Source organism: Mastacembelus armatus, chromosome 10 (genome assembly GCF_900324485.2).
Source record: "Mastacembelus armatus chromosome 10, fMasArm1.2, whole genome shotgun sequence".
Classification (NCBI taxonomy): Eukaryota; Metazoa; Chordata; class Actinopteri; order Synbranchiformes; family Mastacembelidae; genus Mastacembelus; species Mastacembelus armatus.
This window is the reverse complement of record NC_046642.1, coordinates 28,143,951-28,216,039: the sequence shown is the minus strand read 5'-3', so window position 1 is coordinate 28,216,039 and position 72,089 is coordinate 28,143,951.

Genomic DNA, 72,089 nt, shown 5'->3' with positions numbered 1-72,089 from the left:
CAGCAACCTCCCTGAACAGGAACCAGTAACCATCACAACGGCAGAGTCTCAAACATGAAGAACTGGACAGCACCGGGGCATGACATGATCCACACCTACTGGCTAAAGAAGCTAACTGCCCTCCATGAGCGCCTGGCAGCTCAAATGAACCAGCTGCTAATGGATGGGACTTACCCAGAGTGGCTAACTGAAGGCAGGACAGTCCTGATCCTGAAGGACCCCCAAAAGGGAGCAGTCCCATCCAACTACCGTCCGATAACCTGCCTCTGCACAAAATGGAAGCTCCTGTCGGGCATCATAGTACTTACTTACTTAAGTACTACTAGTAAGTAGTACTTACTTCTACGTACTATGTAGTACTTAAGTTCTACTTAAGTACTAGTAAGTACTACTAAGTACTACTAGTAAGATGAGTAGGCACATGGCTCAATACATGAGCGGGACCCAGAAAGGAATGGGTAAGGACACACAGGGGAGCAAAACATCAACTACTGGTGGATAAAGCAGTCGCTCGAGACTGTAAGACCAGGCAGACCAACCTGTGCACCGCCTGGATTGACTACAAGAAAGCCTACGACTCAATGCCTCACACATGGATCCTGGAATGCCTGGAGCTGTACAACATCAATAGGACCCTAAGAACCTTCATAAGGAACTCAATGGGACTGTGGAAAACAACCCTAGTAGCCAACCTCAAGCCGATAGCACAAGTCTCCATCAAGAGCATCTCTACCAAGGAGATGCTCTGTCCCCGCTGCTGTTCTGCACAGGCCTGAACCCCTTCAGCCAGATCATCACTAAGACGGGCTTCGGATACCAACTGCGAAATGGGGCAACCATCAGCCACCTCCTGTACATGGATGACATCAAGCTGTATGCCAGGACTGAGCGAGACATCGACTCACTGATCAATACCACCAGGATATACTGCAACGACATTGGAATGTCATTCGGACTGGACAAGTGTGGTCGAATGATAAAGAGAGGGAAGGTTGTCAGGACTGAAGGAGTTGAACTCCCAGAAGGCAGCATAGCGGATGTTGAGGGGAGCTACAAGTACCTTGGAATCCCACAGGCAAATGGGAACCAAGAAGAAGCCGCAAGGAAAGCAGCCACAGCCAAATACCTACAGAGAGTAAGGCAAGTCCTAAGAAGTCAGCTAAATGGGAAGAACAAGGTCCAAGCCATCAACACCTACGCCCTGCCGGTCATCAGATACCCCGCTGGCATAATAAGCTGGCCAAAAGAGGACATAGAAGCCACTGATGTCAAGACAAGGAAGCTCTTCACAATGCATGGAGGACTTCACCCCAAATCCAGCATCCTGAGACTATACACTAAAAGGAAGGAAGGAGGCCGGGGACTGGTGAGCGTCAGGGTCACCATCCAAGATGAAACAGCCAAGATCCATGAGTACATCAGGAAGATGGCCCCAAGTGATGGAATACTTAGTGAATATCTCAGGCAACAGAAGCCCGATGCAGAGGAAGAAGAGCAAGAACCATCATGGCAGGACAAACCCCTGCACGGCATGTACCACCGACAGATACAAGAAGTGGCTGATATCGAAAAGTCCTACCGGTGGCTGGAAAATGCTGGACTGAAAGACAGCACAGAGGCACTAATCGTAGCAGCACAAGAACAGGCCCTGAGCACAAAATCGATAAAGGCCAGGGTTTACCACACCAGGCAGGACCCCAGGTGCAGGCTGTGCAAAGATGCCCCTGAGACAATCCAGCACATAACAGCAGGATGTAAGATGCTAGCAGGCAGAGCGTACATTGAACGCCATAACCAAGTGGCCGGCGTAGTGTACAGGAACATCTGTGCCGAGTATGGGCTGGAGGTCCCAAGGTCAAAATGGGACACACCTCCAAGAAGAGCTAGAAAAGATGTGGAAGGTGAAGGCAACAGTGGTCCCCGTGGTAATCGGCACCCTCAGGGCCGTGACCCCCAAACTGGGAGAGTGGCTCCAACAGATCCCAGGAACAACATCAGAGATCTCAGTCCCAGAAGAGTACTAGGAACAGCTAAGATACTGCGAAGAACCCTCAAACTCCCAGGCCTCTGGTAGAGGACCCGAGATTGAGGAAGACACACACACCACCCATAGGGGTGAGAAGGGAAATTTTTTTTATTTATTTATACATATATATTTTCCCGTCTCACCCCTATGGGTCGTGTGTGTGTGTCTTCCTCAATCTCTCTCAATATCTCAATCCGTTGTTGTACTTCTTTCCCAAGTCTTTCTTCTTCATCCCACCTCTCTGCAGTTCAAATAGTTGGCTAACTTCTCTCTGTGCAGCCCTTATATTTTGTCTCCAACCTCCTTCTCCATGAAGGATACTGCTTCTTGTTGGTGTTGCTTATCTTGTGACCAAGCATCTCAAGGATTAGAAGTGAATTTATATATATGTACAGTCAAGCCCGAAATTATTCATACCCCTGGCAAATTCTGACTTAAAGTTACTTTTATTCAGCCAGCAAGTTTTTACTTGTTTAAAAATGACACAGGCGTCTCCCAGAAGAAAATAAGACGATGTACAAGAGGCATCATTGTGGAAAAAATTATTACTCATTTTTTATTTACATTTGAACAAAAAGTGGCATGTGAATCAAGTAACTTTAAGTCAGAATTTGCCAGGGGTATGAATAATTTCGGGCTTGACTGTATATGTAGAGTCAAGAATTTAAAGTAATATAGAACATCAAGCCCTCCCCCTATAAAATGTTTAACAGCACCCAAATCTCATTCCCACTGAGAGTCTTTGTGACCCAAATAAATCCAATAATCCATTTGTTCTCTCTACCTATTTCTTTATTAATTTGTCATCCATGCATGATCCTTTTAAGAAGAGCCTCCTCTGATTTGATTATATGAGATTTCATTATGGTAATGGTGGATTAAGCAACAAGGGGACTCAGAGGGGCTGTTTGTATTTAATTCGGCTGCTTCCACCACAATACAATACATATAAAGCATACATTCAGGGTATAGTACTGTGTGTGTCTTTCTGTGTGTGTGTGTTTTCTGGTGGGCTGAAGAAAAGGTGTCTGTGGGCTCACACAGCATTATATAGATTTTGCCACTGGTAGTGTTGCTATTTTTTAGCTCATGTTAGGTGCAGGGCACAGACAACAAATATTATTAAAATTAGACTTCACTCTTGCATATAAAATAGCAAAACAGCTTGCATTTAAAACTCTTTTGTGGAGAATACACAGATTGGACCCAAGAAGGAATTGTGGATTTGAAACATTTATCTGACAAAAATAAGAAACACTGCACACATCACTGTTAGGTAAAGTTTACATTGCCTGTCAACCTGATGAGGGCCACTGCATTGCTATACATAGACATAACAAGCTCATAAGAAAACTCAGGCATTCACCTTCATGGATTGTGGACTGTATCAAATTTTGTGGAGCACACAAGCTAGCTCTGTGGGTTTCAATGAATCTTCAACCTCACTCCAGTGGGGCATGTTTCTGGACCACATTGACCTGTTCTCCTTTCTAAATAGCCAGTTAGCTGATCACCTGTCAACAGACATGTTCTACAAGTAAATGTCTAAGACTAGCCAAAATGAGTTACTTGATTGTATGCTTGCTGTTTATGGAGAGAAATGAGCAGATGAGATATCACACGGACCATTTGTGGCTGTGTGCAAATTGACGAGATGAAAGATGTGGCATCTGTAAGCCAGGGAGAAACAGAGAAACATCAGTTATGTATGAGTGGACAATCATGCACTGTTAGTGGACAGAACTGCAGCAGGAAAAACAAAAAACACCTAGGGAAGAAGCTCCAACCATATTAACCGGAATGTCAAACAAACTGATTGCACAGACATATGATGGGGTGGCTGTAATGACAGTGCATAATCACTCTTGCAGGCTGGGTTAAAGTTCCACCTTGTTTGTCCTGATACAGGAATCCTTGTGCCACTCACCTCATCCAGGACTGCACTTAGTGGGCTTGGAGAAAAACATTGCAAAAGCAGTGATCTTGGCTAAATAAATAAATAAATAAAAACAGGTTACAGGTGTGAGCAATGAACAGGCCTGTTGCATGATAAGGTTAACTGGTGGACATAGCAGTGAACTAAATGATCATGAGGGAACTTTCTTTTAACCCTCTGGGGTCTAAGGGTGTTTTGGGACCCTGGACAAGTTTTGACATGTCCTGACATTTGTGCTTTTTTCAGTGTCTTTTAAACATATTAATGGATAAAGTCTGATAACACTGTAATCAGCACAAACTGGGCTACTATAATATGTGAGCAGCATGTTTGTACATGATTGTGTTTTTGAGAAAACAGTGTTCATGCATGGTTAGTGAAAAACTACAATTTTAAGTCACTGAAATAAGGCCATAAAACACAAACAGAACATTGGTTCACAAGACTTTTAAGAAATGCATCTTGTAGCCTAGAGTGTTGTGTCATCTTGTTCACCCATTCACAGAAAGTAATATACTGATTTACATTTTTTAAGACATTTGTTCAGTAGAAAGGGAATACGCAAGAAGGCGTGCCTGATCATGAATAATCATGTGATTTACCTGAGAAGACAGACCCACATAATGAGCATTTCAGTCAGGAATGTGGCTGAGAGGTAATTACTGCAATGCAATGCAGATGCACATGTACGTCATCTGAGTCGCATTATTCCTCTGATGAGAAATTTAACTGTTTGTCGGTGTCCAGAACCATCGAAAATTCCTCTTCACCCGCTCAGACAGCGCACCCTGTCGGCTTTCTTTATTTTACAAAAGCACAGCATTTGAGTGTATACACATAAAAGTAGACCCTTTACAGATTCAAATGATATACTATGCTTATCTGTAGGATCAAAACTGACTAAGTAATTTAACCCTCTGGGGTCTGAGGGGGTTTTGGGGGCCTGGACAAATTTTGACATGTCCTGACATTTGTGCTTTTTTCAGTGTCTTTTAAACATATGAATGTCTAAAGTCTGATAACACTGTAATCAGCACAAAATTGGTTACAATAATATGTGAGCAGCAAGTTTATACATGATTGTGTTTTTGAGAAAACAGTGGTTATGCATGGTTAGTGAAAAACTACAATTTTTTACTCACTGAAATAAGACCATAAAACACAGAAAGGCCATATGCTTTGGGTGTGTGTCTGAGGATGAATAGTCATGTGATTTACCTGAGAAGACAAAAGACGCACTGAACGTCCAGACAAAGACGCGCATAATGAGCCTTTCAGTCAATGTAGCTGAGAGGGGATTAGTGCAGCACAATACAACACAATGAGGAGCCAAACGATCCTCATTTGAGTTAAAATCAGTGTTTTTACTCTGAGGACAAGCTAAACTATTTGTCTCTGTGTGGAATACAAGAAGCGCCTCTTCACGTCCGTGACGCACCATCATCCAAACGCGCAGAAAAAGTGAGTAAATTCTATGATGAAGTTTGACATTTTATGTCATTTCTCGTGGGTGTGCACATATTTACCTGGTTCACCTGAGATTATTTACATGTGAACAGTGGACAGTGTACAAGGCGGGATCGCATTACCTGTAATGAGGTGAGACAGGAAAAAACGGACTTCTCCTTACGTTCATACGGATTAAATAAAAAGTGATGATTTGTTTTCGACTTGAATTGTTTCACTTAAAAGAAAACATTTCAAGCTTTTTAGCCATATAATTCTTATTTTTATGAGCCAAGTATTCGCTGAGATTCTGGTTGTTGTATTTACGCGTCTGTAAAGAGAAATGGCAGAGAAAGAAAAGGCAGAGAGCGCACCCTCGGCTTTCTTTATTTAAAAAAAGCACAACGTTTTGTTGTTATTATGATGGTATACCACTAAAACTAGACCCTTTACAGATTTGAATGATATACTTCTTTTATCTGTACGATCAGAATTGACGGAGAAATTTAAGTTTGTTTCGGCCTTATCAGAAAAAGATGCGTCAAAACGCGCCGGCGCGTGCGTCGACCCCAGAGGGTTAAGTTTGTTTTGTCGTTATCAGGAGAAGATGCCACAAAACGTTGTTGACCCCTGAGAGTTAAAAGCTGCACTGTCCATACAGTATTTGGACACCAAAACACTTTGAAACTGTGTTTTAAAAGATCAGTCAACTTTTTCTGACCATGGCCTGTCCACACTGCTTGAGGATGAGAACTTTTTTTTCTTTTTTATCTTTTTTTCACAGATCTTCTCAAAGTTAGGCAGGCAACAGAGAATATTTCCTGCTCTATAGATGAACTGAAGTACAAGCTGAACACAGAAAACACCCAGCCATATCCAGATGCAGACACAGCTGTTGCACAGCAAGGTCACGCAGGATGTGACAGTCTAAAAAATGTGTCAGTAGCTGCTGTGACATAGTGACCTATGAAGTGTCAAACATTTTCATTAGCTTTTCTGTCTACACATGCCTTGTCTCTCTTCTATAATTAACTTTGGTTACCATGTTGTTTTACTTAAGACATGTTTGTTGTGTTTCAAAACAGTTGTGATAAAAATATTTGTATTACCTATAAAAACTCCTACTGATAGAATACTTCATCACCCAGGGCCATCTTCCTGATGTATTTATCGTTTCAGGCTGTAGCTCCCAGACTCTGGAATTCATGGTTTCCATTTGCCTGTGCGATTCCATGGAATTCTACTATTTTTGTTTTTTTTTCAGACTGTGCTGTATCAAGTACTTAGAGAAATGCATGTTTGGTTTTGGGCATTTTGTTTTTTTGTATAGATTGTACGTCTTTTCATATATGTGTTTTTATTAATTTTTTAGTATTTGATAATATAAGTTTTGTTGATATTAATTTATTAGCATTTTGTAAAGTGCCTTGAGATGTTTGTATTGTGATTTGGCACCATATAAATGAACCTGAAATTAGTTGAATTTTGTAACTTTTCTCTCAGAAACCCTCTTGTTTTAAAATTCACATACATTCCCCTTTCCTGCCTGCATGGTTCTTCACAGAGGGCAAATAAGTAAAGCAGATCCAGGTGCAAATATATTTATTGACTTTAGAATATATTTGTGGTTGATCAAACTCAATTATTCTCTTTTTCTTGGGGACAAAAAACATGTTAAAATCAAGACTCCAAATCAGTAATTTGTCACATATTATTCATTATTCAATTGGACTCCATTAATGACAATTTCCTGTGCACCAATGATTATTTATTTCTCAATAAATACATGACCACCTACTGGTCTATAATTGATTTCTTTCTTTAGTTCACTATTTTCCCTTGGTTTATTTGTGAACCATTAGCTGGAGCTATGCATGAACATTGACAGTTTCTTCTTTTTTCCCAGTGAGGAACTCCAATTCTGATATTTGCAGTACAGTACAGTGTGAAACAACACACTCAGTAGACTTCGACAGAGCACTTGGAAATAAAATAGGAAAATGCTGAGATTTAGAAGTGTGTTTTATTTATTTATTTTTTTTGGTCTCACTCTGAATAAATTTAATTATTTCTTTTTGTAATTAATCTGATATGATAAATGTACCGGGTATGCCAGTAATCATTGCTATGGATAAATCAGGATATTAAGAGATGTTATACTTTTATTTCAGGGTTTATGTTCAAGTTAAAGACATCATAGCTAACATATCATGTGCATTAGTTTCTCTTTATTTTACACCTTGGTTTCTATTAGTGAAAGCATATTCTGGGCTGCTTTTTTAGCAGAAAACATTGTTTAGTAAAACCTGGTCCAGTTTCCTGTGGCAACAGTTTTTTTTTTTTTTTTTCATGAGTTGGAATATAAAATCATATTGAAACCACTTTAAAGTGGTTCTCTTTAAGAAATTTGATGTTTCATTGAAAAAACAGCTTGGCCATTGTTTTTACTGGGTCATCTCTGATGACAACAGGACATATATTTGTGTGTTTTATAGCTTGAGAAATCCAACCTCAAAGTGGAGTTCATTAATATTTGTAATGGTAGGTCCATTGTCTTGATTGTCTGATCTGGTGAAGCATCCCTTGGCGCTTACAGAGATCTCAGTTTTAACTGTGCAAATCACTATGCCAGTAAGTCTACACTCATACACATTTCCACATTATCAAAGTGCACCTCAACCTCCAAATTAAATAAATATATATCTTAATTCAGTCAAATGGCATTTTATATTTCATATGATAGAAATCCAGATTATGGATTAAATTAATGCCACAGGACCTAGGAGGATTGGTGGTATGGAGTAAAACAATCACAAAAACAAGCTTAGAATTTTGCTGGTGCTGTTTTTTCTGTCAGACAATAATAGATTAGCAATGTCCTACTGAAAATGATAGTCAGCCTAATCCCATCCCTAATCCCACATAATATCCTAAAAAAATTCTCCATCCACAAGCTATCATCACTGCATAGTGTGTCACCACTTCATGTGGTTTGGGGTGGAATTCCTGTTGAACTAGATGAATAACTAAAATGTAGTTGAGATAATAAACTATGGCTAAAATGCAAGTTCCTGGCACTATTTATAAAATATCAAGATCAAGATTTGTTTATTGATATTGCACAGAGTACAACGAAATTAGGTAGCAATGTGTTACACATATACTCAGGGTGTCCGCGGATCCTTAAAAAGTCTTAAAAAGTGTTAAATTCCATATTATAAAACTAAGGCCTTAATTAGCATTAAAATGTCTTAAATTCACATTTCAAAGGTCTTAAAATGAAATCTAACCGACTCCATGAAGAAGATTTTATTTTCATCTTGAAATCAATTTGAAAGCCTTTCGCGTATTTGTTACGCAGAACGAAATAGGCGTTACCAACTAAAATACGCGTTTGAGGGGAGTTCATTTAACACATGCTTTCCGGCAGCTGCGTGAACTGCGGGAAAGTTTGTCTTTTTTAGTCTTTTACCATGGGTAAATGTAAATTTAATGACAATTGGTTACCCTAATTTTGTGCCGTGGTTAAGTCCAGTTAGTGGCAACATGTTCGAGGTCCAGTGCAGGCTGTGCAAAAAAATGTAAGACTCGGAACAATGGGTATAAAAGCTTTGGAGACCCACATGCGGTGTGAATAAGACAAAGCAGCTGTGGAAACCTGTCGGAAAACACTTGGCATTTTATTTTTGTTTTACTCAATAAATCAAACGGTGTGTAAACAGTGTATATCAATAAACAGTGTGTTATGGGATTGGTTTTATTGTGTGATGTTTTATTTTATTTCTACAAAATTGGTCTTAAATTTCATTCTGCGTGGTATTAAAAAGGTCTTAAAAAGTCTTAAATCTAGCTCTTAGAAACCTGCAGATACCCTGTATACTGTAACGTTAAAAGAAACTAAAACAGTATTCATTGAAAATGTGGGATCTAATAAAAATAAATATATAGAACAATAGGACAATGTGATAAAATGATACATCATGATACAATGGCATAGCAGCTGAGGTAAGGTATTACCCATCCGTATGTTGTACATCTCTGGACTGCGGTAACTTTAAGTACAAGTAGTGCAATGGAATGTAAAATGAGTAGTACAAAAAAAACAAACAAAAAAACCCAGTTAAAATATAAAAAACAAGTAGAGCAATAGTGCATTCAAAATGTGAAACACTAGTGCAGTACAGTTGAAATGTAAACAAACGAGGGACTGTTGACTACAATACTACATAACATTATATACTGTAGATGCAATATTATTTTTTAAGAAAGACCAAGACTCTGTGTGGATTGATTGGCAGTGTTCAATTCATGGATGGCTCTGGGATAGAAACTGTTTTGGAGTCCGTTTGTCCGTGATGTGATAGACCTGAAAGGTCTACCAGACGGCAGCCAGTCACATAGCTGATGTCCAGGGTGGGATGGGTCTCTTAGTATGTTGGATGCTCTACTAAGGCAGCGAGAACTGAATAAGACCTCCAGAGAGGGCAGTGGGCAGCCAATGTTTGCTATGATTAGATGTATGGATAAGTGGTCTGCTTGGCCTAAATGTGGTAGAGGTGTTGCTATAAGACTATTCTTAATGTTTGAATAAACCTTGTCTAATGTCCTTGTTCTGCTGGTAGCACATTTGATGTGTTGGTCAAATTTTGGAAGAACAGCCTTCAAATCTGCTTGGTTAAAGTCACTGGCTATGATATGGGCTGTATCAGGGTTGGTGCTCTGATATGCATTTACGGCATTGTGCAGGTAGCCTAAGGATATGCTAACATTAGCATCTGGTGGAATGTGAACAGCTGTAACTATAAACTTGCGTGGAAGATAGTTCAGTCTGCATTTAATTGTCAAATACTCCAAATCCGGAGAGCAGTGACTGCCTATGATTTTGGTGCACCAATTGTTATGCATGTAAATGCACAAACCCCCTCCTTTGCTCTTACCGGAGTCTTTTTTTCTATCCCAATTGAATGCTGTGTGGCCCACTAGCTCATTAGCTACATCTGGGATGAGTGGGTGAAGCCATTTTTCCGTTATAATCAGAATGCAACAGTCCTCAGTAAGTTTGTTCGCGGAGATCTGTAAATCCATTTCATCTATTTTGAACTGAACTTAACATTTGTAAACAAATATAGAAACAAAAACGTGCATAAAAAAACAGAAAGAGAGAGCATGAAGCTGCTGCGTCTGTGCATGCAGCCATATTGTTGGAGAATAGTAACTCTTTTTTAAAACCAGACATAGTAGTGATGGACAGTCTGTATCTAGCAGTCCCACAGGATCTTAGCTTGATCATTCTCCACCACCTCTGGAGATGTGTCCTTCCTTATGAGTCCTATTGATATTGTATAGCTCCAAGCTTTCCAGGCCTTGGTGGGTCTGCTTTCATGTTACTACCTTGCCATTGAGGGTACACTTTGAATGGTTCGGTGGAGAACACCCTGTTTATTCTCCATGCTTCTATTTTTCTGGTGCACCTCTACAGGCATGTGGATGTTACTATGTGACTGTGAATCGTTACTTGGCAGTCTCCAGGGGCCTCTGGTATGAACAGCTTGTTGTACTTGTTACCCAACTCTTCTTGGATGGATACTTGCATGGATACTTCATTTGACCCCAGAATCTGGAAGTCCCACATCATGTATCTTACATATTCATTTCAAAATTCAATTCAATTCAATGTATTTGTATAACACCAAATCACAATACAAATCATCTCAAGGCACTTCACAAAAACAAAAAACCCAACAAATCTTTTATGAGCAAGCACTTGGCGACAGTGGAGAGGAAAAACTCCCTTTAACGGAAAAAAACCCTTCAGCTGTCAGGGTCTGGCATGCCACGATTGTCACCTTGTCTGTCCAGGTTCCATTCTGTCTCTCCTCTCCTCCTCAACGAATGAACAGGGGTGTGTGTGTGTGTGAATGTCAGGGGGGTGTGGTTGATACCACACTCATCCTTCTTGTACGCTTGTGTGTGTGTGGCCTCTTCCTGTCTGCAGGCTAAATTAGGTAACCAGCAACATCTGGGGCCCCATGAGCTGTGCTGTCTGCCTGCTACCCGCCTGGCTCTTCTATTTATACCTCGGCACGACAGAGAGTGGGTGTCAGAAGATTCCTCGTCGTAAGGAGATACTGAAACGAACTGTGAATTAGTCCTGATCCTGCTTCAATTTGCCAAGAAGTAGTTTACTTTCCTTGTCTCTAGTTTAGTCAAGCCTGCTTTGTACATAATTCCTGATTCAGTTATTAAACACGCTTCTGACTCTGCTCCTCATCTCTACGCCTGGTTCCCTACTGCACTTGGGTCCGATACTCTACAAAACGCAACATCAGCAGAACCAGGCTCAATTTGGGGGCCATCTGTCTTGACCAGTTGGGGTGAGGGGATAGAGGAGAGAGAAAAGAACAGCAACAATAAACAACAAATAGACACTGCAGGTTGGTGGGACCAGTAACTGCACATCAGTAATATACAGCTCCAGGACCAGGGACACCTGCAGAAGGTACAGAGAGATATGGAGAGAGAGCACAAACTAGCGGAGAGAGAGAGCACAAGGTTAGTGACATTCAATGGTGGAATAGATGTGAGAGGGGAGGAGCGGAGGAGAGGAGAGGGGAAGGGAAGGGAAGGGAAGGGGAGCTCAGTGCACCAATGGTCCTGGGGCAGTCTAGGCCTATAGGCTTACCTGAAGCCAGCCCTAACTATATGCTTTGTTGAAGAGGAAGGTTTTAAGTCTAGCCTTAAAAGTACAGAGTGTCTGCCTCCTGAACCCAGAATGGGAGCTGGTTCCATAGGAGAGGAGCTTGATAGCTAAAGGCTCTGCCTCCCATTCTGCTTTTGGAAACTCTGGGAACCACAAGTAGACCTGCACTCTGAGAGCGAAGTGCTCTATTGCAATACTATGGTACTATTTGGTTTTTAAATGCTTATTCTTTCCAAGGGAAATGTATAGGATAAAGGCAACAAAGCCATTTGTGGCACTGAAGAAATAAAACTGTTGTCCTCCTATGCTGATTATTGTATATGGAGAGACAGAATGAGGCACTGCAGTTTCAGTGTCATAGCACTAAATGTAAGTAGCTGGAACCCCCACACACCCCTTTTGACTTATAGTGAGTTTAGTGAAATAAACTCACGTGAGGAGTTAATTACTTTACCCAATGGTTATATTGTTCAATTGCAGTCTTGACGTCTCAGGCTTCTGAAACAATTTAGCACCTCATGTTCAGCATTTAGTCACATCCATGGCCAGATGTGAGGTGTGGCCACCTGACAGCCTGTCAAACAGTCTGATGGAAGTTGAGAAGTAATGCACACAGTATGAAGATGGATGGCTAGACTGATGCTGTCTCACATGACCACTGGATGTTGGTTAGCAATAAAACATAACTATGGGCTATAATAAGACAACCTTTTTTTAAAAAATGAAACAATCTTACTAAAATATAGGATTAAAACTGCCCCTCTTCACCCCCAAATTACAGCCCTTTATCTTTGCCCACTATTGCTGTGCTGTTTGTTCTGATAGAGGACTGGAGTGTGAGTAGTATAGGAATGGTTTGTTGTGTGGGCATAAGCGGGGGGTGGTCACTTTTTATGATTGTTATTTATGACAGTCATAAAAATAATAAAACCATAAAATCGCCGTCACGCTCCCCTCCCACCGGGCGTCGCTGTTTTCCTATTGGCCATGCCGTTGTCTGTGGGATGCGGCGTGCTGACACGAATACCGAGAAGGGTGTGTGTGTGTATCACGTGTAGCGGGCCGTTTAAATACCTGCAGAAGGCGCCTGGGAGCCTTTTCGATCGCTTGTTTATTAGCAAGAACTGTCAAGAACAACCATGATGATCTTTCCATCAGGTACGTGCGTCGTTTGTTCCACGATTTAATAGCGTGTATATCAGACCGTCTGCATTGAATACAATGTATTTCAAAATATCCTTATTTTTATAATTTTATAATATATTTTATCTCGGGCTGTGGCTGTTACTGAGGTGATTCTAACGGAAATACGGTCCGCTCAACAGGCTCCAGCGCTGATTCGGATAAACGTAGCAGTGCATACCTGCGTGATAAAGGTGAGAGTTATTCTGATGTGTATTTGTGTTTAAAGTAGGATCAATGCTTAGCAGAAAGTAGACGCAGAGATAACGCTATTTTAACTGAAATAAACAGTCAGGGTGAGTATGCATGTGATGGTGGGTTTATATTAAAAATAGACTAAGTATTGTTTTATAGGGGTTGGTGTAGCTGATTATCTTTTATACAATCTGGTAATGTAGCGGGTGTCGAGAGCTCGGTGAGCGGAGGTACAGGAGGAAGCCCCAGCGGGCCTGTGCTACCCAGCCGCTCAAGAGTCGCGGAGCGGCCGCTGGCGCCGGTTGGGCTGCTGAGGACGGACGAGCTCCCCGGACCGTCGAATCTGCGTCGTGAGCGTGTGATAACACCTCGCAAACAACTCTGTGATTACGATAGTGAGGGTATGAGGTTGATATAAACTGCATTTCAACACATTTTAAATAAACGGGTTGTTTATAACACTGTTTTAAACACTTTTCAAATGGTTTGTCTGTGTTTATATCTAGACAATTTTCATCCGGCCAAGAGACTGAGAGCCGCCCCTGCAAGATCTGCAAAGAAGAAGAAGGAGGAGCAGAAGAAGACCCATACATGTGTTGCAGCGATACCGCTGCTCGATAAGGAGACCGAGCTGTGGGTGTCGGAGTGGGGGGCGGAGACTGCAGCCGCCACACACTTTCTGGAGCAGCAGCAGGTGGAGCTACAGTTCACGCGTCCTCAGGTGGAGGAGGACACTACAGCATAGGCACTGCATCTTCAGGAGGAGTCCGCACCATCTGATTCAACTCGAGGCGTGCAGGATGATGCGGCTGTTTCATCTCAAGGTGATGTGGCTGTATGTTTTCCTACCATAAACTTTGATGATTTGTTGCTGTACAGTCAGGACACCACACCGCCGGCTGAGGCGGTACGCGAGAGGTCGCTGTTGTATACGCCCAATGTCACTCCTCCTACTCCTCCTCCTGTTGAGCCGGTTCGCAAGGGTGGGAAGCAGCTGTCTATGCTTAAGTTGCTAGATGGTGGTGGTGCATACACGAGTGACTCTGAGACTTGTTCCTCATCAGATAGCGAGTCAGACAGTAATGAATGTTATTCTCCAGCTTCAGAGATTAGCGGTGTGTCAGCTCTAGATATTGATTCTGCTGATGTATCAGATGCTAGCTCACAGACTGATGGTGATAAAACGGCCCTGGTAAACCATGCTGTGTTAGAACTATTGTCATACTGTGCAGCAGTGAAGCACCATGACACAAAATACACACGTCTAGAAACGTATGTATCGCATGCAGTACCTGTGTTAGCCGGCTACATAACAGACGCACAAAATCTGTATTCCGCCTCTCTAGACAAAAATGGCAGGGTGTGATAACCTGTATAGCGGTGCTGCTGCTGATAATGGTTCAACAATGAATACAATGTCACATGATCAATTCTCATGGTGGGCTGTTGAGATGCGTGCCAAAAACACTCATTTCATGAACATGTTGAACGCTCATCCACCAGCAAAAACAGAATATCTCAATGCATCAAGTACCACAGATTTCGACAGATGGGCTGAAAACACACATCAAAAGTTTGTGCAGCTCAAGAGAAGAATTGGCCTTCTTCCACAGGGCGGCGTGGCTAAACGCGCCGCTCTGTCGCCTGATGTCCCCGGTATTGCAGTCGTTGTTCAGCATGCATATGATCAGAGGGCTGTATGTGATGTTGCAGATGATGATGATGATGAAGTTGCTGCTGTTGTTGATGCTGACACTGATTCAGCACCTCTCTGTCTGATGCACGTCGCTGGCCCTTCATACAAGTCGGGTCAGCAGACCCTGGTACCTTCTGATGATCATGGTATGCATTGTAATGCTGAAAATGTTGCTGATGTTGCTGTCAGTGCTGATGCTGATTCAGAGCCTCCTCACCTGCTGCAGGGCCAGCAGGCCTCTGTGGCTGGTTCACTGGTTTCAGACCCTCCTCTGACAGACGGGTCTACAGATGACTGGTTAGCGATATGCAGGGGGTTTTGAGGTCCAGTAATGGTTATGACGTCAACACCTTCATTGATGAAGTGTCTCAAGCGATCCAGAGCAATGACGATTCATTGTCAGACAGGGACCTAGAGTTTGTGGTGAGCGTAGCGCAAGAAGGTAGGGGTGGAGGCACACGGCTCAAGCTAGGGAGTGTGCCTTATAGTGAAATTCTATCTAGGAAGGGAAAGCATTTGTATGATCCTGATAAAGACACCTCAGACAACAATTTATGTTTCAGTATGTGTATTATCAGAGCAGAAAACCCCTCAATGGGGACTCTGGAAATATTACACAGAGCTAAAGAACTACAGGAATCTGTAGGTCTTTCCACCAAACAGCAGGTGGGTTTTAGTGATGTCACTAGATTTGAGAGGGAAATAGATGCAAAGATAATCATTTTTCATCACGGCGGCGGCGGTGGTAGTGCTGGTAGAAAACGGCCAATCTGTTTCCAGACACACGGATCCCCACACCCCCGCACCATCTGGCTTTATCTACATGGGGAGCACTATTACCTGATAACCAACCCTAAAGGTTTTTTTGGTGGCTCATATGTCTGTGAACTTTTTTATAACACATACGAGACACCCATGCTGCATAATTGCCTACACAGGTGTAATGTTTGCTTCACCACGTGTAACCAGCAACAGCATCCAGGCCCCACAGTCAAATGTGATGTATGCAAGCATATTTGTAAATCAATGCAGTGTTTCCAGAACCACAATTACCCGACCCTAAACACAATATGATCCCCTGTGCTACAGTTAAATATTGTGAGGGGTGTGGAAAAATTTACAGGACTTGCATAAAGAACCCTAGACACAGATGTGCAGCCCCGCGGTGCAGACACTGCGGAGCACTTAGAGGGGACATGGTGCATCAGTGCTATATCCAGCCTCTGCCGCCTAAAGAGGGAGAGGAGGAACCCCCTGATAATTACATTCTGTATGACTTTGAAACCAGATACCGTGATGGGAGACATGAAGCGAATTATGTTTGTGCCATGGAGATGAGTGAAAAGGCTGACCCGTACCCGTTTTGTTACACGGGCGTTGATTGTGTGGCAGCGTTTATCAGACAGTTTAGACGCAAGAAGTACAAGGGCTTTACGTTCATAGCGCATAATGCCGCAGGGTTTGACAGTTATGTTGTGCTCGACTATCTTGTGAAACAAAGCATTACCCCCCTAGTCATCATGAAAGGTAGTCGTGTCATCATGATGTATGATGAAGACTACAGTCAGCAGTGGATCGATTCATACAGTTTTCTGCCTGTGAGTCTGGCTAAAACACCAGCCGCCTTAGGCTTTGATGGTATGGCCAAAGGGTACTTTCCTCACAAATTCAACACTTGAAAATGAATTTTATGAAGGCCCCTACCCCTCGCCAGAGCATTATGGGTAAGATGCCCCAGAGTGAGCAGGTGAAATTCATGCAGTGGTATAATGGAGTTAAAGATGCTACTTTTAAAATGCAGGCTGAGCTGGCTTATTATTGTCGAAATGATGTTGCAGTATTGCGCAAGGCCTGCAAGATTTACTGCACAGCATTCATGCAGTGTACAGAGACTGACCCTTTTGCGTTCACGACCCTGGCATCAAGTTGTATGGGTGTTTTTAAGAAGCTCTTCCTGCCTCAGGACACACTGCCGCTCACCTATGATGGGATGTATCTGGAATGTAATAAAGCATTCTCAGATGTGTCTGTGCAATGGCTCGAATACGTGGCCTATTCTGAAAAGAGGGTGATCAGACATGCTCTGAGAGGTAGTGAACACAAGATTGGGTCCTACTGTATTGATGGATTTGATGCTGCCTCAAACACTTGCTATTATCACAGGTGTATAAAATGCTTCCCAGAATCCGCTGCCGAGAATAATGTAGGGCTCTACGCGCAGTTTAACAACAAAGTTGAAGCTCTACGGCTCCGTCACGGTGTCAGTGTGGTTGTGATGTGGGAGTGTGAGTGGAATCTGATAAAGCAGACAGATCCAGCCGTCAAGGCCTTTCTTGCAGACTACAAGAAGCCTGAGCGTCTGAATCCTAGGGATGCACTATTCGGTGGGAGGACAAATGCTATGAAGCTCTTGCATGTGACAGAACATGCAGAGGGAGAAGTGCATTACTACGATTTCACAAGCCTGTATCCTTATTGTTCAGGCTAAAAAATATTATCCGATTGGGCATCCCGAGATAATTGTAGGCAATTCTGACAGCATTGAAAATTATTTTGGCTTTGTCAAGTGTACTGTTTTGCCCCCTAGAGGTCTGTACCATCCTGTTTTGCCATACAGATGTCACCACAAGCTCCCCCTCTGTCGCAAGTGCTACGAGGAGCTGAATCAGGGCAGTGCCTGCAGTCACACCGACTGTGAGAGACAGCTGACGGGGACGTGGGTTTCCTTCGAGCTTGAAAAAGCTATTGAGAAGGGCTACCAGCTCGTGAGCATTGATGAAGTGTGGCATTTTCTGAAAAAGACTAACACGTTATTTCGGGAATATGTTAAAACCTTTTTGAAATGTAAGCAGGAGGCCTCGGGGTACCCCAAAAATGTCAAGACAGAGGAGGAAAAGCAGAAGTATGTCCAGGACTACGAAGCCCATGAAGGTATAAGACTAAATCCTGACAAGATTGCGGTCAATAATGCTGTAAGGATCTGCAACAAGCTTCTGCTAAATTCATTGTGGGGGCGTTTCAGCATGAGGACCAATATGGGCACATGTGAGTTGATCACTGAAGCTGAGCGATTCACAGGGCTCATGTTTAGGGACCATTTTGATGTCAGACAGTTTGGCTTCATATCTGATGAAGTAGCTATGGTTCAGTGGCGTCATAGTGATGACCGAGACGGCAGGGCCAGTGATGTGAATGTGTTTATTGGGGCTGTGACAACTGCCCACGCCAGACTCATGTTGTACGAGCTATTGGACAAGTTGCAGGAGCGTGTACTGTACTGTGATACTGATTCTGTCATTTTCACATCTAGACCCGGTGAGTGGATGCCGAGTCTAGGCCCTTACCTAGGTGACTTGACAGACGAGCTGTGTGATGGTGATGACGGGGAGGATGATTTTATTCCAGAGTTTGTCTCAGGTGGACCCAAATGCTATGCTTATCATACAAGAAACATGTGAAATGTAAAGGGTTAACTCTGAATTCAGCTAATGCAACTGTTGTGACTCAGGAGTCTCTAGCAGGGCTTGTTAAATCATTTGTGGCTGATCAGCAATCAGACAAGCACATCATCACAGAGAATGACACCATCAGACGTGATAAGAGAAAGTTCCATTTACAGAATGTCAGTGTCTCAAAGAAAGTTCGTGTAGTCTACAACAAACGCAGGGTCCTGCCTGACTACAGAACATTGCCTTATGGATACTAAGATGGAATTTGATGGGCGTCTAATGCACCCTTTTAGCATGATTGTAAGCGGGCCCTCTAATAGCGGGAAGACTGTCTTTGTCAAAACACTCATTGAGAATGCCCAGAGTCTCATCTCACACAGAATAGATAATATTGTCTACATCTACTCGTGCTGGCAGGCAGCGTACGATCAACTCCTAAAGATTATTGACATAAATTTTGTCAACGGGCTGCCTGAGTCACTGTGTGATGACACCCTTTTGCCTCTAGACAAAAACAACCTCCTGGTTATTGATGATTTGATGAATGATGCCAGCGGTAATTTGGAGGTGCAGAATGTATTCACGAAATATGTGCATCACAGAAATCTGAGTTGCATCTATCTAGTACAGAATTTGTTCATACAGGGTAAAGCCAGCCGTACTATTAGCTTAAACACTAACTATCTAGTTTTTTTCAAAAACCCTCGTGACAGATACCAGGTGTCACTGATTGCACGTCAGATGTACCCTGGTAATACAAAATACTTTTTAGAGGCGTTCAGTGATGCCACAAGTGCACCATACGGGTACTTGCTAATTCAATTCAATTTAATTCAATTTTATTTGTATAGCGCCAAATCACAATACAAATCATCTCAAGGCACTTTACAAAAACTAAAACTAAAAACCCAACAATTCCCTTATGAGCAAGCACTTGGCGACAGTGGAGAGGAAAAAACTCCCTTTAACGGAAGAAAAAAAAACCTCCAGCAGAACCGGGCTCATTTTGTGCGGCCATCTGCCTCGACCGGTTGGGGTGAGTGGATAGAGCAGAGAGAAAAGAACAGCAACAATAAACAACAAATAGACACTGCAAGGTGGTGGGGCCAGTAACTGCACATCAACGATAAACAGCTCCAGGACCAGGGACACCTGCAGAAGGTACAGAGAGAACAGAGAGAGAGGGAGAGAGCACAAACTAGGGGAGAGAGAGAGCACAAGGTTAGTAACATTCAATGGTGGAATATACATGAGGTGGGAGGAGAGAAGAGAGAGGAGGGGAAGGGAAGGGGGGGGGGGTTAGGGTAGGGGAGCTCAGTGCACCGATGGTCCTCGGGCAGTCTAGGCCTATAGCAGCATAACTAACTAAGGGATGGTTCAGGGTTGCCTGAAGCCAGCCCTAACTATATGCTTTGTCAAAGAGGAAGGTTTTAAGTACAGAATAACACAGAATAACACGCCTTAAAAGTACAGAGAGTGTCTGCCTCCTGAACCCAGGCTGAGAGCTGGTTCCACAGGAGAGGAGCTTGATAGCTAAAGGCTCTGCCTCCCATTCTGCTTTTGAGAACTCTGGGAACCACAAGTAGGCCTGCACTCTGAGAGCGAAGTGGTCGATTGGGATAATATGGTACTATGAGGTCTTTAAGGTATGAAGGAGCTTGATTATGAAGGGATTTGTATGTGAGAAGAAGGATTTTAAATTCTATTCTATATTTTACAGGGAGCCAATGAAGAGAAGCCAATATAGGAGAAATATGATCTCTCTTGCTAGTTCCTGTCAGGACTCTGGCTGCGGCATTCTGGATTAATTGGAGGCTTTTTATTAAGATATTAGGACATCCAGATAGTAATGAGTTACAGTAATCTAGCCTTGAGGAAACAAATGCATGGACTAGTTTTTCTGCATCATTTTGAGACAGGATGTTCCTAATTTTGGAAATGTTGCGCAGGTGAAAGAATGCAGTTCTAGAAATTTGTTTAATGTGTGAGTTAAAACACATGTCCTGGTCAAAAATAACTCCAAGGTTTTTTACAGTAGTGCTGGAGGCCAGGGCTATGCCATCTAGAGTAGCTATAATTTTAGAAAAGTTATTTCTGAGATTTTTAAGCCCAAATATAATGACTTCTGTTTTCTCTGAGTTTAAAAGTAAAAAGTTACTGGTCATCCAGGCCTTTATGTCAGTTAGACAGGCTTGAAGTCTGGTTAACTGGTTTGTGTTAACAGGTTTAATAGATAGATATAACTGAGTGTCATCCGCATAGCAGTGGTAATTAATAGAGTGCTTCCTAATGATATATCCTAAAGGAAGCATGTACAGGGTGAACAGAATCGGTCCTAGCACAGAACCTTGTGGAACTCCATAACTAACTTTTGTTCGTGTGGAAGGTTCATCATGGACATGAACAAACTGGAATCTGTCCGATAAATAGGATTGGAACCACTTTAACGCTGTTCCTCTGATACCAATCACATGCTCCAGTCTCTGTAATAAGATGTTGTGGTCAATGGTGTCTCGAATGCTGCACTAAGGTCTAGGAGGACAAGTATCGAAACAAGTCCATTATCTGAGGCTAAGAGAAGATCGTTGGTAACTTTCAACAGTGCTGTTTCTGTACTATGATGTGCTCTAAATCCTGATTGAAAATCTTCAAATAGTTCATTCCTGTGTAAGTGGTCTGATAGCTGCTTAGCAACAGCTTTTTCTAGGATTTTAGAAATAAATGGCAGGTTGGATATTGGTCTATAATTAGCCAAGACACCTGGATCAAGACTAGGCTTTTTGAGTAAAGGTTTGATTACTGCAGTCTTAAAGGCCTGTGGTACGTAGCCTGATACTAGAGATAAATTTACCAAGTCCAATAAAGATGAGTTCATTAATGGCAGGGTGCCTTTAAGCAGTCTAGTCGGGATGGGGTCCAAGAGACACGTTGATGATTTCGATGAAGCAACTACTGATGTAAATTCAGAGAGATCTATAGGAGAGAAGCAGTCTAAACATAACTGAGGTCCTACAGATGATTCAAGAGCTACTGTAGTAAAAGATTCATTTATTGCAGGTATAGGAAGCATCTGCTGAATTTTATCTCTAATAGTTGTGATTTTATTTGTAAAGAAACTCATAAATTCATCACTGCTGAGAGCTAAGGGAACACTGGGCTCAACGGAGCTGTGACTGTGATTATAAATAATATAGGGCGCATTTATAATTGAGTATAAAGCAAAGACACCTGACCATCTGAGACTTAGAACTAACCTGCTCTCTACCCAGCAAGTTGTGTACATCCCCAGACGGGGTAAGTAACAATGTCTCACCGTATGCGTAGAAATCTACCATTGTTGGAGGTCCTCTATAAATCAGCACCGAGCCAACGACGTGCCATCATAAACAGCTGTGACAAGGACTTTATTACCGCTCTGTGTGAGATTGCCCTCAATGTGTTAAAGGGAAATATTCCTCTGAGTGACAAGCAGTATACACAGCTGAAAAAGCACAAATCTGTAATCAGACTTGTAGCTGACAGGAAACTATCAGGCATCAGGAACAGGAAGCTTATCAATCAGTCAGGAGGCTTCCTCATCCCACTGTTAGGAGCAGCCTTACCTGCAATCATCAGCCTCATCAGCAATAGATAGATATGGAGCATGCTCAGAAAATGTATCGTGTACCGCATCACCAGCTGGAGATGTTAAAGCAAAACCATGCCAGCGGTAACATAAGACAGACTGCTCAGAATGACCTTGACCGGGAGATGACTGCTGTTTTATATGACCAAGGGCTTGATGTGCATGAGAAGGCCAAAAAGTATGCAGGGATTCTACAGAGGTATGTCACACTAGTGAGACAGGGCGAGCGTGAAAAGAGTGTGTTGACTTTGTTGCTGCCTCCTCCTCCCATGCAAGGGTCTGCAGGAGGTAGTGATGGTGGTGATGATGAGAGTGACAGTAGGGTGCGAGATTTCATGGTTGATGAGGTGCTGAAACATGTTCCCAAGAGACAGAGAAAAAATGCAGAGCACATCATGTCTGCACTGTCTAGATCACCAGATGTGTTTTCATGGACAGCCCAGGGTGAGGTTAGAATCAACAATCAGACGATCAGAGGCTCACACTTATACGATTTAATTAAAAGAGTCACCGCGCCCCATGGTGTCTCAGGGTCTCTGACTCCTCGCGGTTGGGAGCAGTTTCTAAAAACACTTGCAGATCTGAATGTACCATTATCAGCAGTATCAAACACCCTGGCACGACGGGTCATACAGGAGTATAAGACAGGTAAAGATGAGCTAGAATCTAGCTCCTCATACACCAGTGAAAAGAAAAGCAGAACTGTCACAGCATCACCAAGGCCCATAAGGGCTGCAAACATCCCTCTGTGCCCTGGGCTCAATACTGACTCATTTAAGACTATTCTCCCCCTGTTATTTGTAATGATGATCTGACATATTGAATGTATTTTTCATATTGAATGTGTTTGTAATAAATTCCTGACATGCTGAATGTATTTGACATCTGTGGCACTCTGTACTGTAGCACTCTCCCGTGTGCCAATCTAATGCTGGATGAAAGTGTGACCTTTTTCACAAAAAGACTGGCAATTTTAACACAGAATTGTGTTGGGTGCGGCCATCAGGCAGAATTCGTCTTTCGCCCTTATGAATTTCATGGAAATGTCGAGTCCGTTTAGTAGGAATTTTTCCTGAAAAACAGGTCCACGTGTACCGGTGCAATTAATTCCACAATCCTGCTGTTTTCTGTATAGCGGCCTCTGACCCCTAAGCCCCTGTTTTCACCGTCCAGGGTGTGGTTATTCATATGTCCGCATGTATCTTTCACAAATAGAGCGGTGCTGAACTGGGACTCCAGGGTATCCCTGCCATAATTGATTAAGCATTCAATCACGCCCCTATAAGGATATGTGTTTGATGCCTGGGTGATTAATCTGTCACCGAGCATCACATCCACCTGCGAAAGCAGTGTACATCCTGGATAATTCACAAACCCCACGTCTACACCGTTTCCAATGTTTGTCCCGCCCGGAACTGCTACAACAGGTCCACTCTTTGATGTTAGACACCGAACCCATGCATATTTTGAAAATACATTGATGCACATTAATAGATAGCGCACTTTATCATTCTCTGCAGCGTATTCGCTCATGTCCACAAGATCACACTGATGCTGGCGATCGATCCCTCCCACCACCACTCGTCGCCTGGGGAAATTTTTCCTGCTGGGTGCATATAAGGTGTACGATTCTGCCAATAAATATTTTTTGATATCAGATAATGCAGGATTAGCCCCTACGTCTGCTCTAACTGCATTGCACAGCTTGTTAATACCTGATAGACCACCGGGGTGGGATGGATCATGATAAATTCTGTGCATCACCCCCTCCATTGTGTAAAATAATGACTAGTTTCTTTTCAAAACTCGTTTTTTATTCACAATCATCAGCATGGTACCCAGACAGTGTTATATGATAAAACATACATGCCATAATGCTTAATGAATGAATACAGAAACGTTTAATGAAAAACATCAAAAACAGATAATGATGGAGAGCTTCACAGATATTTAATGAATACAGAGGCGTTTAATGAAAACAGATAATGATGGAGAGCTTCACAAATATTTAATGAAAAAACACAATAACAAACGTATTTAATGATAACAACGGATAGGCATGGTACAATGCTGTTTTCACACTAGCCCTGCTGCCCAGGTGTCCACGAGGACTGACAGATTTTCAATTTCAGCAAAATTCTTGAAGCCCCAGACTTCTTCACCTTTGATACGTTTCTCTGAAGTCTTCTGGTTTTGCAGAATAACCTCGGCAGCCCCCGCGATTGTGGCGTTTTCAACAACCATGCCATTCTTGCGCAGGTATGCTGAGAGAGCCGGAATGAATCGGGCTGACCACAGTTTCTCCATAACAAAGACAAAACGACGCTACATTAATTCTGCAGGGAACCCGTAAAGACACTCGTGATTTTCCTGGGACAAACAGTCGACCTCGCAGGCTTGGCACCATTTCTCCCGGTCGATCCAGCATTGAGCTAGCGCTCTATACAGCAGGTGCACCACGGCTTGCTCCATCATCTTCACAAAGGCCGCTCACTGCTCTTCATCTCGGGGACGCGGCGATGATGTTGGGTAAATCCCGCAATACAATTCCTCCTCCTCCTCCAGAGTCCGTCAATCTCTATTTTAGAAATATGAAATACAGCGCTAAACACAATTGAACACACACACACACACACACACACACCTAACCATCACACTTCACCCCAGCATAGGTCTGCAGATTCTTACCGTCCTGTCTCACAGGCTCTGAGTCGCAGCTTGCTCAGCAGGCGAGTGACACATTTCCTCAGCAAATTCCATGTCATCATAAAGCAAGCATCTCCTAACCCCATCAGCATCTGAGATACCCTCATTCTCTCTGATTGCATTGTCAATCTTGGCGAAGACATCTTGCATCCCATACCAGTCAGACCACTGGATGAAGTAAAAATCCTTGAACCATGAGACATTGTCGCTGTACCACACCGGATAGGGGTGTATGCTCCACTCTGTATGATTACGCCGCGATACGATTTGCTCTCTATCATCACACACTCTTATCAGAATGAAATCTGAAGCATGCGCATCAAAACGATTGGCGAATACCCTGAATAACTGCTGACTGTCAGGACTGGCCCATTGTATGACATAAGCATCGTTCTCATCACCATGCTGGTTGAGATCAGTACATATCTCATTGTGGAATATCGACCAATCCTCTACACCCATACTACGTGTCCCTCCCTGCCCCCACTTCTCCCCGGTGCACACATTTTCCCCGAGAAACACGATCCTCCCCTCACTATATTTAAACTCGTAGACGTACGAGGTTGATATATGACAGTGGTGTGGCTGCCCATGGTTGCTTGAAGTCGTACTTAGATAAAAATCATACTGAATGACCCACATACACCAACATTTATACACCATAACAGACACATCCCACGAGTAACGTCATGACCTATAGGAAAACAGCGACGCCCGGTGGGAGGAGAGCGTGACGGCGATTTTATGGTTTTATTATTTTTATGACTGTCATAAATAACGATCATAAAAACCATTCCTATACTACTAGTGTGAGAAAGACTGTTTTGTGGGAACTTGGCCTAGATGCTAACAGGGCCTCAGAGTTTCAGCTTCAATCCTTCACTTGAACAGGTGGGACATGTTTTGCTAGATCCAATGTTTTGGTGAAATGTATGGAGTGAATGTGTTGGAACTAAGTGTATCATAAAAAGACTACATGAAATTCTAATTCAGTCTTCTGTTAATTCTTTAACGCTACATAGCATTGTTCATTATTCTAGGACACATTTTTAGAATCAAAAGCAGAACAATTATTAGTCATTGTACCACCATTGTATCAATTGCTAACTTTCTGACAGTAAGCAAAGGAGAGTCTGACCTAAAAGAGTATGTGCATACAAGCATGGACATACACACACATATGCATGCGCATGCACACAGACACACACAGAAACACACACACACACACACACACACACACACACATAGCTTCCTCATATACAGTGGTGTGAAAAAGTGTTGGCCCCCTTCCTGATTTTTTTTTTGCTTGTCACACTTTAATGTTTCAGATCATCAAACAAATTTAAATATTAGTCAAAGATAACAAGTAAACACATCATGCAGTTTTTAAATGAAGGTTTTCATTATTAAGGGAAAACAAAATCCAAAACTACATGGCCCTGTGTGAAAAAGTGTTGGCCCCCTAAACCTAATAACTGGTTGGGCCACCCTTAGCAGCAACAACTGCAATCAAGCGTTTGCGATAACTTGCAATGAGTCTGTTACAGCGCTGTGGAGGAATTTTGGCCCACTCATCTTTGCAGAATTGTTGTAGTTCAGCCACATTGGAGGGTTTTCGAGCATAAATTGCCTTTTTATGGTCATGCCACAGCATCTCAATTGGATTCAGGTCAGGACTTTGACTAAGCCAGTCCAAAGTCTTCATTTTGTTTTTCTTCAGCCATTCAGAGGTGGACCTGCTGGTGTGTTTTGGATCATTGTCCAGCAAACAGATGGCTGGACATTCTCTTTCAGGATTTTTTGGTAGACAGCAGAATTCATGGTTCCATTTATCACAGCAAGTCTTCCGGGTCCTGAAGCAGCAAAACAGCCCCAGACCATCACACTACCACCACCATATTTTACTGTTGGTATGATGTTCTTTTTCTGAAATGCTGAAATGTTACTTTTATGCCAGACGTAATGGGACACACACCATCCAAAAAGTATTTTCCCAAAAGTCTCGGGGATCATCAAGATGTTTTCTGGCAAAACTGAGAGGAGCCTTTATGTTCTTTTTGCTCAGCAGCAGTTTTGATCTTGGAACTCTGCCATGCAGACCATTTTTGCCCAGTCTCTTTCTTATCGTGGAGTCATGACCTTAACTGAGGCAAGTTAGGCCTGCAGTTCTTTGGATGTTGTTGTGGGATCTTTTGTGACCTCTTGGATGAGTCATCGCTGCACTCTTGGGGTAATTTTGGTCAGCCAGCCACTCCTGGGAAGGTTCTCCACTGTTCCATGTTTTCGCCATTTGGAGATAATGGCTCTCACTGTGGTTTGCTACAGTCCCAAAGCTTTAGAAATGGTTTTATAACCTTAGCTTTTGAGAATCTTTTGGTCTACTTCACTTTGTCAAGCAGGTCCTATTTAAGTGATTTCTTGATTGCGAACATGTGTGGCAGTAATCAGGCCTGGGTGTGTGGCTAGAGGAATTGAATTCAGGTGTGATAAACCACAGTTAAGTTATGTTTTAACAGGGGGGGCAAACACTTTTTCACACAGGGCCATGTAGTTTTGGATTTTGTTTTCCTTTAATAATAAAAACCTTCATTTAAAAACTGCATGATGTGTTTACTTGTGTTATCTTTGACTAATATTTAAATTTGTTTGATGATCTGAAACATAAAAGTGTGACAAACATGCAAAAAATTAAGAAATCAGGAGGGGGGCCAACACTTTCTCCCACCACTGTACCTTATTTCTCTCCAAACAACAGCAAAGCCCTCTGCCATCAAGTGTTGAATTTAAATAAAGCCCAATTCAAATGGTGCCCAATGGCAACAATCTTAAATGGCAAAGGAGTGGCAAGCAAAAGAAAATATTAGCACAGTTGAAAGGCATTTAGAAGCTTTCAAGGTTTGGCTGAATTAAAAGGGGATAATTAATTTTAAATAGCAGTTTATTTGTGGATGCAGTGAGCAAGTCTAAGCTCCACTAGGAGATGACAGTTATGCAAAAGTCACACAAAAAAGACCAAAGCCATGTATCTTGTTCTTAACTTTGAGGGAGTTTGGAGCTAAAATTTGGAGTAGAGTTTGGCAGCAACAGCACGTAAGCCATCAGACTGCAGCATAGGGAATATTAGGGGTGGGAAAAATAACCATTTTTTTAATGCATTGTTGTTCACTTTAACTTTTCCACATCCATTCAAAATCCTTTTAATAAATTTAATATTTGAAGACATTGATCCTGAGGGGTCTAAACAGACTAAAGTCCTCAGGGAAAGTAAATAAATAAAAGTGTTAAGATAGCAATGACATGTTGGGGGGTGGGGGGGCAGTTGCTCTTAAATCACAGCAATAATAATAATAAGCACAGTGACATGAGATTAAGACAATGCATGCATAGTTTGCTGAGAAACAAGAAGCTGAGGCCAAATGTGCAAAAACCATGATACTAGGATGAAAGCACGTTAACAATGATCACCAATAAAAAATGGGGTCTAAATAACAGAAATACAAATCTACCAGAAAGTAAAGAAGATGAACCGGAGGTTAGCAAAACCACCAAAATAAAATCTGGAGATAGGAAGTTAGTGCACATTCTGGCAGGAAAGAATAAGAAAAGATATCAGAAGAATTGAGAAGAATGAGAAGCTGGTGTAAAAAAAGGAGTTTGGGTAGATATTGACATTGTGTGTATATGTGTATATATACCGACACCACCGCGTTGCAAATCTTGCACATAATGTTTTTGATCCACGTCCACTTCTTCGAATCCAAACTGTTCCCAAACAACGGAATTGCTTCTTCCTCTTTTGTTGACCAAAGACTTCTATGGCTGCTCTCTTTCCACCATTTTTACTTGCGCTGATTTTTAAATGCCACCAGATACCACATATGCGACTTGTTTCGCCAACGGTATAGGCTGAGAGAGTTCAGGGGCGAAAGTGCTCATGCATGTCAAAATATTAGGCAAGAATAACTTGAAAAATGGAATAATCTTTTTTTTTTGACTACATAGTTTTTGTGTTTGAAATCCATATCATATTAAATTAGAATTCGATTAATTGCACAGCCCTACCACGCACACACACACAGAGCAAGACTAGGTGGAGAAAGGGGTGGGAAGAATTCCTGACTGCAGAGCAGCCAGAGTGGATACCTGACAATAACAGGCCATTAACCCTCTGGGGTCTGAGGGGGTTTTTGGGGCCTGGACAAATTTTGACATGTCCTGACTGCTTTTTTCAGTGTTTTTTAAACATATTAATGTCTAAAGTCTAATAACACTGTAATCAGCAGAAAATTGGCTACAATAATATGTGAGCTTCAAGTTTATACATTATTGTGTTTTTGAGAAAACAGTGGTTATGCATGGTTAGTGAAAAACTACAATTTTTTACTCACTGAAATAAGACCATAAAACACAAACAGAACATTGGTTCACAAGACTTTGGAGACCTGCATGTTGTAGGCTAAAGTGTTTACTTCAGAGTGCTGTGAATGTCATCTTGTTCACACATTCACAGTAAACAATACACTGATTTAAATTTTCTAAGACACTTTTTGTCCAGAAAGGCCATATGCAAGAGGGTGTGTCTGAGGATGAATAGTCATGTGATTTACCTGAGAACACAAAAGACGCACTGAACGTCCAGACAAAGGCGCGCATAATGAGCCTTTCAGTCAATGTAGATGGGACGGATTAGTGCAGCACAATACAACACAATGAGGAGCCAAACGATCCTCATTTGAGTTAAAATCAGTGTTTTTACTCTGAGGACAAGCTAAACTATTTGTCTCTGTGTGGAATGTAAGGAGCGCCGCTTCACGTGCGTAACGCGCCATCATCCAAACGCGCAGAAAAAGTGAGTAAATTTTATGATGAAGTTTGATATTTTGTGTCATTTCTCGGGGGCGTGCACATATTTACCTGGTTCACCTGAGATTATTTACATGTGAACAGTGGACAGTGTACAAGGCGGGACCGCATTACCTGTAATGAGGTGAGACAGGAAAAAACGGACTTCTCCTTACGTTCATACGGATTAAATAAAAAGTGATGATTTGTTTTTGACTTGAATTGTTTCACTCAAAAGAAAACATTTCAAGCTTTCTAGCCATATAATTCTTATTTTTATGAGCCAAGTATTCGCTGAGATTCTGGTTGTTTTATTTACGCGTCTGTGAAGAGAAATGGCAGAGACAGAAAAGTCCGAGAGCGCACCCTGTCGGCTTTCTTTATTTAAAAAAAGCACAACGTTTTGTTGTTATTATGATGGTATACCACTAAAACTAGACCCTTTACAGATTTGAATGATATACTTCTTTTATCTGTACGATCAGAATTGACGGAGTAATTTAAGTTTGTTTCGGCCTTATCAGAAAAAGATGCGTCAAAATGCAAATGGATCATTTGAATCAAGTAACTAAAGCATTATCTGTTACAAACTAACCTATTCTGATGTCAAGTGGTGTTAATGTAGTTTGAAATGTTACGTTTTTGTTAAACAAAAACAATTTGGGAGTGAAAGCAGGTCCTATATCTCTATATTTCTATATCTCTGTGATGAAGACAGCTACTGTACTGTATGGTACTTACTGTACAGTACAACATGTCCCTTTGTGGCCTTATAAATGCCATCAGTGTTTATCAAAGAAAGAATAAAGGGAATAAAGTAGTGGAAGATCAGAGAGAAACAGTGAGCTGGAGGTTGAAACAGACAATGTAGAGTTTGAAATAAACAGATCATGCAGGAACACTATAAGAAAAAAGAAAAAAAGAACCAGAATATAGCCATAAAAAAGTCTTCCCCCAGGAAAACAAAGGCAGAAATCCAGCAGTGCACTGCCACACTGCAGAAGAATCTACACATTATAATTTTCTAGCAAAGCCAACACATCTTCTTTCATCATTAGTTCATGATTCCAATCATTTTTGGTCAAATTTTAGACTGTTATCTTTAATTAAATTCTTGTACCATCGCTTATGTTCACAGTAGTGTCGAGATCTGACATAATCTTACTGGAGAATAATGAACCAATGTTTTAAATACTAAATTATTTGGAATCATAATTGATAAGAATACACTGATGATGATAGAATAATAATAATAAAAGTGTATTATAAAAGTATATTAACCTATTGTTGAATACCAGAACAACATGTGCTCTTGATATTGTCCCAACACACCTTCTGAAAGTCTTATTCCCTGCTATTGCCCCATGTGTTCTCCACATCTTCAATCCCTCACTTTGCACTGGTGTTATTCCCTCATGTTCCAAAAACATTATTGTTCCCCCCTAAAGAATCTCAATTATGATTCTATCAATTCAGGCCCATTTCGAAGCTGCCTTCTATATCTAAACTAACTGTCAGTTATTTTCATTCAACATGGTCTCACTGAAACTACAACCTGCATTTCAGCCTTTTCAATCAACAAGAACCACCTAAGTCAGAGTCAAAACAATTTGTTAATCATTATAGATAATTATTGCACTTCAGCTCTTCAAACTTCATGTTATGGCATCCAACAGGGATCGGTGCTCAGTCCGCTTATTTTTACCATTTATCTGTCACCTATTGCCAATATTATTCAATGTCAATGTCAATGTTAATATTCACATTTGCGATGACAACATGCTTACACTAAGAGGACAATTAAGAAAAACAATCTTCAGATGTGCCTCTCTGTGATCCAACAATGGATTTACAATCATTTCGTCTGTAATTTCATTATGCAAATGTCACCTTGCATAATTTCATTACTGTTGAAAGAATTAAATAAAATTAAATAATAAATTAAAATAAAAATTTTCAAAAACTGCACCAATCTAAATGTCAGCAAGTCTGAGTAGCTCCGTGTTTTTTTGTTGTGTTTTCATATGTTTTGTCTTACATGCACTGGCTCAAGAAGAGTAGTGTACACTAAGGAGGAACTGTTGGCCATTGTCGAAGATTGGACAGGGAAAAACACCCAATTCCGACTATGCTGAGTGGATGTAGAGCTGGGCCTAAGCTAAAGGCTATAATGAACAATAGAAAGTGGAAATACAAGCCTTTTCTGCCCTCTGTGCTCATGGGGAATGTTAACTGGCTGCATAAGAAGTGTGACGAGCTGGAGGTGCTTGTGAGGAACCAGCGGGTGTACAAGGAATGCAGTTTGATATTCTGAGTCCTGGTTGAACAACAACATACCGGACTCGTGTGGATGTACGAGCGGACAGAGACTCAAGGACGGATGAGAAATAGAGGGTCTGCTGTCCAGACATTGAAGTGATCTCAGTTGGTTTCCACCCATACTATGTGCCAAGGGAGATTCCATAGAACAAAGAGTTCTGTATACTCCCTAATTTCATGGTGATTATGTAATTTTGTTATTACTGTTAAAATAATTTAATAAAATTAAATTATAAATTCAAATAAAAAAATTCAAAAAATGTGAAATAAACCATGGATTACCAGTGACATTAAAGACCTCCTGAACCAGATGATGAGGGCATTCCAGGGCAGGGATAAAGAGAAGCTGAAGAGTATACAATGGGAGCTCAAAAAGACACTGAGGCGAGCTAAAGTGGAGTACAAGAAAGAGTTGGAAAAACAGCTGGAGAACAATAATACCAGGGAGGTGTGGAGAGGGGTAAAGACATCACTGGCTATAAACTGAAGAACTGTTTTGTGAAGGTGATGTGGATAGAGCCAATACCTTCAACCACCAACCTTCCACCTCCATCTCTGCAGCTACTCCCTCCACCACCACTACAGAGGTTTCTCCCTTCCTGTAGCTCCATGTCTAAGGCTGCTCCCTCCATCATTAACTCTACGGCTGTTCACTCCACCATTATTACCCTTTTGGCTTCCCCCTCCACATATTCGGCTGCCTCCTCTGCCTCTGCAGCTACTCCTTCCATGAGTAAATTCTATGATGAAGCTTGACGTTTTATGAGATTCTGGTTGTTTTATTTATGTGTCTGTGAAAAGAGATGACAGAGAGAGATGTGGCGTGTGGGTATAGTTTTTAATACTCAAAAATATAAGAGACAGGAAATCAACAATGCCACCCAGGGAGATGACCCCAGGAACCCCAAAAAACGATTTTAAACAAACTGAATAAGGCTGCGCTAGGTGTGGACACAAAAGATTATTACATATTATTGCAATTATTTAAAACACGATAGGCCTATAGAATGAAATACAGTGGGTACGGAAAGTATTCAGACCCCTTTAAATTTTTCACTCTTTGTGTCATTGCAGCCATTTGCCAAAATCAAAAAAGTTCATTTTATTTCTCATTAATGTACACTAGCACCCCATCTTGACACAAAAAACCAGAAGGTCTCTGGAGAGACCTGAAAATGGCTGACCACCAATGTTCACCATGCAACCTGACAGAACTGGAGAGGATCTGCAAGGAAGAATGGCAGAGGATCCCCAAATCCAGGTGTGAAAAACTTGTTGCATCATTCTGGAAAGGAAGTGGCGTTCCACAAACTTAGAGGAAATTTTTCTAGCCTGGAAAAACAGTCTACTAACATATAAAAAAGCTCTCCGTAAAGCCAGAACTGCATACTATTCATCACTAATTGAGGAAAATAAGAACAATCCCAGGTTTCTTTTCAGCACTGTAGCCAGGCTGACAAAAAGTCACAGCTCCGTTGAGCCCAGTGTTCCCTTAGCTCTCAGCAGTGATGAATTTATGAGTTTCTTTACAAATAAAATCACAACTATTAGAGATCAAATTCAGCAGATGCTTCCTATACCTGCAATAAATGAATCTTCTACTACAGTAGCTCTTGAATCATCTGTAGGACCTCAGTTATGTTTAGACTGCTTCTCTCCCATAGATCTCTCTGAATTTACATCAGTAGTTGCTTCATCGAAATCATCAACGTGTCTCTTAGACCCCATCCCGACTAGACTGCTTAAAGACACCCTGCCATTAATCAACTCATCTTTATTGGACTTGGTAAATGTATCTCTAGTATCAGGCTACGTACCACAGGCCTTTAAGACTGCAGTAATCAAACCTTTACTCAAAAAGCCTAGTCTTGATCCAGGAGTCTTGGCTAATTATAGACCAATATCCAACCTGCCATTTATTTCTTAAATCCTAGAAAAAGCTGTTGCTAAGCAGCTATCAGACCACTTACACAGGAATGAACTATTTGAAGATTTTCAATCAGGATTTAGAGCACATCATAGTACAGAAACAGCACTGCTGAAAGTTACCAACGATCTTCTCTTAGCCTCAGATAATGGACTTGTTTCGATACTTGTCCTCCTAGACCTTAGTGCAGCATTCGACACCATTGACCACAACATCTTATTACAGAGACTGGAGCATGTGATTGGTATCAGAGGAACAGCGTTAAAGTGGTTCCAATCCTATTTATCGGACAGATTCCAGTTTGTTCATGTCCATGATGAACCTTCCACACGAACAAAAGTTAGTTATGGAGTTCCACAAGGCTCCGTGTTAGGACCGATTCTGTTCACCCTGTACATGCTTCCTTTAGGATATATCATTAGGAAGCACTCTATTAATTACCACTGCTATGCAGATGACACTCAGTTATATCTATCTATTAAACCTGTTAACACAAACCAGTTAACCAGACTTCAAGCCTGTCTAACTGACATAAAGGCCTGGATGACCAGTAACTTTTTACTTTTAAACTCGGAGAAAACAGAAGTCATTATATTTGGGCCTAAAAATCTCAGAAATAACTTTTCTCAAATAATAGCTACTCTAGATGGCATAACCCTGGCCTCTAGCACTACTGTAAAAAACCTTGGAGTTATTTTTGACCAGGACATGTCCTTTAACTCACACATAAAACAAATCTCTAGAACTGCATTCTTTCACCTGCGCAACATTTCCAAAATTAGGAACATCCTGTCTCAAAATGATGCAGAAAAACTAGTCCATGCATTTGTTTCCTCAAGGCTAGATTACTGTAACTCATTACTATCTGGATGTCCTAATATCTTAATAAAAAGCCTCCAATTAATCCAGAATGCCGCAGCCAGAGTCCTGACAGGAACTAGCAAGAGAGATCATATTTCTCCTATATTGGCTTCTCTTCATTGGCTCCCTGTAAAATATAGAATAGAATTTAAAATCCTTCTTCTCACATACAAATCCCTTCATAATCAAGCTCCTTCATACCTTAAAGACCTCATAGTACCATATTATCCCAATCGACCACTTCGCTCTCAGAGTGCAGGTCTACTTGTGGTTCCCAGAGTTTCCAAAAGCAGAATGGGAGGCAGAGCCTTTAGTTATCAAGCTCCTCTCCTATGGAACCAGCTCCCAGCCTGGGTTCAGGAGGCAGACACTCTCTATACTTTTAAGGCTAGACTTAAAACCTTCCTCTTTGACAAAGTGTATAGTTAGGGCTGGCTTCAGGCAACCCTGAACCATCCCTTAGTTATGCTGCTATAGGCCTAGACTGCCCGAGGACCATCGGTGCACTGAGCTCCCCTACCCTAACCCCCCCCTTTCCCTTCCCCTCCCCTCTCTTCTCTCCTCCCACCTCATGTATATTCCACCATTGAATCTTACTAACCTTGTGCTCTCTCTCTCCCCTAGTTTGTGCTCTCTCCCTCTCTCTCTGTTCTCTCTGTACCTTCTGCAGGTGTCCCTGGTCCTGGAGCTGTATATCGCTGATGTGCAGTTACTGGTCCCACCAACCTGCAGTGTCTATTTGTTGTTTATTGTTGCTGTTCTTTTCTCTCTGCTCTATCCACTCACCCCAACCGGTCGAGGCAGATGGCCGCCCAAACTGAGCCCGGTTCTGCTGGAGGTTTTTTCTTCTGTTAAAGGGAGTTTTTTCCTCTCCACTGTCGCCAAGTGCTTGCTCATAAGGGAATTGTTGGGTTTTTAGTTTTAGTTTTTGTAAAGTGCCTTGAGATGATTTGTATTGTGATTTGGCGCTATACAAATAAAATTGAATTGAATTGAATTGAATTGAATTGAATTCCCAAGAAGACTCATGGCTGTACTAGCTCAAAAGGGTGCTTCTTCTCAATACTGAGCGCAGGGTCTGAATACTTATGACCATGTGATATTTCAGTTTTTCTTTTTTAATAAATTTGCAAAAATTTCTACATTTCTGTTTTTTTCTGTCAAGATGGGGTGCTGAGTGTACATTAATGAGAAATAAAATGAACTTTTTGGATTTTGGCAAATGGCTGCAATGACACAAAGAGTGAAAAATTTAAAGGGGTCTGAATACTTTCCGTACCCACTGTAAAAATAACGTCAAAATACTCTAAAGCACTGCTGCATCAAAATATAACAAAAGAAAATATGGTTAATAATCAAACATACTTGACCCATTAAAGCACACGAATTGAGAACACACAACACAACAACAAACCATGCAGATGTTAAGAAAAAAAATGCAAACCAAAAATTACAAACCATACAAAGCAAATAATCAATGCAAGCAAAAGACCAAAGTAAGGCACAAAAAAATTTAAATCAAACTCACCAAACGAAGCAGTATGTCTTAATAAAAAAAATTACAATTAACGAGTCCTTTCCCCTGACATGGAGAAAGCGCTCATTTGGTGAAGCACACGTGAACTGTGAAGACCTGATATTCTTGACTTCTGGAGTTGTGCCCTTATTTTGAAAGACCAACAGGATCCAACTCCTTCTCACTATGAGTGCCTTGAATTAATTCGCTGATTGTTTTCACCTGTTGTCTGCTTTTGTCCCCAGATAAATAGAGCACTCCTGCCACAAGTAAATCACCAGGTTGTCTGTTGTCTACCCCGAAACCAGCTGATTAATGCACGGATCTATGCTTGTTCATTGCCAGCCTTGTGACTTGGAATTCCTTTAAACGGAGGACATCAGGGATAGCTCATAGCCAAGTGTTTTTCTGTTTTACGGTTTTTTGACCTGGACAAGTATTTTTGCATGAGTGGACATATTGCCGAAGAGACACTGTGGTGGAGTTTTTGTATTTTTTTTTCCAGACCAGGCTCTGTTCTAGCCTTGCTTTTGTTTAAGAACTTTTTGAGATCCCTATTACAGGAATTTTGATTTCTGAGTGACAGTTTTTGATCTACGAGCTGCCTGATCTTTTGGTTTCTTCTTTTCCCTTAAAACTGACTGTGAAGTAAACCGGATCCTTCAATCCAGGAAAAGCAGTTACTGTCAGGTGTTGCTCTGCGGACAAAACCCAGTTCTCCCAGACCCATCAGCTGATACCAGCACGTCCATACCGTGTTTTGGCCCGGCTGAAATCACTCAACTTCCATAAGACTCACCCAGCACATTACCACCATCTACTGGTCACTGCCTAGCATTGTTATGTACCAATAAAAGACCTCCTTATTCTAACTCAGAACTTCGTGTGGGTGATACTGATTACCTGATTACCTCCCTGGTTCATGACAGTGAACACACCACCACAGTGCACTGAGCAGCGAACCAGGAAGGGGAGTATTGGGTCAGACGGGCCAAATTCTGTGGACAATTGCAAAAATCAACGCCAAACAAAGCCTTTCCTTTCCCAAGCTGCAGCCTTTACTCTGGATCGCATGCGGGAGCTCCAGTGCCTAAATAGGAGACACAAATATTAGTAATTTGGAGAAGGACTAATCTAATTGCACGCTTTAAACCTTACCTGCTGGTAAAGGCAATGCACTGACGGATAATGAGAGGAGGAGAAAAGCCGATAGAGATCAGCGGCTAGTCCCAGCTGCAACTGATGGTCTAAAACAAACAATTTTGGGGTCAGCCTTGGCATGAAGCCAAAAATACAAAGCAAAACAATGAATCAACTTACCCCAAGTGAGAAGTCCCAAACTCACAGCACAAGCCAAACCAAAGCACCGAGGCAAACAAAGAAAATGTAGAGTTCCGTTATTTTATTCCTTAAGTGATTCAGAGGAAAGCCTGTGATTTATAGTATGGTTTGTTTGTTACATATGGTGGCCAGTATGGGCCCTGAATTGATTTTAAAGGATTAAGTAGTGAACTCAATCTTTTGAGAAGATGGATATAGAGCCAGTAGTAGGAATGTTTCCTTATCTTTGGTTGAACAAAGCTCCATGCTGGAGGTGGGGGAATCAGATTTTACTGCAGGTCCTTTTGTAACCAGGAGAACCACAGCTGCAGAATTAACTTCGTAATTGAGTTCCTTGTTACGGATGAAGAACATATCCTTTTACGGATGAAGAAGACAAAAATGATGTTGAACAGAGTGAAAATAATGAGAATATTCACTCAGACTTGGAAAGTGCCAGTGAAAACACTGTTACACAAGAAATACAGACAGACGTTGATGAGAAGGTAAGCTCTCTGCGAGCACAAATAGGAAGACTAGAAAAGGATTTTAGGGATTCGGTAGATAGTGCGGTGAATAGCGAGACCAGCTTCAGGGAGTATGTGGATGTAAGATTAGCCAAAATAGAAACATTCCTGGTAAATTTTGTAAAAAAGAAAGAGAATTAGTGAATTGTCTTTTGTGTAGGGATGAACAGTGGAGTAAACAGCTGCATCGAATGAGATCAGCAAGTACTCTCAGAACACAGAGAAGCATAGCTATCTCCACAGAAATATCTCCTTCTACTCCAACTGGTCTGCACAGTGCAATCCCCATTCTATCCAAAACCTCCTGTCCAACTGGAGTTTCCTACCATTGGTGCCTCCAGCGAATCCGCGGATGTCTTATTATTTATAGAACAATGTGAGAACTTTCTGGACCTCAGACCTCTCCCCTTTCGAAACTGCTAGGTACACTTTCTGCAATTTTAAAGGGCCCAACATAATGTTGGTGGAAGGCCACAAAAAGTCAGGTCCAGGATTGGGACCCATTCAAAGAAGCTTTTATGAGTGCAACAATTATATAAGGCATATAAGAAGTGGAGGAGAAACTAAGGACGATAGTACAAAAACCAGAGCAATGTCTCAGGGACTTTGCCTATGAGTACCTGGCATTGTGTATACAATGGAAGCAAGATATGCCTGAAGAAGAAATAGTGAAGAGGATATTAAACATCAACCCTAGAGTGGCAGGCTGCCTTAGGGGCACTGTGACCACTGTAACCCAGCTGGTGAAGATCAGATCCATGGCGGAAAGAGACTGTTCGGGAGTCAAAGAGTACTGGCAGAAAGTGCAGGACACCTTGGATAAAGCTGGAGGAAGAACGAGAAAACCAACCTCACACAAAAGAACAGTAGAGGTCACCAGAGTGAAACCCTGAACCCTAACAAAGACTTTCCTGGACTCATGCTAGTGCCCATCACAATCAGAGGGATTCAGGGAGAAGCACAACTAGATATGGGGAGTACCTTCACCTTGATGAAGGAGAGCTTGTGGAGGCAGGTGGCTCCAGAAAGGGAATCCTTCTTACCAGATGAAAGGCAGAGATTCATCATGGTGGATGGGACAGTTCATCAAGCCTTGGGGAAGAAAACTCTCTGTGTGGAATGGCAGAGTAAGCAGTGGGAGGTCAAAGTCCACATAATGGAGGACCATCTCCTTCCTTACCTGTGACACCGGGCCTAGATTTTCTGTCCAAGACGGGGGCAATTATCAATCTAGCCAATAACAGTTATGGCCTGAAAACCGAAAGGGGTTACTCCTACTATGCCTTTCTGCCACAACATACCAGTTCAAAGGGGGGAAGTAAGACCCACTTTACTTTTCACAAGGGTGTTCATATCTATTATGCATTGCAGTCAGGGGAACCTCCTCCTTGCTGGGTCTCTGCGACCAATGGTGGCTGCTATGGATTCCGAATATCTTGAGGATTTAGACCAACTAAAGAGGAAATGGCCTTTGGTGACCTCCAATGTGCTGGAGAAAACAAATATTCAGATGCATATTATTTTCCTCTAGGAGGGAGTACCAGAAAGAGCCAAGGCTTATGGAGTGTCATCCTTAAAGAAAAGGATAATAGAGGAATATGTAGAGAAAATGTTAGACAATAACATCATTGAACCATCTGTCACCCATCAGACTCCTGTCGTCTTGGTGAATAAACCAGATGGAACATATCGTTTCTGAGTGGCTTACAGATGAGTGAACGCTTAGACCTTGCCGGACGCCTACCCTATGCCCTTAATACATAATATCCTGGAATCATTGGAAGGGGCATCCTGGTTCAGCTCATTAGATCTACAGTCTAGATATTGGCAGGTGACTATGGCTGAGGAGAGTAAGGCAGTAACTGCTTTCATAACATCCCAAGGACTGTTCCAGTTTAAATGTATGCCATTTGGTCTCCATAATGCTGCCACCACCTTCCAACTACTAATGGAAAAGCTCCTGGGGAGTTGAGAGGAAAGATCTGTTTCGTATACACTGATGATGTACTCTCACTCCCATGAGCAACACCTACAGGATCTAAGTATTTCAAAAACTACAAGCAGCCAATCTCAGCCTTCATATGAAAAAATGCCACTTCTTGAAGCAGGAATTAAAATTCCTGGGCCATATTGTCTCCGGTAAAAGTGTTAAAGTCGATGCAGAAGACCCAGGCCATCACAGACTTCCCCATGCCCCAAGACATAAAGGCCCTACAGTGCTTCATAGGAGTGGCCAGATGGTATCACAAATTCATTCTGAATTTTTCTGATCTCGCAGCTCCTTTAAACCACCTCAAGAAAAAGGGGGTAGAATGGGAATGGATCAGTGAATGTCTGGCTAGTTTTGAGGCCTTAAAGACCATCTTGAAAACCCCACAATTGCTTTCTCAACCAAATCCATCTCTACCATTTCAAGTACTTACTGATGCTTGTGAATTGGGTCTTGGAGCCATCCTTTTCCAGAATACAGCAGAGGGAGACTGGGTTATTGCCTATGCATCAAGGGCTCTCCGAGACCCAGAGCACAATTATTCTACCTCTGAAAAAGAATGTCTGACTGTGGTATGGGCTTTAGAGAAGTGGAGACACTATTTATGAGGGGTGGAATTTAGTGTCTACACCGATCATGCCGCCCTGGTCTGGGCGTTCAACTGTCCAAAGACTTCATCCCGTTTCACCAGGTGGATACTTCCGCTGCAACAATTTAACTTCAAAGTCTATTACCCTAAGGAATGTCTCAATTCTGCCCCCAATGTACTGTCCAGAACATATGAACCTCTCTCCATTCGACCTTCGCCATATCTGATGGTGGCTTCCAAGAGAGATTCCGATTTGCCAACCACCTTAGCAGAGATTGCCCAGGCCCAAACTGATGATCAAATGGTCACTGAAATACAGCAGGACAGTCTTCAGGATTCGGAGTGCAAGAACCCCATCAGCTTTCTGAGGAGGGAAGACGTTCTCTATCAGAGAATTCTGGTATGAGACAATGGAGAAAAGCTCCAGTTGGTGGTTCCACAATCGCTAATACCTCAGTTTTTACAGTATTTCCATGATAATCCTTTGGGAGGTCATCTGGGAAGACTGAAGACACTGCTGTAAATATTGGATGTAGCTTGGTGGCCGAACGTCCGGAAGGAATATGTCAAGGCATGAGACATGGGAATATGTCAAGGCATGTGTAACTTGTCAACAATACAAGGCTGATAACAGTAGGCAATCTGGACTATTCCAGAGTACCGTAGTTGAAGCTCCAGGAGAGATGTTGATATGATGGGTCCCTTCCCTCGAAGTAAAAAGGATAACACCTTCCTCTTCGAAATGGGTGGAAATGGGTGGAAGTGGGTGGAAATGTTTCCTATGCGAGACAGCAAAAGAAATCGTCTCGTAAAAATCCTCAGGGAAGAAATATTCACACGATGGGGAGTGCCCCAGTATATAGTTTCAAATAGAGAACCTGTAAATCCTGGGGAGTAATACAAAAACTCACAACCAGTTATCACCCTTAAACCAACCTGACTGAATGGTTCAACCGGACCATAAAAACTATGATTGCATCCTTCATAGGTCAACACCACAACAACTGGGACCAGTGGTTGCCTGAGTTCTGCTTTGCCATCAACTCAGCACACCAAGAGACCACTGAAAAAACGCCTACAGAACTGGCATTGGGAAGGAAACTTAAAGGCCCTTTGGAAAGGCTAATCTCCTAAGCAGAGGGACCTATGATGTAGTGGAAAAACAAAAGATAGCAGAGGAGGTCAAAAGGAGGATGGGAGTGCACCAGGCCAGACAAGCTGACCAAAATTATAAACACAACATTTTTGTTTGTGCCCCCATTTTTCATGAGCTGAACTCAAAGATCTAAGACTTTTTCTATTTACACAAATGGCCTATTTCTCTCAAATATTGTTCACAAATCTGTCTAAATCTGTGTTAGTGAGCACTTCTCCTTTGCCAAGATAATCCATCCACCTCACAAGTGTGACATATCAAGATGCTGATTAGACAGCATGATTAGTGCTCAGGTGTGCCTTAGACTGGCACTCTAGAATGTGCAGTTTTATCACACAGCACAATGCCACAGATGTCGCAAGTTTTGAGGGAGCGTGCAATTGGCATGCTGATTGCCGGAATGTCCACCAGAGATGTTGCCTGTGAATTGAATGTAATTTGCCCGTGTAATTAAAACATTGCTCATGGACACACAAGAGCTCACATAGAGATGGCTTTCAGGCTCACCAAATCAAGATTTCAGTGACAAAGAATGTCACCACAAAGGGTGTGTGACGTTGTAGTTACATGTGTTGTGCTACATAACATTGCCTGTTTGAGGAGAGAAAGGCAACCAAGATTGGTTGGAGAGGAAGACTGGGGCATTGAGGATCATTTTGAAGATGAGGACATGGGGCAGGGTCATAAGTCAAAATAATTATTTTGGCTAAAAATATACTCCAAACCATGTTAAGGCACCCAGTCTTTAATATAAACTGCAGCCCCAAATTCCCCCTTAATTTACCAGAGACACCATTCATCAATGATCAATGATGGGGTGATGTTGATAAATTAGCTAACAAACCTGTTCTGTTCAGTGTCAAATTGACCCATTGACTTAAAAATCAAGACAAATGGATTTGTATTGAAAGTAAACTTCATTTAAGTCCCGCTTTTGAACCAGAAATGAGCAAAATAAAACAAAATAAGAGAATAGCAATAAATGTGTGTGTATGTGTCTGTGAGTCTCCACAGCACACAAGTCACATATAGTAATGAGGATAGTTGGTGTGGGTGTGGAGGATACAGAGGATAGGGTTGAATGGAGGCAGATGATTCGCTGTGGTGACCCCTGAAGGGAGTAGCCGAAAGGAAAAGAAGACGAGCATAAAACACCAGCATAAATTAGGTAATTGAAAATGTATGTGAAAATGATCTACTTAGTAATGGATCACATTGACATGGACACGTTACATGCTACTACACCTAGTTGTCATTGTTCTATTGTTCATTACTTATCATGTGCTTTATACCCTTTCCTATCATGTCTGCATCACTGACAGACTTCAGGTGCAAGGTTTCCAGCTGGAAATGTCCCCATGCATCCTAGTGTCTTACCTCCTCATCTCCATCATGTAAAGTGCTCCAAATATTTGCCTATCATTATTATCTGTCATGTCTATACTGTAATCCTGTACCAGACTGCTATTATCCTCTGCTTGGCATACAGTTTTGGTGCAAAACACAAAACAATCTGTTTTGGTGTCATGACACGAATTATTGGGTGTCTTGTATCTGTGCAGGGTACAATGAAATCTCAAGACTATCGAGGCATTCTGGAGTGAAATGTGCTGCCCAGTGTCAGAAAGCTTGGTCTCAGTCACAGCTCATGGGTCCTCCAACAGGATAATGACCCAAAACACACAGCTGAAAACACCCAAGAATGGCTAAGAACAAAACACTGGACTAGTCTGAGTGGCCTTCTATGAGCCCTGATCTAAATCCTATTAAACATCTGTGGAAAAAGCTGAAACATGAAGTCTGGAGAAGGCACCATTCAAACCTGAGACAGTTGGCAGACACACATACACACACATACACATACACTTATTTCCCTGTGAGCAATTTATGTACTTCATCGTCCTTGGCTAAACCCAACAGCTTGATAGAGTCACATTCTACACTCTTGGCTTCAAAATAAAGGCCTTATGTTATATTGTGCAATTTGTGTTATATGTGGTGAAAGGTCAGTGTGGGAAGTGACTATATTGGTGTGTCTGCAAATGGATGGATGATGCTACATGTGAGACCGGTTGTTGTCAACTTCTGTGTAACCCATTGCTAAGCAAGCATCAGTAAATTATTAAAAAATCTGTTATTTGAGAAACAGACACATTGCAACCACTACCACAAAGTCAGAAGGGGCAAGTAATATGTGTGGTCAGACTATCAGACATGTAAGCAAGCCAATTGTTCATCTGGATTTTCTAAACCAGCCATCATGTAATATTTTTTGACAGTGTTGGTGTTATAATACCATGCATGTTTAATATGAACTCTTTAAATATAAATGTTAGCACTATGCTGACAGTGTAAGCTGACAATGTCAGTAAGTTTGTTTGTCAATCAATTGGTCCAGACAGAAAAATCTTGAACTGATGTATGGATTCATGGTCCCTAGAGGATGAATTCTGCTGACTTTGTTGATCCTCTGTCTTTTTCCAGCATGAAGTTTATAGTTTTGGTTTTTGGCCATGGAATGTAATATACCTCAGGATGAAAAATTTTAATTTTCAAAACAACTTTGCAAAATTAATGACTGTACTGTACAAACACTGACATTCAAAGAGTTTCTTATATGTGGTGGTCAATGAAGACAAAGGGTAATGGTGAAATATTAATACAGATTACTATGTTTGAACTTGCTGGCAGCGACTGATTGGCTCCTTGTGTGCGTGTGTGTGTCTGTGTGTGAAAGAGAGAGTGGTGGTGACTGGAGTCTATTTATATACCTTACAGCACACACATACTATGGCTTCATCCAACAAGGTGCAGCTGGGTTTCTGAGAAGTACATGGCGCCAGAATAGATTTGGTTCAATATGATGAAGTAAACTGATCAGCTTTGAAAAATGTGTGTGTATGTGGGTGTGTAAAATCATGAGACATCCCTCATCTGCCCTGGAGACATGTTTAAAGATGTCTATGATTATTCATCCACTACAAATGAACCTCCATTTATAGATTTTAATGAAATCCTAATTCCCAGCTTAATACACTTTTACTTTTATGGAGACATAATTAATAGGCGAGGGGACATGAAATTATTTTATTCTGATAATTATTACACCAATTAGACTCCTTTGTAATAAAGTTCAAAATTAGATGTAGTCTGAAAATGATCTAACAAATCATATCATTTGTATCACTTAGTTGGATAGGACAATCTTCCATGTTTGACAGAGCAGATTTAACTCCCATATTAAGATCAAATTGTCATATTTGATCTCTGTTGGGAATGTCTGCTGATGTACATGCAGATACAGATGGAGAAAGAATCTTTTTTCTTTTTGTCTTTGCATGCAACTGACACCATTATGACATAGACTACAATTATTCAACAGTCTTATTTCCAAGAAAAGTGTGGAGTGTATGAGTGTTTCTATTGTAAGAATGCTAGGAGGGCAGAGGGAGGGAGAGCTATGTTTTAGATGCCAAAAAATATTTAATTGGTACTTTACATTATACTTAGTAGCAGCTGAAACTGTCAGCTGCGATCAGTGGCCACTTTTAGTGGAACTGTTCATTGTTTATACTGTAGCACAGTATGTCTTACGCTATATTGTCTGTAGGTGGCACTCAGCTTACATTCACACGTACAGCACCCTCCACATGCACAGACCAAGGCCCATGTTATAATGAATGCATACTTAGAAAGTGAAGAAAAATCCCTTTGGTTGGGGTTTGCTGTAAACTGTAAACTATTGTGTATGAATCCTGCAGTAAAAAAAAAACAAAAAAAAAAAACAATTCCAATATGTAGTTCTCCTTTCTACCCTACCAAATGTTGGAGAAGGTTTTTTGAAGATATGCAAACATACAGGTACAGTACCAGATAAATAATTAGAATCTGTTACACTGGGTTTCATGTTTCATCAAAGACCGATAAAACATGGAGCACAACACCATAAGTTACTAAAATACATAACACCATGTAGAGTTTGTGAACATTTGTATTATTGAATATGATTAAATATCTACATTCATATTTTCTCTAAAAACCAGAAATGGACTTTCACTGTCAGCGCACCCGCTCCAAATCCATAGAGATAGTGTGACAATAGAGGTGACACCGCATCTAGGACAATACAGCGATCCACTTCCAGTGGCCTTCCATGCATGTCTTTTCGAAATGTCACCAAGCACCAACTAACTAACAACTGGTCAAGGTCAGCGTGAAATTATTGTGAAACTATTGAAATAAGAGAAAAATGAAAAGAATTCAGAGCAGCATATTAGCGTATTTTACGGGACCATCACTAAAAAATCCTAGAAATTCTGAGAATGAGACTACAGGAGCTACTGCTTTAAGCAAAGAGGATAACTCCCAGGCTGATGGGAACCCCCATGATGACGCTAATGTGACAAAAGATCCAGATTTACATGCTAATAATGTGGCTTCTGAGGCTATGGTTGGGGGCTGCATTGATCCGGGATGCTTTGCAAAATTGAGAGAGGGTCGAGAGTGGCTTGCTGTTACCACAGAGGGGTCAATTCAATGTACAGAGATTTGGGGCCGTATACAAAAAAGAGGCTTGACATTGATTCTGCATTCATTAACGACATAAAAGCAAAGTGGGAAAAAAAAAGTAAATGACAAAATAAGTAAACATGCAAAGTGCCCGTCCCATGTGAAATGCATAGAATTTTTTCAGAGAAGACAAGAGACCACAGTTGAAAAAGAAGTGGAAAGCAGCGCAGCGCTGTGGAGAAAACATAATGACAAGAGTTTAAAAATGACTGAGAATTGCATGCGTACAGCCTATATGATCTGCCAAAATGACCCCTCATTCAAAATCCAGGCACAGCTGGGAGAACTGCAACAGCTCAATGGTGTAAACCTGGGAAACATGCTTCATTCTGACAAGGCTTGTCGTAATATGCTCATGTTTATTGGAGAAAAAAATGACAGCTCAGTTAGTGGACTTAATCAAAAAGTCATCTGATAAATTCAGTATTCTTATTTATGAGAGCACAACCATGCCAAATAAACATGACTGATCATCTAAATTAGAATTCCCTATGAAGGTGAAATCTGCAACATCTTCTTTCAACTTATTGAACTGCAGTCATGCACTGGGACAGCCATCTGTGACGTCCTGTTAAAAAGTCTTGATGCGCAGGGCATCTCTGAAGACATGTTGCACTTGCGGCTTGTTGGCTTTGCAACTGATGGGGCTGCTGCTATGATGGGCCAATACAGAGGAGTGGCCACGCTCTTCTTGGAAAAGATTAACCCTAACCTCACCGTCATTTATTGTATGAATCACAAGTTAGAACTTGCGGTCCAGGATGCTGTAAAACATATTACAGATGCAAGTTATTTTCAGATGTTCATTAACTCTGTACTCATTTTTCACTCAAAGCCCCAAAAATATGAGAGAATTTGACGTGCGCTGGCTGTCCTTGTCCTGCACGTCTGTGACAGCTCTTTGGGAAAGCTATCCAGCATTGGTCAAACTCTTTGAAGAGTTCAGCGAAGACCAATCAAGGTCTGCCACGGAGAGGGCCAGGTGTAGGGGCATTCATGTCAAAATTAAACAGTGGCTTTTTTTGGTGGAGATGTCGTTGGTAAAAGATGCGCTAGAGACCATGCCGGCCTTAAACAGTTTCTTCAAAGGAGAGATGCCACAGCTGGTGGACATTGTACTGAAAACACTGCGGTCTATGAGACAAGCGTGTGAACGCAAAATGCATGAATGATAAATTTGAATGTTTCCACATGTTAAGGTGGTCTCAACCAAGTGATGGAGACCATCGAAAGGCAGAGGTATTTCAAAACAATTTTTCGTTTCCCTGGTTGACAATATTGAGCGCAGGCTGGATGACAGAATTATTTCTGCAGCAGCTGCTATAAATCCGTCAAATTGGCCATCCGTTGAAGACGAGTGCACCCTATTTTGGGGATGACAAACATCTCACAATACACAATTGTGTATTGCGACTCTTGCTGTTGAGCCCACATCAAGTCCCATACTCCTCAAGGAATTCCACGAATTTAAATGTCATGGTGTCATCGAAGAGAATGACGCCATGCTCACTACTGTCTCCACGCTTCCAATTTCAACAGCCGAGTGTGAACGAGGATTCAGTGCAATAAACCATATTCTCACCAATGGCAGAAACAGAATGAATGTCTCCACGCTGAACAGCCTACTATTTATTTCAGTACACAGACAAGGGGTTGCCTAATTCCCTGCGCAAAGATTTGCAGAGATGTGGGTGAAAAAGGGGTGACACGGCGCAGATGATCCTTGCACCAGAAAGCAGAAAAAAAATACAGAAGTGCGTCATCAAAGCAGACTGTTTTCTTAGTCTGACAAATAGGCATAGCCTTTTATTTTATGTTCACAGCTCCTTGTGCTACACAGTTATAATATCGATCTATTTGAGTAATTAATTTTTTTTTTTTTGCAAACGCAGTGTTCAAAAAAATTTAAAGTTTAAAAAAATATTCTCATAAAAGTTCAAAAATACTGCAAAATGACTGCAAGATATAGTTTTATATATATAAAGATATCAAGGTCCCCTGTACTTTGTGATCTGTTCATGAATAAAAACGTTTCAAAACACCCCATTATCCACATATAAGCGATTTCTTTTCTTCAGCTATTACAATAAGAGCAATAAGTTTTTCATTTCCAGAAGATGGTTTAGTGTGATGGTTCCAGGTTCAACAGTGAGTGAGGGTCTGACCGCATCTTTCGGGATGATCTGTATCTCTGCTAAATGGGACAGGTGGGGCCCTCATGTTTCTACAATTGGCTGTCCCTGGAAGAGCTATGACAGCAAGCAGGGTGTTTCTCCCTTGCCCGTGAGGAGTGATGGTGGGCCGAGAAGGCATCTGCTCCCTCTGATGCCCCCACCACCACCACCACCACCCATTTGCTCCCATCCATGGAGAAGTGTCAGACCCAATACTCAAGCTCACTTTGGATCTACCAGATCCAGGCTCTGTCTCTTCTCTCTCTGTCCCTGGCCCTTCTTCAGAGGCCTCCCCACTGTACTCCCTCCATTGAAGGAGTCAAAACAGCGACATGCTAGGAAAGGTAGTTAACATTATGCGGGCTTTCTCCTTCACTTTGTTGCCAGCTATGGGCAGTTGCCACAAGGGCTCTCGGGTAGCTCCGGTTCCCCTTGAGCTGACCAAGCCCTCTCTGGATGCTTAGTTCAGCTGGTACAGCCTGTAGCAGGCACAGTGCTGCATATTGGTCAAGGGCCAAGTCATTGAATATGAACATTTTTAACCATAACATTAACATTTTTTGTATATAACCTACATTAACAATGTAAATGGACAAAAAAGAGACAACAGAAAAAAACTGTCAAAGTTTATTAGAAGCATATCTCTTCCTTGAACTGCCACCTTATCGTGGTGGAGGGGTTTTGACTGCCTGTATGACTCCATCAGTGCACATGGCACCAGGACACCCTAGGCCGGAGGTCAATGATCGACTTTATAGTTGTGTCATCTGACCTTCGGCCGTATGTCTTGGACACTCGGGTGAAGAGAGGGGCAGAGATGTCAACTGATCACCACCTGGTGGTGAGTTGGATCCACTGGTGGAGGAGGAAGCGGGACAGACTTGGCAGGCCCAAACGTACTGTGAGGGTCTGTTGGGAATGTTTGGCCGAACCCGCTGTCAGAGGGGTCTTTAACTCGCACCATCGAAAGAGCTTCTACCAGATCCCGGGGGAGACTGGGGACATTGAGTCCGAATGGACCATGTTTTCCACCTCCACTGTCGATGTGGCGGCTAGGAGCTGTGGCCGTAAGGTTTCGGGTGCCTGTCGTGGCGGCAATCCCCGAACCCAGTGGTGGACACCGGAGGCCGTCAAGCTGAAGAAGGAGTCCTACCGAGCTTGGTTGGCTTGTGGGACTCCCAAAGCAGCTGACAGGTACCGTCGGGCCAAACGTGCTGCAGCCCAGGCGGTGACAGCGGCAAAAACTCGGGTATGGGAGGAGTTCGGTGTGGCCATGGAGAAGGACTACCTGTCGGCCCCGAAGAGATTCTGGCAAACCGTCTGGTGCCTCAGGAGGGGGAAGCAGTGCTCTACCAACACTGTTTACAGTGGAAGTAGTAAGTACATTGCCGGTAGTAAGTCAGACCTGTTCCCAGTGCACATTGGACTCCGGCAGGACTGCCTTTTGTCACCGGTTCTGTTCATTACTTTTATGGACATTATTTCTAGGCGCAGCCCGGGCCGGAGGGAGTCCAGTTCGGGGACCACAGGATTTCATCTCTGCTTTTTGCAGATGATGTTGTCCTGTTGGCTCCATCGAGCCAGGATCTCCAGCATGTGCTGGGGCGGTTTGCAACCGAGTGTGAAGTGGCTGGGATGAGAATCAGCACCTCCAAGTCCGAGGCCATGGTACTCAACCGGAAAAAGGTGGCTTGCCATGTCCAGGCCAGGGGAGAGAACCTGACTCAAGTGGAGGAGTTTACGTATCTCGGGGTCTTGTTCACAAGTGAGGGAAGGATGGAACGTGAGATTGACAGACGGATCGGAGCATCGGCAGCAGTAATGCGGTCGGTGTACCGGTCCGTTGTGGTGAAGAAGGAGCTGAGCCGGAAGGCGAAGCTCTCGATTTACTGGCCAATCTACATTCCTACTCTCACCTATGGTCATGAGCTCTGGGTCATGACCGAAAGAACAAGATCGCGCATACAAGCGGCTGAAATGAGCTTCCTCCGCAGGGTGGCCGGACGCTCCCTTAGAGATAGGGTGAGGAGCTCGGTCACCTGGGAGGAGCTCGGAGTAGAGCCGCTGCTCCTCCACATTGAGAGGAGTCAGTTGAGGTGGCTCGGGCAACTGTTTCGGATGACTCCTGGGCGCCTCCCTGGGGAGGTGCTCCAGGCATATCCCACCGGGAGGAGGCCCCGGGGAAGACCCAGGACACGCTGGAGGGACTATGTCTCCCGGCTGGCCTGGGAACGCCTCTGTTTTCCTTCTGGAAGAGCTGGAGGAAGTGTCAAGGGAGAAGGAAGTCTGGGTATCCCTGATTCGGCTACTGCCCCCGTGACCCGGCCCCGGATAAGCGGAAGAAGATGGATGGATGGATGGATGGATTTAGAACCATATCCTTTCTTGATTGATAACATGATCATCAGGGCTGGTGAGAGTCATGATGCACCATCACATCACAAGAGATTTAGGCTATATTAATAGTACTGATTGCAGAGCCTAAACTGTGTATCTTTTGCCACTGCCAGTAAGTCTACCAAGTCTATTAGTGGTCTATTAAGTAAATATTCTGGTGGGCACATTTATATGAGAAATATACACTTAACTGGCCACTTTATTAGGTACACCTGTTTAGTTCCTTCAATTGCCAATCACATGGCATCAACTCAATGCATTTAGGCATGTAGACGTGGTCAAGATGACTTGCTGAAGTTTAAACTGAGCGTCACTTTGAACATGGCATGGTTGAGTATTGATGAGTATTTCAGAAACTGCTGATCTACTGGGATTTTTACACACAGAGTCGGTTGTCTGAAAAGGAGAAAATATCCAGTGAGCTGCAATTGTGGACGAAAATGCCTTGTATTGGTGTGTGTTTCTCCGACCCAAGATGCAGACAAAGGAACCTTATTTACACAGGAAAGATTAAACACTAAATTGAAGTATGTATAGGGAGAACCAGGAAAGCAGAGCCTAAGAAAACCGTGACAAAGACTGACTCAGGGAAAATGAGAGCCAGGAGAACATCAACCAGGAAAGCTGGAATCTGGAAACATAGAACATGGGAACAGAGAGAGAGACCATGGAGACTCAGAGGAGTACGCTCTTTCACACTGGGGACAACTTGGAAGTACCTGACTCAGATACATGAAGACAAGGAAAAACAGGTGACTGAAGGCACATAGATCCAACAGGCAATCACTCATGAAGAACAGGAGACAGGGAGACACTAGGATCATGAAGCATGCAGAGAGCAGGATAACAACACACAAGGAATAGATCAGAATGAAGCAGCACTAAAGAACCACAGTACAATCCGGCAACTAGGTGAGGCAGAGAGCAGGACAGTATACTCGTGTACTGAAGAATAACTAGTACCAGGTGGGGTTAATCACTTATTTGCCCAGGGTAGACACATACATACACACACACACACACACACACACACACACGGAGATACACCAGGGGGGTGAAGAACACACAAGGAAACAGGCAGAAACAAGTGAAACTAAGAAAAATCGATGAACATAAAGCTACCTGGGATAACACCAGGCAACACAGGAAATGGAACCACAATAAAAGATTTCAGATATGTCATTCAGATGACAGAGCATAACAGTTACCTGTTACTGGTAACTTGAACATTAACCCTCAGAGGTCAACGAATGGGCTGGTGTGTTTTGTGGCGTCTTCTCCTGATAATTACTCCGTCGGTTTTGATCGTAAAGATAAAAGCAATATATCATTCGAATCTGTTAGGTCAGGGAAAGAATGGTTTTAGGTGTCACTTTGTGACTTCTGTGCACTGGCATCAGGGGTCCGCCCACTGTCCCCCCACTTCCTACTTGGGTAAAAAAAGGGGGGGGACAAGTTGGGAAGGGATGGGGATAGAAAGTAGGACAGGGTAGGGTAGGGAATTAAAGTAGGGTAAAGGTTAAAATCAGGGAAGGCTATATATCAGGTTAGGGTTAGAGATGGGAGGTGGGTGGGGGGAGGTTAGGGTTAGGCGGTGAGGGAGGTTGAAATTAGGGTTAGGAGAGGGACAGTGTTGGAGTAAAGGGAGGAGTGGGGGGGTTCGGGTTAGAGCTAAGAAAGGTAGGGGGTTTGGATCAGGAAAAAGTGCAGAGATGGGGAAAGGTAAAGTAAGGGAAGGAGAAGGAAGAAAAAAAAGGGGCAGGTGTTTGGAGTTGGGGGGGACAAGGAAAAATGGTTTATCTGTGATGGAGGAAGGGATAGTCCACATGGAGGCTGCAGATCTATCATCCAGGGGCCACTTATTGATGACTGAAGGGGAAAGAGGATTAGTAAGTGCTTAGGGCATGCATAAAAACAATACAACATATAAAAGAAAGCCACACAAGGTAAGAAAGCATTTTTAGAAATTATTTTAACATAACCCATGCAATTCATAATTACAAAATGACTGTACATTATAAAATAAATAAGAATAAATATTTATTTATTAAAATTTAAAGTGCTTATGTTATAATATAAATAATATAATATTATTTGGTGGCTGGGTTCTGCTTTCCATGCGGTAAGTGCTCTAAAACCAGATAAGGGAGAATAAAATAAAGAACAAATAAAAGAGGAAGGGATGAGGGGAAAAAATTGTTATTTTGTTCCACATATCTTGTCTGTGTATTAATTTTTAGTTGTTATTAAAAACCCTAGGATCTTGGGATGCAAGAGGCCCTCCAATCAGTCAAATTGAGTCCTGTAGGAAACCTGGTTTTAAGTCTCCTAATCCACCATCTTTCCCGTTTCCTCCGCTGGCCCACTGTCCATGTGGTACAGGTTTGTAAGCATGTGATGGTCAAGTGTTGTGGTGAGTCAGTTTGGAAATGTTGGACCAAGTGTGTGGTCAGTCTGCCTTCCCTAATATTATATAGATGCTGTTTAAGTCCATCCATCCATCTTCTTCCGCTTATCCAGGACCGGGTTGTGGGGACAGTAGCCGAATCAGGGATACCCAGACTTCCTTCTCCCTGGACACTTCCTCCAGCTCTTCCGGGGGGACACTGAGGTGTTCCCAGGCCAGCCAGGAGACATAGTCCCTCCAGAGTGTCCTGGGTCTTCCCCGGGGCCTCCTCCCGGTGGGACATGCCCGGGACACCTCCCCAGGAAGACGCCCAGGAGGCATCCGAAACAGATGCCCGGGCCACCTCAACTGACTTCTCTAAATGTGGAGGAGCAGCGGCTCTACTCCGAGCTCCTCCTGGGTGACCAAACTCATCACCCTAACTCAAAGGGAGCGCCCGGCCACCCTGCGGAGGAAGCTCATTTCAGCCACTTGTATCTGAGATTTTGTCCTTTTGGTCATGACCCAAAGCTCATGACCATGCTGTTTAAGTCAATAAAGTATTTCCCATCTCGCCCACATAAATAAAGAGGTAGGATTGGCAGATTATGCCATAGACCAGGTTCTTACTTTGAAGAGTGAATGTGTCTGTAATTGGAGCACTGGCTCCCCCATGTGGATTGGAAATAAAGTGTATGCGTTTAAATGCCCAGTGGCTGTCCTGTTGTGTACACTGAACCTGTCTGTTACCTGTAATGTGGCTCTGACCAGCATACTGTATCTTTGATGTTTTGGTTCCTCCTCAAAGTGGAAATGACCTTATAGTGTCTGAATGGGGTGTGATGTGACAGTATTCTCTGAAAGTTGTCTTTAAAGACAACTTGTAGAGGAAGGTAAGTTTTAGAGAAGGTTGTCACCAAGGGGATTAATTGGTTGGGGTCAGCGTGGCAGTTTACTTCCTGCAGCTGCTGCTCGGTGGTTTGGCCGGAGTGTCCGTGAAGTGAGCCACCGGTGGGAGAAAGAGACGCCAGAGTAGTCCGCTTTATGTGAAGGAGAAATCGTCTGGAGTAGCCCCTCTATCGGAGGCTACGAAAAAGAGTGGAAATGGAATTCTGTAAATCTATTGTACGGGAGGATATTCTGTAAAATTTAATAATTTGGGACTTGACTATACCACGGAATGTGTGTTTGGGATGGTAGCTAGTTTTATAGGGTAAGGCGTGTGTGTCAGGTTTGAAATAGACTCTTTATCCTGTTGGCAGTTGAAGAACACTGTGATGTCGAGAAAAGTGACTTCATTTGGGTCTAATTTGTTTTTAATTTTAATTTGTTTATGGTGACTGTTAAGTATTGTGATGAATTGATTGAAGCTATTTTCATCATTTTTCATCATGTCCCCAAGCACCGATGATGTCGTCCAGGAAGCGAAGGTAGAAGAGGGGCTTCAGCGAACATTTCTCCAGCACCTCTCTCTCCCACTCACTCATGTACAGGTTGGCGTAAGACAGTGCGTACCTGTGACCCATCGCTGTGCCTTGTACCTGTAAATATTATAATATTGCTTATTATCAAAAGTGAAGTCGTTATGTTTCAAGCAGATTTTCAGTAATTGTATAATTTCAGTGTCCGGTCAATGGTTATCTGGATTTTTATTAAATATATTCCTGACTGTCTGGAATCCGAGTTCTGTGTCAATGTTGGTGTATAAACTGTCAATATCTATTGTAAAAACAAATGCGTTAAGGGGTAATTCCATGGGACAGATGGTGTCGAGGAAGTGATAGGTATCCTTCAGGTAACTGGGATGCCTGCAGGAGAGGGGACCTAAAAAGAAGTCTATGTACTGGGAGACATAAGTGATGCTACTACAGTCAGAAACTATAGGTCTGCCAGGTGGAATAACGCCAGGGATTGTCCAGGGATGTGGTCCTTTATGGATTTTTGGTAGGAGGTACAACTGTCTGGTTCGGGGATTATCCAGGCCAAAAAGAAAATCCCGCTGTTTGGCATTTATAAATTTTTTTATGTATAGACTTTGAATAATGTTTCTAATCTGAGATTGTGTTTGTACTTGAATACTTTCCTTTATGGGTTTATAGTACATGGTGTTGTTGAGCTGCCTATTGGTCTCTAGGGCATATTGATGTTTGTCCATGATGACAATTTTAGATCCCTTATCAGCAGGTTTTATAATGATGTTTGGGTTAGCCTGCAGTTGCCTAGGGGAGAGAGAGAACACAAAGTTAGTGACATTCAATGGTGGATTATACATGTGAGGAGGTAGGAGAGGAGGAGAGGGGAAAGGGAGGGTTAGGGTAGGGGCAGCATAACTAAGCGATGGTTCAGGGTTACCTGAAGCCAGCCCTAACTATAAGCTTTGTCAAAAAGGAAGGTTTTAAGTCTATACTTAAAAGTACGGAGATTGTCAGCCTCCTGAACCCAGACTAGGAGCTGGTTCCATAGGAGAGGAGCTTGATAGCTAAAGGCTCTGCCTCCCATTCTACTTTTGGAAACTCTGGGAACCACAAGTAGACCTGCACTCTGAGAGTGAAGTGCTCTATTGGGATAATATGATACTATGAAGTCTTTAAAGTATGAAGGAGTTTGATCATGAAGGGATTTGTATGGGAGAAGAAGGATTTTGATTTTAAATTCTATTCTGTATTTTACAGGGAGCCAATGAAGAGAAGCTCATATAGGAGAAATATGATCTCTCTTGCTAGTTCCTGTCAGGAACTGAATTAATTGGAGGCTTTTTAGGGAGATACTGCGACATCCATTAATAGTAAGTTACAGTAATCTAGCCTTGAGGTAACAAATGCATGGACTAGTTTTTCTGCATCATTTTGAGACAGAATGTTTCTAATTTTGGCAATGTTGCACAAGTGAAAGAAGGCAGTTCTAGAGATTTGTTTTACAGTGGGTACAGAAAGTATTCAGACCCCTTTAAATTTTTCACTCTTTGTGTCATTGCAGCCATTTGCAAAAATCAAAAAAGTTCATTTTATTTCTCATTAATGTACACTCAGCACCCCATCTTGACAGAAAAAACCAGAAATGTAGAAATTTTTGCAAATTTATTAAAAAAGAAAAACTGAAATATCAAATGGTCATAAGTATTCAGACCCTGTGCTCAGTATGGGGTAGAAGCACCCTTTTGAGCTAGTACAGCCATGAGTCTTCTTGGGAATGATGCAACAAGTTTTTCATACCTGGATTTGGGGATCCTCTGCCATTCTTCCTTGCAGACCCTCTCCAGTTCTGTCAGGTTGGATGGTGAACATTGGTGGTCAGCCATTTTCAGGTCTCTCCAGAGATGCTCAATTGGGTTTAGGTCAGGGCTCTGGCTGGGCCAGTCAAGAACGGTCACAGAATTGTTCCGAAGCCACTCCTTTGTTATTTTAGCTGTGTGCTTAGGGTCATTGTCCTGTTGAAAGGTGAACCTTCGGCCCAGTCTGAGGTCCTGAGCACTCTGGAAGAGGTTTTCTTCCAGGATATCTCTGTACTTGGCCGCATTCATCTTTCCTTAACCCTCTGGGGTCGACGAACGCGCCGGCGCGTGTTGACGCATCTTTTTCTGATAAGGCCGAAACAAACTTAAATTACTCCGTCAATTCTGATCGTACAGATAAAAGAAGTATATCATTCAAATCTGTAAAGGGTCTAGTTTTAGTGGTATACCATCATAATAACAACAAAACGTTGTGCTTTTTTTAAATAAAGAAAGCCGACAGGGTGCGCTCTCGGACTTTTCGTCTCTCTCATTTCTCTTCACAGACGCGTAAATAAAACAACCAGAATCTCAGCGAATACTTGCCTCATTAAAATAAGAATTATATGGCTAGAAAGCTTGAAATGTTTTCTTTTGAGTGAAACAATTCAAGTCAAAAACAAATCATCACTTTTTATTTAATCCGTATGAACGTAAGGAGAAGTCCGTTTTTTCCTGTCTCACCTCATTACAGGTAATGCGGTCCCGCCTTGTACTCTGTTCACTGTTCACATGTAAATAATCTCAGGTGAACCAGGTAAATATGTGCACACCCCCGAGAAATGACACAAAATATCAAACTTCATCATAGAATTTACTCACTTTTTCTGCTCGTTTGGATGATGGCGCGTTACGCACATGAAGCGGCGCTCCTTACATTCCACACAGAGACAAATAGTTTAGCTTGTCCTCAGAGTAAAAACACTGATTTTAACTCAAATGAGGATCGTTTGCTCCTCATTGTGTTGTATTGTGCTGCACTAATCCGTCCCATCTACATTAACTGAAAGGCTCCTTATGCGCGTCTTTGTCTGGTCGTTCAGTGCGTCTTTTGTGTTCTCAGGTAAATCACATGGCTATTCATCCTCAGACACACCCTCTTGCATATGGCCTTTCTGGACAAAAAGTGTCTTAGAAAATTTAAATCAGTGTATTGTTTACTGTGAATGTGTGAACAAGATGACATTCACAGCACTCTGAAGTAAACACTTTAGCCTACAACATGCTGGTCTCCAAAGTCTTGTGAACCAATGTTCTGTTTGTGTTTTATGGTCTTATTTCAGTGAGTAAAACATTGTAGTTTTTCACTAACCATGCATAACCACTTTTTTCTCAAAAACACAATAATGTATAAACTCAGCTTGAAGCTCACATATTATTGTAGCCAATTTTGTGCTGATTACAGTGTTATTAGACTTTAGACATTAATATGTTTAAAAAACACTGAAAAAAGCACAAATGTCAGGACATGTCAAAATTTGTCCAGGCCCCAAAAACCCCCTCAGACCCCAGAGGGTTAAAGAGCACAAACCACAAAATAGTGAGTGCATTGTTACTAGATAAGGGCTACATTTCTTCCTTCCTGATTATATCAAAACAATATATTGGTAATCAAGCATGGAATTGTCTTCTAATTGCATACTATGTAGCAGACACAAATGTACATATCAAATTTTGACAGTACAGCCAAGGTTCTACTAAAAAATGCACTTAGTTGATGTTGAGTGACAGTCCATTATCCAAAGATATTCTACAACTATACTTACCAGAGAAAAACAGAAAATCCTAATATTGAATATTGTTTTGGTTGATAAATAATAAAAATAACATGAAAACACAGAATACTGACATTTTCTACAGAAGAATTGGGGAAATAGGCCTCCACAAACTGTATCAGTCCTTCTACCACAAGACTCTCTCTCACTGGGACAGTAGGTGACAATATGTGTATGTGTGTAGTGTATAGTGTATACAAACGTGGGATCTCTGCAGACAGGGAGAGCAGAAACCCTTTTGAAAATGTATTAGGTTAGATTAGATCAAATAGGCAATACAGCGAAAGCACAGTGAAGACATAAGGCAAGCAGTTTAAAAAGTCATTATTTAATGTTATACTTTTTTCTCCCCTTCACCTCTCAATGGGTTCTCCTTACTTCTTCCACTTGCTGTTTCTCCTATGCCATGTCTCTTACGCAGTCTCCTTCTCTTACAGTGATCATGCATTGCCTTCACCAGCGAGACATATGGCATTTACCAGCTAGGTGTCATACTAAAATTAAAATAAGTCTTCATATAATTACCATGAGCAATAAAGATTAAGACTAGTCACACCTACAGTATTTGGCTTCAGTTTTATTGATTGTACTAATCCCATTATATAGATCATGTTTCCTATGAAGCCTTTTGCTCTCTTACACTCTCAGCCATCTAGTGTTTCCCTCAGCCACCACATTATCAGAATCTGAACTGATTTTTTTTATTTGTTTATAATTATGCTCCTCATAATTCTGCTTGTCTCAGAAGGAGCATACTCATGATTAATTGATGACTCACAGAACCTGTGTCAAATCACATTTGGTTTTTATTTTATTTGCAAGTTGTGAATCTATGAGTCAAATAAGTGTTTTAATTACACACTGACATATTACTACATTGAAATGTACAACTCATAATACAGCCACTTCTTTGCATCTCAAGGTATTCTGAAAAATATTGCCAAATGCAAATGATGAATGCTGCTCTGCAATTTGTATGAGGACCAATCCAAGCCTCAGCTACTTAGGAATTACAATAATGTACTACATAATGTATGCAGATAATAGATTTTCCCCAAAAAATTTTGTTTAATCTTTATGTACCTTATTTTAAAGTTTAAGCCTGGTAGTATTCTATCCTAGCAGTATTCTATGTTTTCCATATTTTAGGCCAATCATTAAAGTTTAAAGAAAAGGTTACAAGACTTTAAGGGCTCTATTTTCCTGGAATAGGGTGCAGTCCAAATCCAGCTAGCCTAGCGCCGTTAGCAGGTGTGGAGCCACCAAACTCAGGGTCTGTTAGCTGTCCAAGAGCAGCTCCGGAGCAGCCCGGAGAATTAGCCTGTGTGAGAAACCAAGTATGATAATTGGCGGATTCCATACTCAAAAATGTGAAGTTAGAGACACCAGTGACCATAGTCAAATGCATTCCTGGGACCAGAGCAGGCGGCATCGAATCAAACTTGAAGCTGTTGGCTACTTGTAAATATAGTAAAATTGTTATTCACATTGGAAGCAATGACACCTGGTCTGATCACAACCTGGTGCTGTTAATATCTGAGTATGTCCCTGCAGTCAAGAGGCAGTCTGTCTCCACAAGGACCGTGAGGAGGTGGATCAGGAGGCCAGCAAGGCTCTGTAGGACTGCTTTCAGACCACAGACCACTTGTCTATAATTGTTCTTCTAATCTACTGAGTCGACTCTCTCCTTAGCTTTCTGTGGTCCATGTTCATTGTAGTACACACCATTATACCAAACTGGAGTGTGCTCTGCCAGCCCCATGGGAATGATATAGACAATATGATGGACTGCATCACAGATTATATCAACTTCTGTGAGGATACAGCTATCCCAAAAAGGACTGTTGGCTGTTATCCAAACAACAAGCCCTGGATCACCAGCCAACTGAAGAACCTGCTGAATCAGAAGAAGCGGACCTTCAGATCTGGAGTTAAGCACAAGTTGAAGAGGATACAGTTGCAACTCAAGGTGAAGCTGGGGGAGTGTAAGGACACCTACAGGAGGAAGCTGGAGGACAAGCTCCAGCAGAACAACAAAAGGGACGTGTGGAAGGGCATGTAGGAGATCACTGGCTTTAACACCAAAGCCTGGCAGCTGGAGGCCCGCTCAGACAGAGCCAATGAGCTGAATGTTTTCTTCAATAGATTCAGCTCTGGACCCCCTGCTGACCCTTCCCCCACCACTCCAGTTGTTACATCTCCCCAGACAGCCAATCCACAACACTCCAACACCTTCCTGCCAGACACCTCTGCTTCCCCCAACTTCCACCCCCATTGAGGAAACCTGCACTGACTGTCACACCTGGCCAGGTGAGAAGACAGCTGGAGAGAATCCACCAAAGTGATAGAAAAGACAAAAAGACACTTAGAAACAACGCACCCCAATCTCGTCAATAAACCACTCGACTTCTTTAAAAGAAAATTGGCAGAATACCGTCAGCAGGAAAATCGAATGGTAAAATCCGCATCAGTAAACAGCAAAGCACAAATGGCTTCCTTCAAAGTTGCATACAAAATAGCCCAGTGCAAAAAACCACACACGATTGCCGAGCAGCTCATTCTCACCGAATGACACCTTGACCGTGTTCTAGACTTGTTTGTTGTTTTGTCAATTATGTTTAATTTTTTTTTTGCACAGAATGCAACATGCCTAAGTAATTACACAATTGCACTTTCATTTTATTTATTTTGAACTCTGTATTATTTATTTAGAAGTTATTTTGAATAAATTTGAAAATTTTAAGTTTGAAATAAGTTTCATTGTCATTTTTTGGGGTGAAGTGGGGCTTGAAACTTTATGCTCGGCCTTAAGTGGTGAATGGAAGAAAAGGTTTGAGAACCACTGCTTTAGGCAATGTTATTAGGAAGCACTCTATTAATTACCACTGCTATGCAGATGACACTCAGCTGTATCTATCTGTGAAACCTGTTAACACAAACCAGTTAACCAGACTTCAAGCGTGTCTAGAGGCCTGGATCACCAATAACTTTCTACTTTTAAATTTAGAGAAAATAGAAGTTATTGTATTTGGGCCTAAAAACCTCAGAAATAGCTTTTCTAAAATTATAGCTACTTTATATGGCATAGCCCTGGGCTCCAGCACTACTGCGAAAAACCTTGGAGTTATTTTTGACCAGGACATGTCCTTTAACTCACACATACAGTGGGTACGGAAAGTATTCAGACCCCTTTAAATTTTTCACTCTTTGTGTCATTGCAGCCATTTGCCAAAATCAAAAAAGTTCATTTTATTTCTCATTAATGTACACTCAGCACCCCATCTTGACAGAAAAAAACAGAAATGTAGAATTTTTTGCAAATTTATTAAAAAAGAAAAACTGAAATATCACATGGTCATAAGTATTCAGACCCTTTGCAGTGCCACTCATATTTAACTCACACGCTGTTCATTTCTTCTGATCCTCCTTGAGATGGTTCTGCTCCTTCATTGGAGTCCAGCTGTGTTTAATTAAACTGATTGGACTTGATTAGGAAAGGCACACACCTGTCTATATAAGACCTTACAGCTCACAGTGCATGTCAGAGCAAATGAGAATCATGAGATCGAAGGAACTGCCCAAGGAGCTCAGAGACAGAATTGTGGCAAGGCACAGATCTGGCCAAGATTACACAAGAATTTCTGCAGCACTCAAGGTTCCTAAGAGCACAGTGGCCTCCATAATTCTCAAATGGAAAAAGTTTGGGACGACCAGAACTCTTCCTAGACCTGGCCGTCCAGCCAAACTGAGCAATCGTGGGAGAAGAGCCTTGGTGAGAGAGGTAAAGAAGAACCCAAAGATCACTGTGACTGAGCTCCAGAGATGGAGATGGGAGAAAGTTCCACAAAGTCAACTATCACTGCAGCCCTCCACCAGTCAGGACTTTATGGCAGAGTGGCCCGACAGAAGCCTCTCCTCAGTGCAAGACACATGAAAGCCCTCATAGAGTTTGCCAAAAAACACATGAAGAACTCCCAGACTATGAGAAATAAGATTCTCTGGTCTGATGAGACCAAGATTGAACTTTTTGGCGTTAATTCTAAGCGGTATGTGTGGAGAAAACCAGGCACTGCTCATCCCCTGTCCAATACAATCCCTGCAGTGAAACATGGTGGTGGGAGCATCATGTTGTGGGGGTGTTTTTCAGCTGCAGGGACAGGACGACTGGTTGCAAGTTAAGGACAGAGTTATACACTTGTGAGGGCTGGACTTGTGTGAGTATTTAAGACATTTAAAATATGCTACATCCTAGATCCCCCTCCGTGTGGAAGATCACAGTGGTTTATGACTTCATCACTATATTCCATTTATCATGGCAAACAGCAAGTAGCTGCAGCAAGCCTCATCAGACCAAAACCTCTCCCAGTATCCTCTAGGAAGAGGTGAAAGGTCATTAATCAGGACTAGTAGAAAGAAAAATTGTATGCCACTGTAAAAAATCATTACATCTATGTTATGATCAGCAGGCAAAGAACTTATTCATTCTCTACTCTGAACCCAACCCAACTTCTTTTCTTGATGGCGGCATGTGTAGACGCAGCGACCCGGCGATCTTCTCCAGTTAGCAGCTATTTATCGAGGAGAACTTATACCCAAACCGAACTTATCAGCCAGAAACTACACTGGACCAGCTGGATCCCGGAGGGGTACAACTTGTTCCCGGAGGAGATACACTGGCAAGAACAGGCCGAGGAAGAGGCTTTTCTGCTTGCTCCTGCTTCTGCCAGCTTCCTTTGCATTTACTCCTTTTTATTTCATTTATTTTTACCTAATGATTTTATGATACACTTTTTTACCCCCTTTTTAACTGCATCTGGAATTTTAGTGAGGATTTTATTTTTCTTTTTAACACCTAATCTGACCTATTGAGGGACTACAGCCATGGATTGTTTTCAACATGAATATTTCAACACGTCTGGAAAAGAAAACACTTTGTGCCAAAACTGCCGGATATATCTTCAGAAAATCAATGTGTTACAAATGAAGATTCTTGCTCTGGAATCTGAAAGAGGACTTCACGACACGCTTCTGTTCAGACCCAGTGGTAAGAAGCCAAAACCTACTATCAATAATAAGTGTTATGTTGACCAAAACGCTACTCTGAACATGGACGATACAGTGTCTTTCCCAAAACTTTCAAGAGTGGGAATTGATCAAAATGAAGCCACCTGGCATAAACTTGGTGCCAAGCCAAAGCGTCACAGAATTAGAAAGAAGAATGGTGGCACCCCAGGACCACATGTAGCATCAACAAACATACAGCTCAGTAACAGGTTTCAACCACTGTCTGAACTAAATCTTATTGAGCAAGAAATGTCTGCTGTGCCTGAAAACCAAAAAAGCAATAACTGCAAATCCAGTCATTTGTCAGTGGACCTCTCCCAAACATCGACAGGATTAATAAATTCAGCCGGCTGCTTGCATTGAACACATGGCTGTCCACGGCCTGTGAGATAAGAGAAGTGCACTTCATTGATAACTTCAACCTGTTTTGGCAACGCGACGACCTGTTCAAGGGAAAGGGCCCATATTTGAGCAGGAGTGGAGTGAGACGGTTAACGGATAACCTCCTCCACTCTCTGAGACACCACACTGGGTCTGGATGGCCTTCTGAACAGCTAAAGGCTCCTCTGAGAGAAGAGAGGAGTGAAGTAAACACTCACACCACACCAGCAACGGACCCCTCATCAGCCAAGGATCCCCCCTCAACAACACCTTCAATGGTGCCCCCTCCACTGCCCTGGGCCCCCCCAGCTGCATCCGCATCCTCTGCAGACTCATCACTGACCATCCCATCCCTGGCTTCACCAATGGGATTTCCAAATCATTTGGAAACCTTGGTGAAATCAGGAATTAAAATGGTGTCTCTGACCCCTAACCTGGCAAGGTCACGGGTATTATCATCAACGCCAGTCAACTCATTCCCCCAGCAATCACCTGTCTTTCCTCAGAGCACCCCTGTCCGACCCCTCGCACCTGCTCCCGGACCATAGATCCTGACTAGCATCAATACTGCTACTAGTAACTAGGACACCCAGGGCCTCTGCTGTTCTAGGACTTATAGCCATAATAAACCACTTATCGACTGGAGGCCCAGGGAGAAAAGACTCTCCCCTAGTGCTATAGCTCCAGTCAAAGCACGCAGAGTGGCTAAAAGAGTGACAGTTAGACTGTCCAATCAGAGAAATCTAATTCAAATCCCTTGCAGACAAATAGTTTCAGGTCCTACTCAAACTAATTTGAAACTTGCAGTGCTCAATGTCAGATCTCTATGTAACAAATCATTTTTAATCAATAATTTTATCTCCTCTTATAATCTTGATTTTATGTTTTTAACAGAAACATGGTTAGATAGCAGGACAGCAAATGCAGTTCTTATTGAATCCACCCCACCTAATTTTACATTTTTATCAGAAACACGAGAAAACAAAAAGGGTGTTGGCATCTGTGCCTTTTTTTAGGGATAATGTGGTTACCCACAGGCTGTTCTTATCACTTGAGTATGTATCTTTTAAAATGGAGCAAAAATGATCTCCCTCTATACTTTTTATTATCCTCTACAAACCTCCCCAATGCTGTCAAAATTTTATTGATGAATTTACTGAGATGCTTTCAGTCGTCTTCACAGAGTTTGACTGTTTGGTTATTACAGGTGATTTTAATGTTCACATGGATAAGGCCTGTGACAGATATGCTAAAGAACTTTCTGCCGTCCTTGAAACGTATGGCCTTAGGCAGCACGTTAGGGAGCCGACCCATACCAGAGGTCACACTCTGGACCTTGTCATTACTAAGGGTGTTAACGCTTCTAATATCACTGTGATTGATGTTGCTTTGTCTGATCATTTTTGTGTCTCTTTTGATTTGTCCATAATTCCCAAAGATGCAACTGGACCTACACTTGTTCAGAAAAGACACATAAATGATAATACCAGGAAACTGTTTATGGAGATGATTAGGTTTGAAAATATCACTTTCTCTCATGTTGAAGATTTGTTGAATTCATATACTTCAAGTGTTCTAAATGTCATAGATGTGATTGCTCCTGTTAAGGATAAATTAATCAGGAACAGGCAAAAGCCACCGTGGAGAAATGATGACTCGGTCAGGGCACAGAAAAGGGAGTGCCGGAAGGCCGAACGAAGATGGCGTAAATCAAAGCTCCAGGTTCATTATGACATTTATAAGCAGATGCTGTGTGTGTTCAATGAAACTCTACGTAGAAAGAGAGAAATGTATTTTTCTGAAATCATCAACAACAGCAGTAACAACTCACGTGTCCTGTTTGCTACAGTGAGTAGGTTGACAAACCCTCCATCTCCATTGCCATTGGAACTAATTTCAACATCTAAATGTAATGAATTTGCATTATTTTTTAATGACAAGATTCAGGGTATTAAACAAACAATAAATTGCACAAGGCAGATACCAACTCTGCAGCCATCCAGGAAACACTTGATAGAACTGACACACTTTACACCAGTAAATGACATAACAGTTGAAGAGACCATCTCAAGTCTGAGCTCATCCACCTGTTGCCTTGATGTTTTACCCACTAAGTTTCTGAAATCAGTACTAAGCAGTTTGTTACCACAACTCACTCAATTAGTTAATAACTCATTACAGTCTGGAACATTTCCAAGGGCTTTGAAAATTGCTGTCATCAAGCCTCTCCTGAAGAAGAGTAGTCTTGATGCCATGGTACTAAACAACTACCGGCCCATATCAAACCTGCCGTTTTTAGGCAAAATCATTGAAAAAGTTGTTTACCAACAACTTACTGACTTTCTCATGCTAAACAACTGCTTTGATGATTTTCAGTCAGGATTTAGGCCCCATTACAGCACTGAAACTGCCCTCATCAAGGTGACAAATGACATTCGTCTGAACACCGACGCTGGCAGAGTCTCTGTCTTAGTACTGCTGGATCTAAGTGCTGCTTTTGACACAGTGGACCATGTGATCCTGTTACAAAGGTTAGAGGACTGGATAGGCATCTCTGGTACTGCCCTTAAATGGTTTAAGTCCTATCTTGAAGACAGGAAGTATTTCATTGAAGTTGGTAACTGTGTCACAGACCAAATGGTGTTGACATGTGGGGTCCCCCAAGGGTCCATCTTGGGACCCCTTTTGTTCAATCTTTACATGTTTCCTTTAGGCCAGTTAATACGCAGCAATAATGTGTCCTACCATAACTATGCAGATGACACTCAGATTTACATTTCACTCACAGCTGGTGAATATGGACCAGTCGACAGTGACAAGACTGAAATAATAATTTGGGCCTCAGAAACAAAGAGAAAGTGTCAGCAGTCACCTCGAGTCTCTTTCTCTAAAATTTAAAAATCAAGTCAGAAATCTAGGGGTAATCATGGCCTCAGACTTAAATTTTAACAGCCACATTAAATCAATAACATCGTCAGCATTTTACCATCTCAAAAACATTGCCAGAATCAAAGGGATCTTGTCTAAACCAGACTTGGAGAGACTCATCCATGCATTTATCTCTAGCAGGCTAGATTACTGTAACGGCCTGTTCACGGGGCTCTCAAAACGAGCTGTAAGGCAGCTGCAGTACATTCAGAACGCTGCTGCTCGGGTCCTGACTAGAACCAGGAAGTACAACCACATTACTCCTGTTCTCAGATCTCTGCACTGGCTTCCTGTCTCTCAGAGAATAGACTTCAAAACAGCACTGCTTGTGTATAAGTCTCTTCATGGCTCAGAAACACTTTACATCTCTGACATGCTGATGCCATATGAACCATCTCGAACTCTGAGAACATCAGGGACAGGCCTTCTGCTCGTGCCCAGAGTCAGGACTAAACAGGGAGAAGCAGCGTTTCAGTTATATGCAGCTAAAACCTGAAATAGTCTTCCTGATGATGTTAGACAAGCCTCACCTCTGGCAATGTTTAAGTCCAAGCTAAAAACCTTTCTTTTTAGTGTGGCATATAACATTTGACCTGCCAAATCGATCTATCTGCACTCAGTTTCCTTTAATATTAAATTTTAACTTTTTATTATTATTTATTGTTTCTTTTCTAAAACTGTCTTTTTGTCCTACTTTTGTCTAGTTGGGGGAGACAATCAGACTCACGGTCAGTACTCTAAGTTGATTAGGTTGGGAACCTTCGATCTAAAGCCAATTGGGTCAGGGACTCAGGGGTTAGGAACCCTGGCACTTTAGTGTTATCCTTAGAATACGGGTCTAAGCAGCTGTAGACTTAAATAAGGGTTTTGGAACCTCCAGCTGTAGTCTACTCGATCCTAGACGTAAGAGTCCGGGACTCAGGATCATCTCCGCAGATAGTCTGTGTTGAGGTACTTTTAGTCCATCAGGGATAGGACAAACTGAAAGTAGGGGACCCACAAATATGGGTCAGCGTGGTCCGATAGTCGATATCATTAGGGGCAAATATGGTGACAAAGTGGTGGCATGCCTTTTTATTTTTTATTCTTGCTTATGTATTTTAACCTGTCTTTTATTTCTGTAAAGCACTTTGAATTACTCTGTGTATGAATTGTGCTATATAAATAAACTTGCCTTGCCTTGCCTTGCAATAGCGCTGCGCACGACAGAAGAAGTGAGCGAGCTGGCATCAGAGCTAGGCTAACCACAACTCCGCATAAGCAGTTCCCAGTGTCTTTCTCACCAACGCCCATTCTTTGGTTAACAAGATGGACGAGATTACACTAACAACAACCGGATGGACAGCTGTATCACGGTAATAATGGAGACCTGGCTGTATGAAAACATCCCGGACGTAAAAGAGGTGGAGGTAGCAGGCTGCACAGTCTTCTGATCAGACCGCACATTGGACTCCGGTAAGACAAGTTGAGACGGGAGTGGGTGGTACACCAGTATTTCTGAAGCAGAAAACAAGATGCAGAAAAACTTGTTCACGCATTTATCTTCAGTAGGTTAGATTATTGTAATGGCTTGTTCACAGGTCTTAGCAAACAGTCAATCAGGCAGCTGCAGCTAATCCAGAATGCTGCTGCCAGAGTCCTTACAAACACCAAGAAACTGGACCATATCACACCAGTTCTCAGATCACTACACTGGCTTCCCGTTAGTCAAAGGATAGATTTTAAAATTTTATTGCTAGTTTATAAAGCACTAAATGGTTGTGGACCAAAATATATCCAAGATATATTGGTTCCCTATGAGGTTTCCAGACCCCTCAGGTCATCTGGGACAGGTCTATTGTGTGTTCCCAGAACCAGAACCAAACAAAGTGAAGCAGCATTTAGTCACTATGCTCCTCACTTGTGGAACAAACTTCCTGAACACCTGAGGTCTGCTCAAACTGTCAGCTCATTCAAATCTGGACTGAAAACTGTTGTTTACTGCTGCCTTCAAATAATTGTTATCTTTGTTTTCTTAATGTGCTTTTATGTTTTATTTTAATTTACTTTACTTGATTTAAATTTATTTTATGTTAAATGTCTTTATTTTTAAATGCTATTTTCAATGCTTTTAATGTAACTATATGCCTTGTAAAGCACTTTGAATTGCGTAGTGTATGAAAGTATAAATAAATTTGCCTTTGCCTTTGCCTAAGTTCCTTGGACTGCACATCTTGGAGGACCTGGGCTGGATAGTAAACACCACCCACATCATTAAAAAAGCCCAGCAGCATCTCTTCTTTCTGAGAATGCTGAAGAGGAGAAAACTCCCTCCACCTCAAGAACTTCTACCACTGCACAGTAGAGAATGTCCTGACCAGCTGCACCGCAGCAGAGAGGAAATAGCTGCAGCGAGTCATTAAGATGGCTCAGTGGATCATTGGCTCACCACTCCCACACGTGCATGAGATCTACTCGAGCCGTCTCCTCCGAAAGATCCGCAATGACCCTACCCCCCCAGGACATTCTGTATTCGCCAGCCTCCCCTTTGACATGGTCAGAATCATGCAAGCCCACACCAACAGACTCAGACACAGCTTCTTCTGTGGCTGTGAAGGACCATTAAACATCCCCCTTCTCTACTTTAACTACCTCAGGAGTTCCAGTCCACTCTGTGCAATAACCTGGACCACTACAATAAAACTGCTCTTGCACTTTATAAGCCATGCACAGCCATTCACAGTACTGTACCATCTTGTATCTATACTCTAGTTTATATTAGGAAGTATTGTTTTTATCTTGTATTTGTTTTAGTATTGTTTTTATATTTCGTACATAGACCCAATGCTGTCACAGGACATTGCTGCTAAACAAAGTGTCGTTGTATCTCATTGTACAATGACAATAAAGCTTCTTCTTTACACATTACTGTCTTGATTAAAAACTGTCTTTCATCAGCTCAGAACGCAGTACAAAGGTCAGACCACAGCTAGCCTTGTCAAATGCTCAGAAGCCTATGCAGACTGGATTACTGCAATCCACTTTCTATGGCCTCCTGCAGCTTATTCAAATATAGCAGCTCCATCCATATCTAAACCAGGAAATGTGTGGATATCTGAACCTCTTTACTTTTGAGGTCTAATTTTAAAATTGTATTGCTTACTTCCTAAAGATGGTAGGGGCTCTGGCCTTTATATTAGCATTAACCACAGGCCACTGAGCAGGGACAAACCAACCCATCGAGCAGGTCTGCATGATATTCTTAAAAAACAAAACAAAACAAACATTTAAATTGCATAAATAAGTGTTCTGCAACTTCTTGGAAAAACAGAGGTGAATTAAATAATGTAACATCTTCCATGGACCTTTTTAATTGAGCCAAAATTGGATAATTTATTGGAAACTGTGTTTTTGTCAAATTACAGACCAGAGGGGGAAACAAATGGAACAGAAAATAGAAAGAAAGAAAACAGACAGTTTGCTTCATTAGGCGTTTGATCAAAAGAGTAGAATAATTAATGTTATTTAGTCAGTTCTCCCTGATCTCTGAAGTCATGATGTAATCTTTTTTAACAAGCACTGCTATGTTTCTGCATTCATACAGAGAGAAAGAAAGGAGGTGTGCAGTACTTTGTGGTTGGTTTATGTTTCAATAATACTGGTTGGTGTTTGGTGGCAGTGGTGATATTGGGTTCAGTGTGGTGCCCCTGATTGCCCACACTGCATTGCCCGTTCCAGGAAACCCTCGCGCTGAACTGAATAATTGATCAGTGAGTTTCCATCTTGTCTCTACGTGAGCTCTCTGTGTTGGCCTCAATGACTGTCTGCCACTTTGTTTGCCCAGCCTTACTGTACACCTCCTCCACTGCCTCAGCCTGTGGAGGGGAAGAGGAACTTTTCAGCAATAATAGTGGAAAAGTGTCTTAAAAGTGTCTCCTGCATTGTTAAGCTGGGTGTGGTTGTTGTTTTGCTGTAATTATTAAAGTTGATGGAAGTTTCATTTCAAAGGAAAGAACAGCTATTGTTTCTTTACTTTTATAAAATATATTAACTAAGCTTCACATCTTTATTACCCATGGTAGAGTTTTATTTAGAGTAGATGTTTCCTTACAGCAGATATTGTGACCTGTCACAATAAGAAACACACTGGTGGTAACAATATTACTGATGACTTGGGAATGTTATTTTAAAAGTATTACATTTCCTGATGAGTTGGGCATAAAAATAATTTAACAGATGAAGATTATTTTTAAAATACACATCACGCCACTAAAACTGTGGCACTGCCCTTAATGAAGAATAGTTTGGGTTGGTGTCAAAGAAATTTTATGTTAAGCATACTGGTCCCACTTCATAGAGGGCTGAATGGATGGAATTAAATATTCAATACTCATACAGTACTTATTGTCTTAATGTTTCTTAAAATACAAATATAAGTATGAAACTTTTGAATTGGACAATGTGAAACACACAGTGACACAGTAATTTGAATGGTTTGCTTTGGATGTCATAATGCCATTCAGTGGTCCTTAATCAGTACTGCTTTAAATTTAGGATCAAAAACTACTCTGTTAAGCATAGTAACAAAATTTACTTGGTTAGGTTTAGCAACAAGAGCCACCTTGGTTTTCTCTTTTACTTGGAGATTTTGAAAGCTTTTACTGTGCTATTTATAAATTAAGTCACAAAGTCTTTGTTTGTGTAGAAACTGATCCTGAATCAAAGAAAGGAAGAATTTTATATGGTTTGGCTCAATTACAAGTCTGTCAGAATAGATTTGTAGAAACCACATTCACTGGTCACAAGGTCTGCATTTTTCCACTGAAGAGCTCTAGCACATGATGCAAAGATAATGATTCATACCCTTGTCCTTTCTTGGCTTGATAATGACAATTATATTTAATCGGACTTGCCTCAAGAAATCAGGTAACAGACCACAGGTGGTAAAATTAGAATAGATTACTTAGATTTAAGAGCAAAAAGAGCAAGTTAACGAGATGTTTTCTCAGAATCTTGAACTAACCAGATCATAGCTTTTCAGATCAGATCAGATTCATATTCAAACTGTGATTTTTCAAACACTATCAGAATGGTCACATCATAATTTATATGAATTTTGAATGTTAGTAGACCTTAGTTTGTACCACAAGCGCACTA